This window comes from Tamandua tetradactyla, chromosome 6, assembly GCF_023851605.1.
Source record: "Tamandua tetradactyla isolate mTamTet1 chromosome 6, mTamTet1.pri, whole genome shotgun sequence".
Classification (NCBI taxonomy): domain Eukaryota; kingdom Metazoa; phylum Chordata; class Mammalia; order Pilosa; family Myrmecophagidae; genus Tamandua; species Tamandua tetradactyla.
Window position 1 is genome coordinate 116800339 of NC_135332.1, and position 54805 is coordinate 116855143.

The 54805-nt window shown below is 36.4% G+C and overlaps 1 protein-coding gene across 2 annotated transcripts; it reads left to right on the plus strand.

Annotated features, from left to right (window-relative positions):
* The first annotated feature begins 5859 nt into the window (after positions 1-5859).
* Positions 5860-52666, plus strand: TERF1 (telomeric repeat binding factor 1). Of its 2 annotated transcripts, XM_077166989.1 has the most exons (10): positions 5860-6249; positions 11173-11268; positions 14051-14172; positions 22949-23035; positions 24324-24473; positions 25202-25314; positions 29022-29081; positions 30549-30640; positions 44426-44535; positions 51474-52666. In XM_077166989.1, exons 1-10 carry the CDS (start codon positions 5943-5945, stop codon positions 51648-51650), a joined length of 1314 nt encoding a protein of 437 aa, XP_077023104.1. In that variant the 5' UTR covers positions 5860-5942; the 3' UTR covers positions 51651-52666. The 2 variants fall into 2 exon arrangements, with proteins under 2 accessions (XP_077023104.1, XP_077023105.1); XM_077166990.1 differs by lacking the exon at positions 29022-29081 and having other exon boundaries at positions 5861-6249.
* Positions 52667-54805: the final 2139 nt, after the last annotated feature.

The window sequence follows — 54805 nt, forward strand, 5'->3', positions numbered from 1 at the left end:
TGGGAGGGAGAATTATTGTATTTTTAGACAAGCATGGCATCAGAGTAATTAGATATCATCCACAGAGTAACAGCATGCCCTACCAGATGTGACTCAGGCCTGGGACCACAAAGCTACCTTCTTCCTAAATTCTCTTGCAGGCTAAAGCCTGATTTTTTTCTTGCCAGATATCCATGGCCATGTGCTTGGGGGACCCTGAACTCCTACCCAGCTGTCTCTAAACCAGTCTTGGTAATTCCATTCTCTTTTAGGTGGAGTTAGACATAGCCTGTCAATTATACATTGCCATGAGAAGTAGAGGAAGTTTGCCAAGGGTCTGTGGTCCCCGAGGAAGCCAGTGAGGAAGAAAAGGAAGCAGGACAGAAAAGGGGAGCAGACTCAACAAGGTGCTTTAGCCTGATGGCTTAGAACTCTGGAATGTAAGTATCACCACAGGGATGCCTCACCTAGGCCAGAGAACTGGGTTTCAAATTCTTGCATCACCAGTTATTGCTCAGGGCTTCCACAGAGGAAGATAATATCTAAATACTTCCTTTCTGCTTCCAGTAGCCTAAGAGTAGTTCACTGAAGAAGAGCCATGGGTGCTAAATGTTAGAAGCAAAAGGGGAGAAGGAAGAACCCAAAATCCTTAGGAATGGATACTAGGATATTTCGGTGAGGCACGGATTTTGCCATCTACAAACATGCTAACAATTTTCTCCCCCTAGCCACTGTGGCTAGCAGCATCCTCCTTGCATTCGTTAGGGGAGCCAATCTAAAAGAACCAGACAGGGCACTGAGCAGGGGAGGGTCTGGAGGAAAGGAACCTTGATGATGTCGTTGGGGCACTGCTTGGCCAAGCCTGGGACTGACTCACAGTCAACCTTCTTGTTACATGAGATAATGTTTCCCTAATATAGATTTTCAATTGGGTTTTCTGTTATTTGCGGCACACTAATTGATGCAAGGAGACAGATTCATTTTCTATGATAGAAAAAAAATTGTTGCAGCCAAAAGAAGACAGCATGGTTGCAGAACAAGTGTTCCAAGGCCCCTTCCCATCCTGCAACCTAACAGTCTGGGAAAGGTGGGTCAGTCCAGGTCACCTTGGCCTTCCCACCCATCTGCCTTTTGCAGGAGTTATCTGGCTGGACGGCACCCTGCTGCTTAGCTCCCTGAGCCTCAGTTCTAAGACATACCATGTGGTGCTCTTTGGGAGCACATAAGAAGAAATTGCTAAGGCTAAAAGAGAAACATACTAAGCCACATTCATGAATTGTTACTTGTATGGGTGTAGGGTGTAGTAGCTTTAAAACTCCTTAGCTCTTAGGTCCTCACCTTTTTTTTTTGTATGCTGAATGGTGGGAGTCATATTCCCTTCTGTTTCCACCTGAATATTCTATTGCCGCACCATTTGTTGAATTTTTGTTCGTTTTCTTTCTTTTGTTTGCTTGTTTTTGGGAAGTGCATGGACTGGGTTTTGAACCTGGGTCTCCCACATGGCAGGTGAGAATTGTACTACTGAATTACCCTTGTACCCTGGTTCCTCACCTTTTTAACCTATCTGGTGGTTAGCTCTTTTTGCATATTGGGCTTAGAAATGAACTTCTACTTTAACCAAAGGGTTTCAGGGATTTGAAAAAAAAAAAAAGGATTTTATTGAAAATCTTTGCATTCTGGGGAATTGTGGTATATTTTGTTATCTAAGCAAATATTTCATTATGTAATGATCTCTACTGGGGAAAATAAATGTCTTGTCAGGGCTGATAAAACAGTCAATTTAAGTCAAGGAACTGGTTAATTAGAAAAGGAAACATTGCTCAGATCTGTTATTTAGAATTGTTAGGCTCAACTGTATCTCTGAATTTTTTTTCCATTTTTAAAAAGATTTTTTGTGAAATATTTCAAATTATGAAGTATTGAAAATAGTATAATAAACACATACTTACAGGGCATCCTTGTCAAATCTTAATATTTTGCATGTTTTCCTCGGGTCTTTTTTTAATAAGATAATTCAGATATATAAGAAGTCCTCTTTCCTACAGTTTCCAGTTCTTCCCTCTCAAGAGAGAACCACTTGCTGTTCCTCTTTCCCATGAATGACTTATACTTCCCTTCATATGCTTGTATTCATAAAAAAAAATGGCAAATTTTAAATTTTATTAAGTTTTAAACAATATGTTGCAAACAATACTGTTTTAAATACTATGAAGCAAATTTTAAATTTTTACATAAGTAGGATAATATTTTATGTATAATTCTGAAATTCACGTCTCTTTTGAGTTGGTATGTTCTTGAGATCATGCCATTTCATTCCCACCCCCTAAAAAAGCTAAGATTTAACTGATGGGAACACTCGGCTCTTTTTAACAGAGGTAGGTCAGATAAATTTGCAATCAATTTTGCACAAAGATGTTTGAAAACTAGGACAAGGAAGATAACCAATAGTAGCTGATATTACTGAGCACTTGGAATATTCCAGACATTGTTCAGAGGGCTTTCTTGGCCTTAAGTCATTTAATCCTCAGAACTCTATGAGACAGCTTCTGTTGTGATCTCCATTTTACAGATAAGGAAACCAGGGTACAGAGAGGTTGTCTAGTTTTTCTTAAGTCACACAGCCAGAAGAAGCAGAGCCAGGAGGTAAATCTAATTTGACTTCTTATCTGAATCGTGACCTGTAGATGAGACACTATCAAAAATTTTGAAAACTGCATGTAACATCCCTTTAAGCCAACCTCTTACTGATGCTGCTGTACTTGAATGCATGGCCACACTTGACTCTACCAAGCTTCCTTCCTTGTGGCTTTCTGAGAGTTCCAGCCAGGCCCAGAGGGGAGGTGACAGTCGCCCTCACTCTCCACTCATAGGTTTCTCTGACCAGAACTTGAGCAACCTCTTCCATGAAAAAATGTGGGGTCCCTTAGAAAAAAACTAAGATGTGTTCCTAATTCCAACAGTGACCTGAGATAAGCCAAAAGTAATTTCTCTGGATCAGTTAATCTGTTCTTAAACAGGGCAAAATATTGTCCTTCTCCATCTGAAATAAATTGTTATGAGGAAGAATAATTTAATGCACTGTGACATCCTAACTCATTAAATGGGTAGAGCTGACAGCCCTGCCTTCACTCTCCCACCCAGTTATTTGCAGAAGTTGACATGCATGGGCGATTTTGGCTTTCATTTTTTGGCAGAATGAAGAAAGACAAGGTGGATCTCCAGGCCTAAGGAACAGAGACAAGGGGAAAAAACACTGGCTCATGTCTGCTCCCCTAGGGAAGGCCTTACAGGGGGAAGAGGAATAGTGGGGAACCACAGCGCCTGGTTTCAGATCCTAGGTCCCTACTGACCAACTAGCTAACTCGGTCATCAGCCTTGGGTGAGTTAATAACACTCTCTGTGCCACAAGTTGATCCTTTATAAAACTCTAGGACAATAAGTATCTACCTAATAAACTTGCTGGGAAAATTAAATGAGTTAATATACATAATACACTTAGGAAATTTCCTGGCAGCTATTAATTACGCAGTAAGCATTAGGTATAGTTGATATTATTATCATATCACATTAGCATCACTAGTATCTGTCTGGAGGGGCTTGGTCTGACCTTCTACAGTGAAATGGAGCAAAGACAGAAACCCAAGGATCTGCTTTTTGTGGATAAAAACAGCAAACCTTAGAGTACTATTAGTTCTTGATAGCTGGAGTTTTCAAATTCTATTAAGAATCTCACTGATGAGAATGTTTTTCATCCTTCCGAGTACCGATTTTCTTCTAGCTGCGTCTAAAAAAAGTAACATATGCATACTCAACACATATTTATATAACAGTACAACATTTCCCAAAGTGTGTTTTCTGATACAATAGTTATATATTTGTCCTGTCAGAAAAGAGTGCAATGGTTAATTATGGGACACTTATATTATGTTCCATCTTAGAAATTCATAATCTATATTAATATATTTTAGGCTCTGAGAAGTGCTTCTTTTCTAAAACCGAGAATTTCCCAAACTGTTTTTTTAAGGTTGGGTTTCTTGAGGATAACTTATGCACAGTAAAAGTCATCCATTTTAGGTATACAATTCTGAGTTTTATTTTGTTAATTAATTTTTTATTTCATGAGAGGGCTCCTCCTCCTCCAGACCTGCTTTCTGGCCAAGAACCCACGAAGATGCTGCAGCGATAGAATTTTAAAACAACTCCTACTCCCACTTGACCGGTTACCCTATTAGGCCAGGACTTATCTTTCCTCCAGTGAAATACCAGTAAGGGTAGAAGCTAGAGTATGCACTGTATAGCCGAAGCAGCCCCCAAACTGAAATTTTATTGGAAATTACAATGTAATCCTAATAAAAAATACACATTTTTCCATTCCACTTCATTATACATCACTGTTTTGAATATTAAAGAAAAAAGCTTGATTTTCCTAAATCTTTTAGTAAATTGATGCCCCTGGAAAATGTGTTATGCTTCCTTTGTGGCTTTGACTTAACTGGTTGATATACCTAAGAATAACCTGACCCCCTGCTGGAAGGAGCAGAGGGACAGAATAGAAGAAGCAGGTCCCCTTTGAAAGCCTGAAATTTTGAGTTTCAATTTGCACTTTAGTCCTTAGTCTCTTAGCCCCTATTGTCAGTATTGTTTGCAAACAGGATTTACTTCCCAGTGACTATTAAGTTTGGACGAAAGATCCCTTTTGACTAATCACTTCCTTTCTTGGCAGCACAACTGTTCTACCTTTCCACTTAATACTAACTGAGCATTTACTATACACCTGATCTCATTCTATGCACTTTACATTTATCAAGTCCTTTTACCTTCCCAAAGAGCGTGAGGAAGCTATTATTACTATCCCCAATATACAGAAGAGAAAACTGAGGCACAATTTAGCCAAGATCACACAGCTAGTGTGACATGCAGGGGACATGCCAACCTAGGCAGCTCAATGAATATATACTATGGTGTCTCAACTATTCAAAGGTGAAGCTGCTCTTCCTGCAAGAAAATATGAAATTAAAATACACAATGACTGTGGTAATGTTGGATGTTATAAGAAAGGTTTTTAAGTGAACTTTTTATTAAAGTACATATATAGAAAAGTGCAAAAACCATATGTACTATTCAATTAATCTTCACAAAGTGAACACAATGTTGTTAAGTATCACCCACACCAAGAATTAACATAACCGGTGCTTTCCCCTCCCCCATCCCTTCTTGTGATCCTGGGTAAGTTTCAAAGTAAGCATTCACTTATTAGTTTTGTGCAAGCTGCATTCTGTAGTCTATCTGAGAAATAGTTGAAATACATTTCCAGAGTAACATCCTTTTTTTACAGCAGTGGTTCCCCAAGTGCGAGCCCCAGATAAGCAGCCTTAGCATTACCTGGGAATTTGATAAACAAGCAAATTCAAAGGTCCCCAATCTTAGACCTACAGAACAGAAAGTCTGGGGGTGGAGACGAGCGGATGTCCCTTGGAACGGTTTTGGTCTCTGATCTTAAAGCAACTGTGTTAGATTGGTCTCTTGATCGTATATTAACTGTTAGACGAATACTAGGGTGTTAAATGTTACCCTTGAATAGCGGTGACAAGTTCTAATTTACTTTTTAAAAAGTACCCTATGGGTAAAATGCATTTCTTTTTTTAACTAACTGTGTCGTTTTTACAGTGAGCATTTTAAAATGAGGCTAAGGCAGCCCCTCACCTCCTATCCTCCCCCCCTGGTCAGCAGTCACCGGGTTTACAAACAATGCCCTGGAACCAGGCTGGCGGGAATACTCAACGTCCAGGGGCTGGGTAAGTCTCGGCCAATCAGAAGTCAGGCTCCGGGCCGTCGCCGGTTCTGGCGTGGTGATTGGCGGTTTCGTGCCTGCCGAAGACGCCCTCCGTGATGCCTCACTCCCTCCTCACGAGCCAATAGCCACTCGGCGCCCGAAGGAGTAGGACCAGCGCGAGTGATTTAACATGGCGGAGGAGGCCACCTCAGCGGTTCCGAGCCCGCGGGGGTGTGCGGACGGGGAGGATGCGGACCCATCTGAGGAGCCGATAGTGGAAACGGCGAGAGACGACCAGGTGCAGTTCGAATGTCAGGAACTGCTCAAGAGCCAGATGCAGGTGGGACCCTCTGAGGAGGAGGAAGACGCGGGCCTGGTGGCCGAGGCGGAGACCGTGGCTGCGGGTTGGATGCTGGACTTCCTCTGCCTCTCTCTTTGCCGGGCTTTCCGCGACGGCCGCTCGGAGGACTTCCACCGGACCCGGGACAGCGCCGAGGGTGAGTGCGGGGCGCGCGGGGCGGCGGCGGCGGCGGCGGCGGCGGCGGGCGGCTGAGCCCGGGTTGTCTTGGTTTTAATCCCAGGTCGGCTGATTGTCACCTGAGGGACTGTCAGCTTTTGTCTTAGGTGAAATGGGGAGAATCGTACTCGGTTTAGGGTTCATAAAGTGTATGCATTTGAGCTTAACTCGGCGTCCAGTACCTTTTGTCTCCTTTGACGTATTCCTTCTACTCAGGTTAGTGACTGTTATTCAGCTGTCACTGTGGCCTCCAGGCATAAATGCTTTCTGTAAATTTGTGACCTGTTTAAGCCTCATCGGACCTACTTGACTCAGTACAGTCCTCTAAATAAAAGGAACTGTTAATGAAATCTTCAGTCTAGATAACCGTATAATTTATGGACCAAAACACAGACCCATAGAGAAGTTCAACCCATCTTTTTGACACATCGTAGAAGGATGCTCTGATATTTATTTCAGAGTTGGCACTAAATAGAACGACAGCTGAATGCAGCCCCAAGATGGTGGAATTTAGTAGAAAATTCTCAGAAAGCCGAATTAATACACTTCATCTTCACTTTAATCCTGTGAGTGAAGCCTATAGTATTCCAAGTTTATAGTTTTTATGATCTATGTGGTAATGCATTAGAATTAGAGCCATCAGCATGAACTCCTTTGACTTAACTTTATATAAAAATTGTTAAATATAGAGATAATTCGTATAGCTGTATAATCTGGGTTAGTGTATTTTCTTGCCCTGTCACATGAAAGGGCATAGAAGAAAGGACACCACAAGAACATGGAACACAGCACCCAGATCTTATGATTTCTAATACCACTCTCCAATAGAGGAACCAGGTCTCCTTAGAGAAATGGTTGATTCTAGGATGGGACAGAAAATATACAAGCCTGTGGAGCATCTTGTAGTGCCAGAGAGTAAGGAAGTGCCCAGAAACCAACCAACCAACCAACCCACACTGGTAGGGATAGGTCAAAGGGACATAGGAGACAACTGAAAGAGCCCCCAATGACCAAAACTGAAACAATTTGAGCAAGAAAATAAAGAAGTATTAGATTATAACCCAAAGTAATGATAAAAATAAATGATTGGATAAATAAATAAATGGTAGAGAAGACTATCTCCCTTGCAGAATTCCAAATAATTTTTGTAGATACTCTGAATTCAAGGAGGTGGAGCATAACTCCCCACGTCATGTGTCTTAGCTGTATGTAGTGACTTTCTTTCAAAGGGCACGGTGTGGAAAGGAGGGAAAAAAGGTTAACTTTAGAGTGGAGAAACTTCACAAACACTAATTTACCCAGGTGATCAAAGTCACCATCAACAGCAATAAGTCATGTTGGTAGAATGTCCCTAGATGATGTGATGAAAATGGCACATTATCTCTGTCTTTCTTCCAAAAACCCGTAACTCTAGCCTAATCATTAAAAGAGGGTCAGGTAAATCCCAGTTGAGGGACAGGTACAAATACCTAACCAATGCTCCTTAAATCTGTCATCAAAACAATGAAAGTGAGGAACTGTTATAACCAAGAGGAGCCTAAGAAGACATGATAACTGAAAGGACATTAGGTAAAAACTAAGGAAATCTGAATAAAGCGTGGACTTTAATTAATAATGCATCAGTATGTTTGATTAATTGTAACAAATGTAATATACTAATGCAAGATACTAATATTTGAGAAAACATGGTGTGGGGTATGTGAAAACCCAATCTTCTTGATAATTTCGCAAATTTAAAACTTAAAAAATAAAGTTCATTTAAAAAAGACTTCTCAAAGTTTTTGGCTCAGGAGGACCTGAGGAATAATCTAGACTACCCCCGTTATTTTAAGGTTAGGGCACAGAAACCCAGAGAGAATAAATTATTTTCAAGTCGTATAGCTTATTAGTTATGGAGATTCAAATTGTGACCCAGTTGTCTCTGTATTCCCATTTTTAACTCTTGAGAGGACTCTTTTTTTAAACTTTTTTTTAATTGTGAAATACAACATATATACAAAAACCAATAAATTTCCAAGTATATTTTAACAAAAGTTATAGAACAGATTTTAAAGTTTGGTATGGGTTACAGTGCCACAATTTTTCTTGTAGCTGCTCCAAGACACTGGAGACCAAAAAGAAATATCAGTATAATGATTCAGCAGTCATACACATTAGTTAAATCCTTTGTTGTACTCTTCCTTTTTTTTTCTTTTTTGTGAAAAATAACATATATACAAAAAAGCAACACATTTCAAAATACATTGCAACAATTAGCTTAGAACAGATTTCAGAGTTTGGTATGGGTTACAATTCCACAAGTTTAAATTTTTATTTCTAGCTGCTGTAAGGTACTGGAGCCTTAAAGAAGTTATCAGTATACTGATTCAGCACTCCTACTCATTTATTAAACTCAACCTTCTCTATATAATTCCACCATCACCTTTGCTCTTTCTCCCACTCTTTAGGGGTATTTGGACTATGGCCGAAGGACCCTTTTTCTTTCTTTCCTTCTTTTTTAATCTTTTGTATTTTAGAGAACTTCATTTAAAATTGTAAAAATAGACAACTTCGATGCTTTCTAGAAAATTCTTTACTCATTCAAGTCTCGTTGTCATACTTCAGGTGTCTCTTTCAGACTTATTCCTTATTGTTTTTATGAACATCCTGCTCCTTTTGTGCTCATACCATCTTACTCTACTACCTTATGTTTTCCTCATTTATTTCCACTGATCTCAACTTTCCTCTTTATTCATTGCAGGTTTTGATAGGTAACTCACAGTCGACTTCTCCATTCCAGCACCTCCCATCAGCGTAGGTGAAAGCAGCATTACTGTAGGTAATCCAACTGATAATTTGACTTCTCAGTTCATTTACCTCTTCATTTAACTGTCCTTCATAGCATTTCACATCTGCTATCTAATTCCACAGTCATACTGTGGAACCTTGTCGTCACTAAAAACCCTGTCCAAAATTGCAAAAGCAGGCAATCAACTCTATGATCTTAATTTTCTGCCTTTCTTTATTGCTTAACTGCTTGCACTCTGCCTGTTCTTAAAATTATCTTCGGACTCCTGCCATGAGAAGCAATGTAGAGTAGTGGTAAAGAGCACAGATTCCAGGGTTAATTGTCTGAGTTTGAGTCCCGGTTCTTTTATCTGTGAGACATGAGGCAAGTTACTTACCCTCTCAGTGCCTCAGGTAATATCTTGATGATATTTACTTCATAGGATCGTTGATAGGAGTACATTAATTGATATATATAAAGCAAGGTTTCTCATCTTTGTCACTTTTGACATTTTGGGCCATAATTCTTTGTTGTATGGGGCTGCACTGTGCATTGTGAGGTATTTAGCAGCATCTCTGCTCTCTAGCCATTAGATACCAGTGGCCTCTCCCTCCCACTCATGCAATAAAAAATGTCTTCAGACATGGGTCAGTGTCCCCTGGGAAACAGCATCGCTTCCAGTTGAGACCCACCAATGTGAAGCGCTTAGAGTAGTCCCTGCCCTATAGTGAGAATTCTTATATAGTTGCTATTATTATTGCCAGTCATTAGATCCTCAGTAACGTGTCTTTCTGTCAGCCTTCCTCAGTCACAGGCGTGGCAGAAGCCGAAAGTTAGACTCGACCAGGATAGGATTTTGTTGTTACTGTTTTTTGCCTGATAGGTACAAAGAACAGATGGGCATTGATGTGCGGGGTTATCTAGCTACCCTATAGTGGACTAAATGGAGTATGGGAGAGAGTGAAGTTAGAATGGCTCTCATTTCCTTCCCTGAAGTAAATTAGCTCTTCCTTTTGTTCCCATTCCATGCTGAACTTATCCTTCGGTGGCACTCATTAAAATTTTAATTAGTCATTAGCATAACTTAACAATGACATTTTAGAATTGAGGAAATGGGGTAAATCTGTTTAAGTTATCTGCTTAGTGGCTACAGGCCTGCTTTTTGATTTGCTAGTTAACTAACCATTTCACATATACCAGCCAGTCATGGGTGAAATGTAATGTTAACAGTGGCACCATCTAGCTTTAGCTGAAACAGAACTTCCTCAGAGAAGCCCTCCCTGACACTCCTTCCTCCCCCAAAAGATAACTGTAATATTTCCTTATTATGTGCTTCCATGGCATTCTGTATTTGTATTTTTCATTTTCACCACGTTTATACTTTAGTTGTTCAGTCATTTTTGCTTTTGTTGCTGTGTGGTAACGAGCACACGGAGGTTCAGGGTCTAGGACGTGTTCACCATTGTGTTTACTCACTGCCAAGCCCAGGATCTAGGTGGGGATTCAAATATTTGGGAGAGTAATATTAATAAATGGTTTTAAAAATAAAGCTTATAAACCAAATAGATTTTCAGTTCATTGAAATCTTAACAGAAGTGACAAAATATTTCCTTTAATATGTAAGGTTTTAAGGTGTAAAATAAGCTTTCAGCTAGTGATTTGACATATTTTACAGTTTAGATCAAAATCTCCCTTTTTGAGGGGTAACGTATATGGTGTGTAAGTTGTTTTTTTTAATTTCTTCTGGAGTGATGCAAATGTTCTAAAAAATGATCATGGTGATGAATGCACAACTATGTGATGACATTGTGAGCCATGTACACCATGTATAGAATGTATGTGTGAAGATTTCTCAAAAAAAAAATCTCCCTTTTCACTAGGATAGAGTGCTACCTGTGAAAGTAATTTTCAATACTTATTTTCATGTGAAGCATCAGTTATTTTTCAAGGAAAGTGCTCATCACTATTCTTCATTCTGATTTTTAAAAATTTATAAATAATTAGAACATACGGCTCTAAATTTATGGTAATTTTTGTTAGATGTTTATAACCTATTACTCAACAAACCACACAGTGGCACTGGTGGATCAAGTTTTTTTTTTATTTTAAAAATTATTTCATTGTTTTCTTTTTCAGCTATTATTCATGGACTATCCAGTCTAACAGCTCATCAATTGAGAACTATATACATTTGTCAGTTTTTGACAAGAATTGCAGCAGGAAAAACTCTGGGTAAATATGTATTTTTATCTTATATTGGAAGTATTTCAATTATGTCTAAAAGTAAGACAATGAGAAGAAGAAACATAGAAGTTGTCATTATTTTTGAGTTTGTTCACATGTGTCTGGCATACATGTTTACTCAAGTGTAAAGGGAACATAGGCCCTATCTTCTTAGAGCATAGTGTATTAGTTTCCTAGAGCTGTGATATTAAATGATCACAACCTGATCATTTAAAAACAAACAGAAATCTATTCTCTAAGTTCTAGAGGCTGAAAGTGTTCAATCAAGTGTGGCAGAACCATGTGTAGTAGTTTGAAGCTGTGTGTACCACAGAAAAACATGTTCATACACCTAATCCATTCCTGTGGGTGTGAACAATTATAATAGGACCTTTTGCTGAAGTTACTTAAGCTGTAGCCCACCTCAGTCAGGATGGGTCTTAATTCTATTACTGGAGTCATTTATAAAAAGAGTGAAATTCAGACAGATATAAAGAAGGCCACTGGAAGCAAGAAGCTCAACAGAACCCAGAAGAGAAGGGAGACCAAGAGACAGGGCCATGTGCTTTGCCATGTTACAAGCTAAGATGCAAGGATAGCTACAGTGAGCCCCAGAAGGCACATTTTTGGAAAGAAAGCATCTGCTTGATGATGCCTTTGTTTGGACTTTTAGCCTCAAAACTGTGAGTAAATAAATCTCCATTTTTTAACCTAACCCATTTCATGATATTTGCTTGAACAACCAAGGAAACTAAAACACCACACTTCCTCTAACGGCTCTCAGAAAGAATCTCCTTGCCTCTTTCTAATTTTTGGTGGTTACCAGTGGTCCTTGCCATTCGTTGGCTTATGGCTATATCATTCCAATCCGTTAGCAAGTTCTGTTTGTTTTATGTTCAAATTAAGTTCCAAATCTGACAGTTATTTACCTCCAACATCTCTAGTAGCATTCATTCCATTTGCCCACCACTCTAGCAAACCGGCCTTCTTTCTGCCATATGAACATTTCAAACTTCCTACTCAGGACCTATCCACTTACTGTTCCATGTGGAATGTTTTTTCTCCAGATCATTTTGTGACTGCCCATTATGCTGGGCTCTACTCAGTGTCATTTCCTCAAGAGCCCTTCCCTAACTACCCTTCTAAAAGAGTCTTGCCTTCCTCCATCACTACTGATTTCTTTTACCCCTTTTCTTCTTTTATTATTCTGTCTTCTGTTATTTAACTTGGTTTATTATTTCTCTCCCTTAGCTTGTAAACATCATAAAAATAGGACTTTATCTTATTCACTGAAAGCCTGTTGGTTTTTAGGCACTCACCTACACATATTGAGTGTTCAATAAATATTTATTGAATCAATAAATTATAGATTGCAGGTGTAGGACATATAAAATGTACATAGTGAAGATTCTTGAATAACAGATTGAGATGTTTGAGTGTAATTGGTAAACAGTTGGGATCCCCTGTGAGTTTGATCAAAATAGCCTGATCAGTATTCTGTTTTTGGAAAGCAGAACAGTAATGCAAATATTTTCTCATTAAATATTCACACAGATCCTCTAAGATAGGATTTATCTTCCCCATTTTATAGATGAGAAAACTGAAACTTAGAAAGGCGAGTGACTTCCAACACCACACAGCCAATAAATGATTTAGTCTGGAATAGACTCTAATAGCATAATAAAAACTTTGACTGGTCTTTAGCTCCTGGTTCCTGGGAAGTCATCTCTACATCCTTGGGATATCTCATAATAGGAGTGCCTTTTGTGATTTGTAGTGGGCACCTGTATACACCTGGATAGTTTTTGCTAATAAGATGACAGATCTGGCCAGCCATAAGAGAAAGACCACTCTTGTGATTAAAGAGATAGGGCTTTGAGTCATCTACTAGCTGAACCTCAGTGAGGGTAGTGAAGGGGATCTAGAAATTTGAGTTCAACCATTTGGGTAATGATTCCAGATTGCCTATATAATGAAACTCTAATAAAATCTCTTGGGGACTAAAGCTCAAAAGAGCTCCCATAATTGGTTGGAAACTTTGACGTGCCAGGATGGTAATGGTTCTGACTCCACCTGGAGAGGACTTGTAACTCCTGTTTCAGATCTTCCTACACGTCACCCTTTGCCTCTCTTATTTTGTTTTTTTTATTTGTAATCTTTTTGCTATAATAAAGCTGTAATCCTCTGTATAGAACTTTCAGTGAGTTCTGCACTTTGTTTCAGCAAATTATTGAATTCTAGGGGAAATGGTAGGAACCCCCAAATTTGTAGCCATTTGGCAGATTGTGGTTATGAGAAAGAGGAAGGAGTAAAACAATGATTCCCTATATTTTGATTGGAAAAATGTTGGCAAAGAAATAACTTATTAAAATATCCTGTTTCAAATGGTCACACAATATATAAACAAGATTTCAAATATTATATGCTAAAATAAATTAAGCAAACTGGTTTTATGTTCTACAGAGATTTATTATAATACAGTTAAACTTAGAAACTATTTAAGAATTCTGTTACTATGACACCTTATGTAGTTTATTTTTGTCTTTAAAAACAACACTTTAGTGAAAAAAAATTTTTTGTAACATGTTTTATAATACTGTCTATAATTCTGCTCCTAAAATTGATTTTAATGAGGAAATTAACTTAGACAATCAAATCACTTCCCTAAGCTTGAATATCCTACAGCAATATCTGGCACATAGAATAGACTCAGTAAACATTTAAATAAATTAATTTTTTTGAAACTTAGATTCTGTTTATCTAAGTTCCTTATTTTTGTTCTGTTTTTAAGATGCACAATTTGAAAATGATGAACGAATTACACCCTTGGAATCAGCCCTTATGATCTGGGATTCAGTTGAAAAGGAACATGACAAACTTCATGAAGAAATACAGAATTTAATTAAGATTCAGGTATGAATATTACATTTTTTTTGCATGGGTAGGCACCAGGAACCAAACCCGGGACTCTGGCATAGCAGACAAGAACTCTGCTGCTGAGCCACAGTGGCCCGCCCTGAATATTACTTTTTGCTTATGATTATTTTGCTAGGAAATAAAGATATATTTAAAAGCTAAAGAAATTAAGAGGAACCTAGTGGAGAGATCACCAAGCAACCTTAAAAACCAGTGGTTTGTACTCTCTCAATTTCTAATTAAAATTATGAATATGAAAAAAGTAGAATATTTTTCATTAACGATAAATTAATAGATTTTTGTGATCAAGAGAGTATAAAATGATAATCATATGGAGAGAATTACAGGAGTAAACCTAAAAAGTAAAAGCCAAGAAAGTCAGAGATACAAGTAAATATATGGGGGGAAAAATGTTTTGCTAACGGGCAGAGCAAATACTAGGGTCTTTCTTAGCTTAAACTTTTTCCTCATTCAATCTATTTAATTTTTTTTAGTGGTTGAGTAGGAAAAAATCCACAATTCCCTATATTCCCCAGAATTAGTTGTTGATAGTATAATTGTTGGGAATAATTAGGAAGAAAGTGGGCAAAAATATGACTATTTTAAGAATTTCAATGCAGGGCAAAGAGAATTGTCAAGTTATCCCAATCTTCTAGGATTCTCGAGGAACCTACCATAAAATGGAGTGGGTGACAGTAATGTATATAGCAAACACTTAATGAAGCGCTTAATATTTGTCAAGCACCATTCTAAGTATTTGCCTATGTAAAGTAACTCATTCATCCTTAACAATGAGCCCTATGAAGCAAGGACTGCAGGCATACCTGTTTTATTATACTTCACTTTATTGCGCCTCACAGATACTGCTTTTTTTTATATAACAAATTGAAGTTTTGTGGCAATGCTGCATCTCGATTGAGCAAACCTTGAAAGGTTCATGTGTCCACTTCATGTCTCTGTGTCACATTTTGGTAATTCCTGCAATATTTCAAACTTTTTCAATTATTACTTTATCTTATGGTGATCTGTCATCTTTGGTGTTACTATTACAATTGTTTGGGGGCAACACAAACCACACCTGTATAAGACTGAAAAGTTAATTGATAAATGTTGTATGTACTCTGACTGTTCTACGGACCAGCCATCCTCCATCTCTTTCTTTCTCCTTGGGCTTCCCTTTTCCTCAAGACAATAACATTGAAATCAGGCCAATTAATAATCCTACAATCATCTCTAAGTGTTCAAGGGAAAGGAAGAGTCTTCATAAGGATATAGCTGCCATAGATAGTGATTCCCTTCATGGATCTGGGCAAAGTAAATTGAAAACCCTCTGGAAAGGAAATAAATTTTAAATGCCATTAAGAATATTTGTGATTCATGGGAGGAAGTCAAAATATCAACATTAGCAGGAGTTTGGGAGAAGTTGATTCCAGCCCTCATGGATGACTTTGACGTGTTAAAAACTACTATGGAGAAAGTAGCTATAGATCTGTGTGGAAATAGCAGGAGACTACTATTAGAAGTAGAGCTTGAAGATGTGACTGAATTGCTGTAATCTCATAATAAAACTTTAATGAATGAGGAGTTGCTTCTTTTGAATGAGCAAAGAATTCTAATCCTCGTGAAGATGCTGTGAACATTTGTGAAATGACAACAAAGGATTTAGAATAATACATAAATTAAGGTGCTAAATTAGCATCAGGGTTTGAGAGGACTGACTCCAATTTTGAAAGACATGCTATTGTGAGTAAAATGCTATCAATAGCTTTGCATGCTACAAAAAAAATCTCATGACAGAGTTAGTTCATGTGTGGAATAATAGTGGAAAGAATATAAAGTTGGATCAGGTTGATATGAGCCCACTAAGCAGAGATTCTGCATTGAGTGTTATAGTTCGAGGGGTTAGAAAGGGCATTAACTGTTTGTTTGGGTGGTTGACTGAAACATGAATCAAAAGGTGGATGACATTTATATCTGAACTCGAAGTACCAGAACTGCTCTGGTGTAACGTAGATGAAGAGATCCAAAGACTTAGGGAAATTGGAATGTTTTAGAGTAAATTTATCATGGAAGACATGCTCACACACCCCAGGAATGTCCAGAGGACACCTTTCACCAGGACTATGAGGAATAAATCTGTGAGACTAGCTCCATTATCCTTGAACTCTGTAATCTCCCTTTGCTGTAGGTCAGGTATTACTGTGGGAACAGCTGTCACTGAGCTAGAATCCTTAAACATAGTGGAGATGGTACGGATCCTGAGTTAGTAGAAACCATGTAGCAGCAGTTAATCACCACAGACAAGGTAGGCATGGCTATAATAATGGACAGAAGGCTCAAAAGCAGCATTCAAAATAATCTGATTCACAGAGACCTATGGCATTGTCTTAATAGATCTTGGGGTACCTAGAAGTGAAAGAAATGGACAGTCTATAAATTCTTACTTTATTTGTTTTATTTATTTATTTGCACGGGCAGACAATGGGAATCGAACCTAGGTCTCCAGTGTGGCAGGTGAAAACTCTGTCTGCTGAGCCACTGTGGCCTGCCCTGTAAATTCTTGTTTGAGCTGTATAAGCAGAAGAGTTCTAGGTCAAGTGAAAAAAAAGTCCAAGTTGAATTTCAAAAAGAGTCGTGGCCCCTTAATCAATTCATAGACTTGAAACAATTTATAGGCTCAGAGCCCCTTGAGTGAGGGGAAGGCCAGATACCTTTGGGGAAGGATCCTGTTTTAGTTTGTAAGCTGCCAGAATACAATATAGCAGAAATGGAATGGCTTTTAAAAAGGGAATTTATTAAGTTGCAAGTTCACAGTTCTAAGTCCATGAAAATGTCCAAATTAAGGCACCAACAAGAGGTTACCTTAACTCAAAAAAGGCTGGTGCTGTCCAGAATCCCTCTGTCAGCTGGGAAGGCACCTAGGCATCTGCTGGGGTCTCTGGCTTCTGGACACCCCTCTCAGCTGGGAAGACACATGGTGAAGTCTGCTAGCTTTCTCTCCTCATTTCATAAGGCTTCTGTGGGGTTGTTTTCCTTCTGAATCTCCAAAGATCTCTGGTTGTATGGACTCTTGGATCTGAGCTTTTTCCAAAATGGTTTCCTCTTAAAGGGCTCCAGTAAGCAACCCCACCTTGAATGGGTGAAGCACATCTCCATGGAAACGAAAAGGATCCCGACCAGCAGTATTGAGTGAGGATTAAAGAGCATGGCTTTTCTGGGGTACACAGCAGTCTCAAACTGGCACAAGACCCTGCTACACTGCCAAAAATTTGTACCGTTAGTCTTCCAGCCTTCATCAAGGAGACCTACATATACAGCCTTCTACCAGGTCAACTGTGCATTGGGGAAAAGGAAATGATCAGATATTTCAGGAATTATTAGACATTGACTCAGAAGTGTCACTAATTCCAGGAGGCCCAAAACGTCACTCTGGTCCACCAGTCGGAGTAGGAGCTTCTGGAGCTCAGGTAATCAATGGAGTTTTAGCTCAAGTTCGTCTCATAGTGGGTTCAATGGGTCCCTGGACCCATTCTGTGGTTATATCCCCAGTTCCATAGTGCATAATTGGAATCTGCATACTCAACAACTAACAGAACCCCCATGTTGGTTCCTTGACTTGTGAGTGGGGGCTATTGTGGTATGAAAGGCCAAGTGGAAACCACTAGCACTGCCCCTAACTAGCAAAATAGTGAATCATAAGCAATACCGGATTCCTGGAGGGATTGCAGAGATTCGTGCCACTCTTAAGGACTTCAAGGATGCAAGGGTGGTGATTCCCACCACATCCCCATTCAACTCTCCTATTTGGCTTGTGCAGAAAACAGAGGAGTTTTGGAGAATGACAGTATAATATTGTAAACTTAATGAAGTGGTAACTCCAATTGCAGCTGTTGTTCCAGATCTATCACTGCTTAAGCAAATCAACACATCCCTTGGTAAGTGGTATGCAGCAGTTGTCTGGCAGATGCTTTTTTCTCAATAGTTGTTAATAAGAACCACCAGAAATAGATTACTTTCAGCTGGTAAGGCCAGCACTGTACCTTCACTACCCACCTCAGGGGTATATCGCCTCTCCAGCACTATATCATAATCTCACCTGCATGGCCTTGATTGTTTCTCCTCCCACAAGACATCATAATGGTCCATGGTGTTGATTGGACCTAGTGAGCTAGAAGTAGCAACTGCTCTAGACTTATTGATAAAGCATTTGCATGTTAGAGGATGAGAGATAAATCCAGCCAAAATACAGGGGCCTTCCACCTCAGTGAAATTTCTAGGTGTCCAATGGTATGGGGCATATTAAGATATCCCTTGTAAGGTAAAGGTCCTTCTTTATACAACTGAAAAGAGATACAATGCCTTGTTGGCTTCTTTGGATTTTGGAGACAGTATATTCCTCCTTTGGGTGTACTACACAGTCCCCAAAAGTGAGTTACAAAGTGTGACCCATGAGGAGTGTTTTAGTTTGTAAAAGCTGCCAGAGCGCTATAATACCAGAAACAGAACGGCTTTTAAAAAGGGGAATTTATTAAGTTGTAAGTTTGTAGTTCTGAGGCCATGAAAATGTCCAAACCTAAGCCATACAAGGAAAGATACCTTGATTTGAGAAAGTCCATTTGGTCCAGAAGATCTCTGTCAGCTGTGGTGATGTCTGCTAGCTTTCTCTTCTCATTTCATAGGGCTTCCCCAGGGATGTTTACCTTCTACATCTCCAAAGATCTCTTGTTGTGTGGGCTCTGTTGGTTCTATTAGCTCTAAAGCCTTTTCCAAAATGGTCCCCTCTTAAAAGGATCCAGTAAGCACCCTACCTTGAATGAGCGGAGACACATCTCCATGGAAACCAACTAATCAAAAGTTACCACCACATTTGGGTGGGTTACATTTCCATGGAAACACTAAAAAAGATCCCACCCATCAATATTGAATGAGGATTAAAGGAGCTGGCTTTTCTGGGGTATATAGTAGCTTCAAACTGGCCTAAGGAGATATGCGATATACTCCAAAATAACTGCGTGCGTTTTCTAATTTATATTGACAGAAATCAGGGAAATATTTATGGGAATGGAGATTAAGGATGTGGGATAATAGTGCAAGAAGGTAGTGATAAATATGAAGTATGACCACATGTCCAATTGCAGAAACAAGGACTGTAATGATATGACTTTCTTCCTTGCTTTGTTATGAATACATTTGTACAAAAGTAAACATCTGATGGTGGAATTATACACAGAAGATAGGACTTAAATGAATATGAATGCTGAATCATTAAATTGATATCTCTTTTAGTCTCCAGCATTTTAGAGCAGCTAGAAGTAAAAACCTAAAATTTTGAAATTGTAACCCATGTCGAAGTCTGAAATATGTTCTACAACTAATTGTGGTGCTGTGCTTTCAAATTTGTAGCTTTTTTTGTGTGTATGTTATTGTTCACAAAAAAAGAAGGAAAAAAAAGTCAATTGTGATGATAAAGTATGTAAATCCTCTAGCCGCCTATATTCTGGAGCAGTTAGAAGGAAAAATCTGAGAGGATTGTATGGTAGCCAGTTACTCAGGGATAAACTCAGGGATCTGTCCTGTAATCAGTTGTTGAAGAGTGCTTTGAAAACTATTGCTTTTTTATTTCTTTGCTTTGTATTTATGTTATAATATACGATTTAAAAAAAGTTAAAAAAAATCAACTCGGTTGGTGGAGAAAGTTTTGCCTTTAATGTAATTTTATACTTAAGTAATGATCTCAGAAAACACTGAGAGTCAGTGCATAATGTGTAGAGAATTAGAAATAACTGAAACAAGGTTTGTTTCCTAATACTAACCAACCTGGCAACAATATTATATATAGGTACTATTTAGATTATACTGATTATGCTTCATATATGGATTTGGATAATTTTTTAAATGTCCATAGTATTAAAATAATTTCTATCAATGGCAATATTATCCTATGGTGTTAATGTTTAATCTCAGGATATATCAATGTGCTGCGGTGTATAAAAATGACATTTTTTGTTGCTAATGCTCACAAAAGTATTTCAGAAAAAGACTCAAAAGTTGTTTATTATAAAAATAAAGTACGTGGTTGTTTAAGTGTATTGTTTGTTTTCTTAAATAAAAAAATAACAAAAAAGTAATCATCTCTGTTTCCTCTATCTTATCCCCTTATCATATGACATAAGTTGTATTGTTCATGTTATAATATTTGTTATAGGATATCAAGTTTAAGAGGGAATGTTTCCTGCAAAGTAGAACTAAGCTTATAATTATACCTAAGAGTCACCCCCAGAGACCATCTTGTTGCTCAGATGTGGCTTTTCTTTCTAAGCCAACTCGTCAGGTGAACTCACTGACCTCTCCCCTACATAAGACATGACTCCCAGGGGTATAAATCTCCCTCATAACATGAGACCTGACTCCCAGGGATTCACTGGGACCTGGCATCATGGGATTGAGAAAGCCTTCTTGACCAAAAATAGGGGAAGAGAGAAATGAGACAAAGTTTCAGTGACTGAGAAATTTCAAACAAAGTCTACAGGCTATCCTAGAGATTATTCTTATGCGTTGTATAGATATCCCTTATTTATTTGCATGGGTAGGCACCAGGAATTAAACCTGGGTCTCTGGCATAGCAGACTAGAATTCTGCCTGTTAAGCCTGAGCCACTGTCTCACTGCCTAGATATCCCTTTTTAGTTTATGGTGTATTGTAGTGGCTAGAGAGAAGTACCTGAAACTTGAACTGTATTCTAGTAGCCTTTATTCTTGAAAATGACTGTATAACTATATAGCTTTTACAGGGTGCCTGTGTGATTGTGAAAACCTTGTGTCTAATGCTCCCTTTATCCAGGATATGTATAGATGAATAAGTGAAAAAATAAACAGTAGGGGGAAGATAAGGGTTAAAAAAATGGGTAGGTTGCAATACTACTGGTCAATGAGGAGGAGGAGTAAGGAATATGGGATTGTGCTGGTTTGAAAGGATTTATGTATCCTAGAAAAGGCATGTTTTAATCCTAATCCCATTTTGTAAAGACAGCCGTTTCTTCTAATCCCTATTCAGTACTGTATGTTGGAATTTTTAATTAGATTATCTCTATAGAGAATGTGACTCAAGTGTGGGTATAAAACTTGACTAGGTGGAGATGTGTCTCCACCCATTCTGTGCGGGTCTTGATTGGTTTTACTGGAATCTTTTAAAGAAGAAGCACTTTGGAAAAAGCTAGAGAACAACAAGAGAGAAAGCCATGAGATTCAGAGTAGAGAACGACATAGCCACAAAAAGCAGAGTCTACCAGCCAGTGATCTTGGAGCTGAAGAAGGAAAACACCTCCTGGGGAGCTTCAAGGAGCAGGAGGCCTGGAGAGGGAGCTAGCAGATGACACCGTGTTTGCCATGTGCCTTTCCACTTGAGAGAGAAACCATGAACTTCATCAGCCTTCTTGAATGAAGTTATCCTTCCCTGGATGCCTGAGATTGGACGCTTTTATAGATTTGTTTTATAATTGGGACATTTTCATGGCCTTAGAACTGTAAACTTATAACTTAGTAAACTCCTCTTTTTAAAAGCCATTCCATTTCTGGTGTATTACAATCTGGCAGCAGCAAACTATAACAGCGATGTATGGGTTTTTTCTTTTTGTCTTTTTATTTCTTTTTCTGCAGTGATACAAATGTTCTAAAGTGATCATGATGAATACACAACTATACGATGATACTGTGAGCCTTTGATTATATACTTTGAATGGACTGTATGGTACATGAAGATAACTCAATAAATATATTAAAACAAAACAAAAAAAAAATGGATGTTTCCCAAAGACTTGCACCCTATTCTGGAGAAATTTAGTGCATTTCCAGTTGTACATAGGACAGTTAAATATTGTTAGGCGAAAAGTACGTTCTGTTGGTTGTGTTCTGTTCAGAGATGAAGTATGGTTTAAGGTGTTGTGTATAGCTGCTAAGTTGACAAGAAATAGACTGTGATGGTTAGTTTTATGTGTCAATTTGGCCACATGGGGGTGCCCAGTCATTTGGTCTGGTAAACACTGGCCTGTTATTGATTACATCTACAGTCAACTAAGGGGGGGTGTCTTCCTTAATGAGAGACTCCAAACAGCTAGATTTAATCAATCAAAAGAATTTCAAGGGGAAGGTGACAATTTCAGCAGTTAGAAGAGAACTTTTGTCTCTACTTCAACCAGCCAGTCTCCTGGGAATTCATTGAAGACCTTATTATTCTTGCCATTGCAATGGCCTGCCCTACAGGGTTTGGACTCATGCATCCCCACAGTTGCGTGAGTCACTTCTATAAAATCTCATGTTATAGATATCTCCTGTTGGTTCTGTTTTCATAGAGAACCCTAACAGAATTAAGGCATAAATTGTTCAGTTTGTATTTGGGTTGATTGTAAAATTTTGATAATTTATGGTGATGGTGGTAGCACAGTATTGTGAGCATAATTAACAGCACTGTATTATTTATTTGAATTTGGCTAAAAGGAAATGTTAGGTTGTATTACGTTACTAGGATAAAAAAAAACTGTAAGGTACTACACCACACAGTAAGCTGTAAGTTAACAGTACTATATATAGTTAATAGTGCAATTATAAAAATGTGCTTTCGTCAATTGTAGCAAATGTACCATACCAATGCAAGATGCTAATAATAGGATGGTATATGGGAAACCTATATTTTATGCATGGTTTTTCTGTAAATCTACAACTTCTCTAATAAAAGAAAAAAGCTATCTAAAGTTTGTATTTGTCATACTGTCTTTTAGGCTATAGCTGTTTGTATGGAAAACGGCAGTTTTAAGGAAGCAGAAGAAGTCTTTGAAAGGATATTTGGTGACCCAAATTCTTATACGGTAATTGTTTAAATTAGAATCACAATTTTAGAACTGTTAATGTGGAAAGATGAAAATTGAAAGAATGGGGAAAAGGAATGGTTTATCATTCAACAGTATAAAACCATGCTGTCCAATAGAAATATAATGGAAGTTATATATGTAGTTTTGAATATTTTAGTAGCCACATTTAATATATTTTATTTAACCCAATATATCCATAAAGATTATCATTTTTTGGTATTTGATCATTATAAGATTATTAATGAGGTATTTTATTCCCTTTTATGTACTAAGCCTAAATCTAGGGTGTTATTTTACAGCTAGATTGCAAATAGCCACATTTCAAGGACTTAATAGCCACTTGTGGCTAAGGGCTACCTTATTAGGCAGCAGAGGTATAAAAGAAGATATGATAAGTTGATTATTTTTCTAGGGTTGTTTCTTAAATGATCAGTAGTAATTTCTAATGTGTTGAATTTTAATGATTATTAATAGAAATTACTTCTTAAAGTATTTGACAAAATATGTAAAAATACATTCTAGCAATTCCACTTCTAGATAAATACCTTAGAATAGCTGTTTTCACTTTAATTGAACCTTTTAAAGTCATGACGTTTAAAAAAAAAAAATACTGAGGCCCAGGCCCTACTGAGATTATTATTTCGTTGATCTGGAGAGAAGCCTGAGAAATAGTTTTTTAAATCTCTGTAGATTTCATTGTGCGTCTAGCACTGAAAGAACCAGTGTCCAAGAAGAACTTCTACTGTGCACAAGAAAATAGTAAAATGGTTGTAATAGCATTGCAGTAAAAGCAAGTAGACTAAATGCCCTCAACAGGATGGAAGAATAGATGAATACATTATATTTTTGTTTAATAGAATACTATACAGCAACGAAAACAAATTACAGGCATACTAATCAATAATATATATTGTTTATGGATATATACATATGTAATACAAGTATAAAGAAATGTGTAAGAATGATAAATTCTAAGTTCAGGAGTCTTCAGGAAATCTTAGGATGCCCTCAGAATATGGTAGTAAGCAGGGGCTTCAGCTGTACCAGTAGTGTTATATATCTTAAGCTGGGTTTATAATGTTCTTTCATCTTTTTGTGTGTCTGAAATATACAATATTCAAAATAAATTTTAGGCTCAAAGAAAATCATTGAGAAAAAAATACATCCATAGGTTAAAACAGAGAATTTTTAAAGTTCTTAGTAAAGTCTTAAATATTACATGACAAAATTTCTTCTTTACAATTTTGTGTGCTTTGTGTTAATAAATCTCTTCTGTTTTCTTTAGCCTTTAAAAAGGAAATTGCTTACTATAATTTCTCAGAAAGATACATTCCATTCTATTTTTCAACACTTCAGCTATAATCACATGATGGAGAAAGTTAAGACTTATGTGAATTTTGTGCTACATGAAAAGTCATCAGCCTTTCTAATGAAGGTATACATATGATTTCGAAGAGACTGTAGCAGTAGGCTTAGGAGAAATTCTTATAGTTAAGGAAAATACTTGATATAGAAACCTTTAAAAATTTATTATGTTGTGGTTTCATAGAAGAAGGTGGTAAAATGTTTTAAATAGTCAGTCTAATTAAAGGGTATATGGGTATCTTTGTAGTGTTTTCACAACTTTTCAAAATAAAAATTTCAAAAACAAAAAAGTTGGGGAAACTTAGAATGAATTTTAAAAAATAAGTGAAAACAAGTGTTTTGTTTTAAATAAATTTTAAGGAAATTTTTAAACATTTTGTGGGAGAAGTAAAATTGGATTGAAGCATATTTCAATTTTTCTCTATGTTGGCTTCAAAGGTTTGAGTGAATGTGAAATAATAGTAGAACATCTGGATTGACTTTGATTTAATTTTATTTTTAAAATATCTAGAATTTGTAATCATTATTTAATGTAACCGTTTACCTTAAATTTTCCTAATGAGCATTGTCAAATACATTTACAAGGAAAGGCCTATTTCCATAATGCTTGTGAACTAAGCTGGTAGCTAAAGTAGCTGCAGGCAGTGTCATAGTGACTGATTAAAATAACAATGAAATGTCCTTTATTGGTCTCTGAAGAGATACTTTGGCTAAGACTATCTCAAAGAATTAGGTTTAATTTGTGGTATTTATTTAAAATGGCTTAATACATTCTTACCTACCTCACTCCCTTTTAAGGCAGCAGCAAAAGTAGTGGAAAGTAAAAGATCAAGAACAGTAACTTCTCAAGATAAACCTAATAGTAATAATACTGAAATGGAAACTGAAGCTAATTTGCATATAGGAAAAAGGTTAGTAAATTTTTTAATGTATGTTTTGTGTTATGAGTGCATTATCTCTCTGTAGTAGTGATGCTGTCGAGCCACTATTAAAAATAATTACTGAGCAGTGGGTGTATTATCTTACCAATAATTAACATTTTATATTTGTAGTATTGTGGAATTACTTCATGACTTATGCAACTTCTACATATGCACTTTAAAAATAAAGAGGATGTAAGGAAATATTACAGTTTAAATAATGTGGATAATTTCATCTGTGTTCTGGAATTGGAATGAGGTTGAGTTCGGAAACCTGAATTATCTGTGTGTGTCCCTTGGTTTTTCTTAGATCCCACATATCCTCATTATGTGATTTTCTTACTGTACTGAGGATTATTCTAGTATTTAAAGATATTTTTCATACACCTTTACTAAGGGCAAACTGATCACTTAATGTAGTGCTCAATAAAGAGATAGTGATTTTTTTCCAGTGCTGGAGGAAAACAGGCTGTGTCAGTCTTACCCGTTGAGAGCTAATAGTTCAATCTCCAAAATTATTTTCTTTAGGGAATTTCAAGGGTGGCTTTTGCAGAATTGGATTTTACCTTTTGCCCTGGCTTTAGTAGCTAACTTTACTGAGAAAGATGCAACTCTGCCATTTAAGACCTTTATTTACTGAACCCATGGTCTATTCCCTCAACTTTTCTACTCTTATCCAAAGTTAGGTAGTTAAATCCCTGTGGTTTCTGGATAGATTTTTTAAAATATGATTTTATTGAGATATATTCATACAGCGTAGAAACATTCTAAAGTATTCTGTCACTGGTCACAGTATCATCACGTGGTTTTTCACAGAGCCCCATGATCAAATTTAGAGCATTTTTATACTTGAGAAATGAAAAAGAAAAAGAAAACTCTAATCCTCTCATACGCCTTATCCCCACCCCACCCCCCGTATTATTCACCCATATCTTGGTGTAGTAGTACATTTGTTTCTACTGTTGATGAAAGAGTATTAAAAATTACAGTTAATTATAGTCCATAGTTTCCTATATAGTTTTTCCATATACTCCTCTGTTATTAACTTCATATAATATTGTTGTATATCTATTCTAGTTCATGAAAAAACTCTTTTATATTTGTACAGCTAATCACTGACGTTGTCCACCACAAGATGCACCGTGTCACACATTCTGATGTTTTAACCTCCAACTTCTGGTGACATACATGACTATCTAAACTTCCCCTTTCCACATCACTCACATACCATTCAGCATTGTTAATTATTCTCAGAATAATATACCACCATCTCCTCTATCTATTTCCAAAACGTTTGAGTTCATCCTAGTAAAACTGGAGGGATGTTTTTGGTGAAGGATATAATGATTTTTCCTCTTAGAACATAACTTCATACTTCAGGGTCACCTTCTTAGCCACTTATTTAGGGGTATAGATTGCCATCCAAGAAGAGTGTACTACCTCAGTGAAGGTTATATTTCTTACAGTAGTTCCTGTCTGTCAAAGGAACAGGAAACTGCTCTTCACTGCTTTATCTCCCTAATAGGCTGTTTTGAAGTCTTACTCTTCGTTGGCTAGTTTTCTTCTAAGTTCATTCTAAGAAGTAGTGATTTTATTTTTTTGGTTCACTTTTTTCCTTTTGTTTAGGAAATTGAAGTTTGATAATACCCACAACATTCTTTTGGCCAAGGCTTCCTGACCAGTATACTCTATTATTGCTTTAAATAAAATAAAGTAAAATATAAACTTACTGTGGTTCTTGAAGATAATTAACAAATGCCATATGTACTCTCCTTTTCACCCACTTCAAATGCTCACCTAAACACTAGGATGTCAGATTCCATCAGTGTGCCTAAAACAGAGCTCTTAATGTTATCATCTGCCTCTCTGTATCCTGACTCTACCTACCACATCTAATTTTTTTTTCATATGCTGTTTGGTGGGGGTCACATTTCATTCTTTTTTAATGTGAGTGTCCCCTTATTGCAGCACCATTTGTTGATTTTTTGTTTGCTTAGTTTTTCATTTGTTTGTTTGGGAAGTGCATGGGTGGGGAATTGACTCTGGGTCTCCTGCAGGCAGGAGAGAATTCTACCACTGAACTACCCTTGTACCCCTCAAACCCAGTTTTATCCCCAAGTCGTATGAATTCCATCTCAGAAATGCCTCTTTATTTCATTCTTATAATTTTTAGCCTAGATTATTACATAGCTTTTTACCACATCAATCTATCCTTGATGTGATGTAAAGAGTTAGCTTCCCACAAAAATAAATCTGTTTAGTTGTTTCCAGCTTGAAAACCAATTTATTCCTATTTCCTGCTGGGTGAATCATAATTAGCATGACTTACAAAGCCCTACCTAGCTTCTTTGCAGTTTTTATGTTGTTGTTAATAAGCTTATCACTGTGTTTTACTCTCTTCCTGCCAACATACATGCTACTTTCCAGTAAATGGGACTTCTCCCTAATTTTTATGTATTTCAAACTCTTTCATGCCTCTCTGCTCTTGCTTGGTTCCTTCTAGTTTGAATTCCCTTTCTTCTCTTCTTTGCAATGCAACTTCTTATTTGTCATTCAAGGTATCTAATTCACAGATCAGTTTTGTGAAGTCTTGCCCAGTTCCCCAACCAGCCTCAACATTTCTGTGTTCCCACAGCACCCAGTCCTACCTCTATAAAATAAGAACTTTTACCTGGCTGTTTGTCTTCACTAGAGTAAGTGGGGTTTTTTTGTAGGCACTGGGAATCGAACCAAGTGTCTTAATTAGTATTGTATCCATGGTGCCTAAGTGGTTACTTGGCATACATTAGAACTGTGTTGTTAATAGCCACAGGTAGTAAAATCAAAACTAGAGATAGATTAAAGGTCATGAATCAAGCAAATATCAAAATCATCTTGGAAACAAATAGAACCAAGACAGATAAAGTATTCAATTCACACTTTCAGGATAGGAATTAACAGGATGCAAGTCAAACAAGCGTAGAATCAAAATTCATTGCTAAGGTCAGACAAGCACTAGAATGCATGAAACCCTCCTATGTATCAAGACCAGGTGAAATGATAAATATTTTATTCTGATAAAGCTTAAAATCTCTCAGGCAACAGGAATTATGAACATGAAACAAACAGTAGACAATATGTAGTTCATTGTTGAAGTCTGAAAATATGAATGTAAATGCCAAAGGAGTAGAGAGACAGCTTCAGAGAAATGTTGCTATTGAGCAGGACCTGGAAAGGTTTAAGATTTTTACACGTGGGTGGAAGACATGTTATTTCAGGAGAGAAGAATAGTACCAGTGAATGTATGGAAATGTAAATGCTGTGTTTTTGAAGCTAACTAGTTTAGAAAAAGGAGGGATGTCTTTAAAAAAAAAATTGGATGGAGAATATTGGGGAGGCCAAGAAATTCATCATGAATTCATGGAAAAAAGAGCCTTGGAAGATTTTTTTAAAGAGTAATGTTATGAATGCTTAAATTAGAGCAGTAACTATACTTAACTTGCATTTGGATGTGCTTGATTTAATAACTCTTATAAGTACATCTGGGTAAAAATTAGCCATGTTGTAATAGGCTATATAGGTCCTAATGCTGCCTGGATTTCTTTCCAAAGGTGTGTTATGTTCTATAACTTGAAATTTGACTTGACTATGTGGAAAGTACTATCTTTATGAAAAGTTTCTTTTGTTTACATTCTTACAAATTTTTTCTTTTTTTAAAGTGTTAGTGACAAACAGTCTGCGGTAACTGAATCCTCAGGGGGTACAGTATCCTTATTGAGGTGAAGTAAATTGCTGTTTTTCTTCTCTGTTTCTAAAATCTTTAATTGAAGCAATTCATGAAGATCTAAATATGTTATAATTGCCATGTAAATGGTGTGATTTAAAGAATGTCTCAGGGTCCTACCTTTCTCAGCAGATATTTCTAGTGGTATGCCACTCTGACATGTCTTGGAATCCAAACTGTACAGACCCACCTCTTGGATCCTGGGTTATTTTACATAGTTTCTTAGATGGCTGTTGTTGGCATATGCATATTAATAGTCCTTTAATTTAAAGCAGATGTCAGTAAACTGTATTTTGTCATAGAAACAAGGATATGTTACTAGGGCAGGAAGTAGGGCATGAAGAGGTCACATTTCTGATAGTGACCCAAAATTTCCACTTTATTAAATTATCTTAAAAAGTGTATTTAATCTACTAGCAATGCTGTGACAGACAATAAAACACATTCAGGTGGCAGAAAGTCTATATAAATGATTTCAGAGGTAGAGCAGTTTGGGATAATGAATGGAACTATGGGGCAGATTGTTGAATAGGTTGTCCTTGAAAGCACTGAAATAATTCGTGATAAAAGCGGCACTTGGAGGTAAAGAAAGATCTTTTTTGAATGATGGGAAGTGCTTGCAAGGATAGTGAATGATGGTGAAGAATGGTAGAACTTACATTCTGAGTGGCATAAAACCTCAATGGCTGAGATTTCTGTGGAAGTAGTATCCTAAAAGTGACATTCATTGGGAAATGACTATTGAGTTCTACCTCTGGAACCTTGTGGAGGGTAGAAGATTGTCAGCCTCTACTTGAGAGAACAACAAAGGAGAAAAACGCCCCTTTTATCTATACATTCATCCTTGTAAATGCTCTATGCTGCCTGGGTGGTGATGTGATAGCTACCTAAACATAGGCAAAATACTTGGTGAGCTATAGTTTACTTCATTATAAAACTCAAATAATCCGAATTTGCAGGACTGTCAAATAAATAGGCCACATCATGTATTTCCAAACAGCCTTAACTTTAAAAAAAAACCTTTTTGGAAGCTATAAAGATAATCGTGATAGTTGCCATCATGTAAAGGAATTTTGGAGTTTTTCTTTGGGAAAATAAATTTATAAGCTGTAGGACAGATACTTTATAATAATACTTTATAATCTTGGTCTATCTAATAATACTTTATAATAATGCTTTATAATCTTGGTCTATCTGATTGGAAGGCAAAAAAAATCTTAATTTCTGGGTGAGTGAGATGGAGGAAATTAATTCAATTAATGGGAGAGTAAGAAGTCTGGTAATAGAAATCTTAAGAGGCCAAAGGTCAAAGTGGATACTAAGCAAGGAGAACATCAAAGGAAACTGGCCAAAGTAGTAGAGGGTCCTAGAACAGAGATTAAAGACGAATCACTTACCTTTTTTTCCATAGCTTTGCTAGTCTACTTTTTGAACTAGTCACAAGCTTTCACATTTTATTTAGGTCCCACAAGAGTCTCTTCTTATCTAAGTTTAAACATGGAAGCAAGCAGCAAGCTCTTGAAAAGAAAGAGGAAAGAGCAGGAGCTCTTCAAAGTGAGTACTGTTGATTAGAGTGTAAAATTGGATATCTTTGAAAGTCATTGAACCATTGACTTTATCATCACCACTCATAAAAAAAACGCTTCGAAATTGAAACACAAACAGGTTAAATGCATTGGCTTCATAGGGTTAATTAGAGGTGGTACTTAACTTAAAAGTATTCTGCCTAAGCTATATTCAGCAACTTCAAATACTGACTTTTCTGAAACAACTATATAAAATGTTTTCTGTCTGTCCTCCTTTTTGCATTTGAATATTGTAAGTTAAAACATTTTTGAAGATGCAACAGTAACCCAAAACACTTCTTTTTTAAAATTAATTTTTGAAATTAAAAAAATATATGACAATATGACAGAAAAGAAACACAAACATTCTTAACATGATCATTCTGTTCTACATATATAATCAGTAATTCACCATATCATCACATAGTTGCATATTCATCATTATGATCATTTCTTAGAACATTTGCATCAATTCAGAAAAAGAAATAAAAAGACAACAGAAAAATAAAATGAAAACAAAAAAAAAATTATGCACACTATACCCCTTACCCCTCCCTTTCATTGATCACTAGCATTTCAATCTACTAAATTTATTTTAGCATTTGTTCCCCCTATTTATTTTTATTCCATGTTTTACTCATCTGGTGATAAGATAGATAAAAGGAGCATCAGACACAAGGTTTTCACAATCACACAGTCACATTGTGAAACCTGTATCATTATACAATCATCAGGTAGCGTGGCTGCTGGAACACAGCTCTACATTTTCAGGCAGTTCCCTCCAGCCTCTCCATTACATCTTGGATAACAAGGTGATATCTACTTAATGCGTTAAGAATAACCTCCAGGATAACCTCTTGACTTTATTTGGAATCTCTCAGCCATTGCCACTTTGTCTCATTTCACTCTTCCCCCTTTTGGTCGAGAAGGTTTTCTCAATCCCTTGATGCTGAGTCTCAGCTCATACTAGGATTTCTGTCCCACGTTCCCAGAAAGATCCACACCCCTGGGAGTCATGTCCCACATAGACGGGGGAGGGTGGTGAGTTTGCTTGTTGTGTTGGCTGGAGAGAGAGGCCACAACGGAGCAACAAAAGAGGTTCTCTTGGGGGTGACTCTTAGGCCTAGTTTTAAGTAGGCTTAACCTATCCTTTGTGGGGTTAAGTTTCATATGAACAAACCCCAAGACTGGGGGCTCAGCCTATAGCTTTGGTTGTCCACACTGCTTGTGAAAATATCAAGAATTCAACTTGGGGAGGTTGAATTTTCCCCCGTTCTCACCATTCCCCGAAGGGGACTTTGCAAATACTTTTCCACTCACTGATCAAATCACTCTGGGACTCATTGGGCATCACTCTAAACAAACCAAAAAAAAATCTCATGCCTACCCAAGATTCCATGTACTTATGTTGTTCAACCAACTATCTGCATAAGTTATATTAGAAGACATGCTAGTCAAAATATAAATTTTGTACCAAATAAACATTTTTTGCTTTAGTCTCACTGTTAATTTTAAAGTATTAATTACCATCTATTTTCAGCACCCTGCAGTAAAGACATTCCTTTGTTCTTCCTCATGCAAAAACATTTTTAAAATTTGTACATTTAGTCACTCATTATACACTCTAGGCATTCCTAGATTATACCATCTCAATCTTTATTGTCTATCTTTCTTTCTGATTTCATTTATGCCCCCAGCCCTCCTCCCTCTATCATTCTCACATTCAGCTTCATTCAGTGTTTTAACATAATTGGATTACAGTTAAGTAGTATTGTACTGTCCATTTCTGAGTTTTTACATTCAGTCCCATTGTGCAATCTATATCCCTTCAGCTCCAATTACACAATATCTTACCCTGTTTCTATCTCCTGATGGTCTCTGTTACCAACAAAATATTTCAAGTTTATTCACTAATGTCAGTTCATATCAGTGAGACCATACAGTATTTATCCTTTTGTTTTTGACTAATCTCAGTCAGCATAATGTCCTTAAGGTCCATCCATGTTACATACTTCATAACTTTATTCTGTCTTAGAGCTGCATCATATTCCATAGTATGTATATGCCACAGTTTGTTTAGCCACCCGTCTGTTGATGGACATTTTGGTTGTTTCCGTCTCTTGGTAATTGTAAATGCTGCTCTAAACATTGGTGTGCAATTGTCCATTTGTGTCCTTGCCCTCATGTCCTTTGACTAGACAGTGTATGGATGGGTCCTGTTTTTTAACCCATTCTGCCAGTCTGTGTCTTTTGATTGGGGAGTTTAGTCCATAACAGTTAGTGCTATTACTGCACGGGTAGAACTTTCTTCTACCATTTTACCTTTTGTATTTTATATGTTGTATCTGATTTTCCTTCTTTTTTACCTTTACTCATAGTCTTCCTTTCTACGCTCTTCTCCACACCTCTCTCTTCTGTCTTTGAGTATCTGTCTCTAGTGCTCCCTTTAGTATTTCTTGCAGAGCTGGTCTCTTGGTCACAAATTCTCTCAGTGATTTTTTTGTCTGAAAATGTTTTAATTTCTCCCTCATTTTTGAAGGACTGTTTTGCTGGATATAGAATTCTTAGTTGGCAGTTTTTCTCTTTTAATAATTTAAATATATTATGCCACTGCTTTCTCACCTCCATGGTTTCTGCTTAGAAATCTATGCATAGTCTTATTGGGCTTCCCTTGTATGTGATAGATTGCTTTTCTCTTGCTACTTTCAAGATTCTCTCTTTTTCTTTGATCTCTGACGTTCTGATTAGTAAATGTCTTGGAGTATGTCTATTTGGATCTGTTCTCTTTGGGGCACGCTGCACTTCTTGGATCTGTAATTTTAAGTCTTTCCTAAGAGTTGGGAAATTTTCAGTGATAATTTCCTCCATTAGTTTTCTCCTCCTTTCCCCTTCTCTTCTCCTTCTGGGACACCCACAACATGTATATTCGTGCACTTCATATTGTCATTCAGTTCCCTGAGTCCTTGCTCATATTTTTCCATTTTTTTCCCTGTATTTTCTTTTTCTTGTCAGATTTCAGATGTTCCGTCCTCCAGTTCACTAATCCTATGTTCTGCCTCTCAAAATCTACCGTTGTAGGTTTCTATTGTTTTTTTCATCTCTTCTACAGTGCCTTTCATTCCCATAAGTTCTGTGATTTGTTTTTTCAGACTTTTGATTTCTTCCTTTTGTTCATTCCTTGCCTTCTTTATATCCTCCCTCAATTCATTGATTTGGTTTTTGATGAGGTTTTCCATGGCTGTTCGTATATTCTGAATTAATTGTTTCAGCTCCTGTATCTCATTTGAATTGTCATTTGAATTGTTGGTTTGTTTCTTTGACTGGGCCATAGCTTCAATTTTCCTGGTATGATTTGTTATCTTTTGCTGGCATCTAGACATTTAATTACCTTAATTAGTTTATTCTGGAGATTGCTTTCACTTCTTTTACCTAGGGTTTTCTAGCTGGATGAATTTGTTATCTGTCTGTTCTTTGACATTCAGTTCAGCTTTTTCTGGACCTCTAGCTTAGGTTTTGTTTAACAGAGGAGAATTTTTCAGTTCTTGTTTTCTTTTTTCTTGCCCTGCTTGTATGGTGCCTTTTCGCCCCCACCCTTAGGAGGGTATACGTAGGTATTATAGACCCCAGCCGGCTTTTCCCAGACCAACTGGCCTCCTGTCAGGGGGAAAGAGTCACCTGAGTCGGTTTTCCCTGAGGGTGAGACCCAGCAGGTTGAAAGACTTTCCTGTGAAGTCTCTGGACTCTTTTTCTATCTTGCCCAGTATGTGGCGCTTGTCTGCCTGCAGGTCCCACCAGCATAAGATGATGCGGTACCTTTAACTTTGGCAGACTCTCCGTGCTGGGGGCGTGGTGGAGACAGAGGAGAGGTTGTAGGCTGGTTTTAATGGCTTCAAATTACCAAGCCCTGGTGTCTGAATTCCTTGAGGGAGGGATTTCACCTGAGTTGGGCTTCGCCCCTCCCCTGGTGAAGGCACAATCTCTACACAAGCGGCGAAACTATCTTATTTCTGCCTATGTCTGGGGCAGTTGCAGCCTGAGAAGCCCTGCTGCTGTATCCAAAGGCAGTCAAGCCTTTGTAGAAACACAACCACAAAAACCTCTGTTTCCTTTATTTTTCTTTTTTTTTCCCTTTTTCCATCAGCCTTGCCCCCTTGGCGCCATGGCAAAAATGAGTGACCTCCGCTTTGACCAGGTTTACCTGAGCTGGGGGCCTATATTTAGTAGTCAGAATTTGTTAATTAATTCCACAGTTGGCATTTGATTGGGCTCAGCCCCTGCTGCTGGTAAAGTCTCTTTCCTTTCCCCTCTGGGAAGCAGCCTGTGGGGGAGGGGTGCCAGCCGCCACAGCTTGGGGAACTCACGGTTCTTGGGGGGCCCGCAGCCGGTCCAGCTGGTCCAGACTGGGGTATGTTGTGTGTCCGGTCACTAACGTGGCCCCAGGAGCTGTTCTGTACTGTTTCTGGTTGTAGTTGGTCTGGAGGACAAACTAAAATGCACCTGTTGCTAAGCTTCCATCTTGGGCCGGAAGTCCCAAAACATTTCTCTTTAAAAAAATAATAGATAATATGAATTTGTATTTATGTTCCTATGCTTATTAGATACCAGCATGATGCCAAACACATAAAAAAAACTTACAGCAAGTATTAATGAATGAATTTATAGTTGATGGCTGCTGAAAGGACCACTATTATAAATGCTGGTATTTATAAATTGCAGTTCTAAAACCTTTACATCCTTTATATCATTCTCATTTTAAAGTTAAGGAAACAAACTGAGTAAAGTTGTTTGTCTAATATTGGAGGAGTTCCAAAATCATGTTCTTTTTCTACATCTATTGCTTCAATATGGCCAGGAACCGTAATTCTAAACTAGAATAATATGGGAATTTTCTTGGACTTTTAATATCATAGTATAAAATTCAAGGGAAAGAAACAGACTTTATTATACCTTCCATAGTACATCAATAAACTCTGATAAAGACCATGACTTCATTGCAAAGTGGCTTGTTAGTGAATATGCATATAAGGTCTTGTGAGTTTTAGCACAGTTTTTGTCATTTTGTTTGATATCAATAATACATTTTTTTTTTTAAATCCCATTTGTTTACCTAGGTACCAAGGTATCCTCTTTACAATTAGAGGGTATGCGAAAAAAAAAAAATTTTTTAATATAATGATTTCTTTTTTGGTTTTATAAAAATGACATATGCCTTTGAAAAAAGAAAAAAAAATCCAGTACTTCAGAAAAGTTGAAAGAAAAAAATCCAAATTCTTCCTCCTGTCCAGAAGAAACACTCCAGCATTCAATAAAATAATGGTTAATATTTATCGAGTCAAAAAACCATTTTATGATGTAAAGTCAGTTACTCCTCACAACAACCTAATAAAATTAGTGTAGCTTTTATCATTATCTATTTTACAGATGAGGATTCTGAGACAAAAAGAGTTAAGTAAAATGCCCTTGATAACACTGATAGTAGGTAAATGGAGCCAAAATTTGAAATCAGACTTTCTGACCCCACATCCTCTTTAATTACTGAGATAGGCTGCCCCAGTAGAAGAATGTATTGATCCAGAGCAAATAAAAACAGAAAAACCAAATGGGTGTGCTTAGACATTGGGAATTTATTGGCTCCTAGTTTTGAGGCTAGGCAAAGTCCAAAATTGTGGCATTAACAAGATGTTACTTTCTTCCTGAAGAAGCTGGCTGGCTGCCAGGGATTCTTGGTTTTTAGCTTTTCTGTCACATGGCAGTGTACGTAGCAGCCTCTCCAGGCTTCTTTCTCCCTCTACCTTTCACTCTGCCTGTAAAGGACTCTAGTAAATCAGATTAAAAGCCCAGGACACAGCTTAACTGAAGTACCATATTGAAGAAATCTTATTCACAATGGATCCACACCCATCAGAATGCCAACCAAACCACAACATGTCCAAACTGGGGTATACCCTGGAATCCAGCAAAGGTTATATATTTTATTTTAAAATATATTTGTATTTAACTTTTTAAAGAATAATTTAATGAACTTCAGACAAATGTTTCAAAAGAAACATATCAGTACCCTATAAGGTCCTTTCGAAATAATGAATAAGGGATATGAAATGCTTTGAAAAGTTGGGTCAAGTTGCATCTGTAACTGTAAATTCAAACTTTATGCTGTTGGTTGTTTTTAGCTAAGGAAGGTGAGATTAGCAAAAGCTCTCCTACCTCTTCTCCTACAAATCCCCAATGTTTCATATAATTTACATAATCAAGGTTTATAACATTAACATTCTGCCTTCAAGCCATAATTTCCATAGTAAATCTGTGTTTGCATTGATTCATTGCTCATGACAGTCTCTTTAACCCAGGTTTCCCCTTAGCGCGTCATTTTGATTTATTTCTTGTTTGGCTGTTTCTTTTTTTCAAGAAGTGCCTGTGGGTGTTGTAATTTCTAAGTTCTTGCATGTCCAAGAATGTCTATTCTTTTGCTTAAAAGAAAATTGGCTAACTTTTAATGTTCTTTGGAAATACTTTTCCTCACAGCTTTGCAGATATTGCTTCGTTAATTTCTGGTTCTGAGTGCTACTATAGAGAAATCTGGCATTAACCTGACTTTTTTTTTTCCCTTTAAATATGAGTTGCTTTTTCTTCTAGATATCCGTATTTTTCTTTTTTAATATGTGCATTTAATGTTAAGTACTGCTTTAGCTGCAGCCCACAAATTTGATTTGTCAAATTGAGTGCAATTTTTTTTATTTCCCTTTAAACTTTTTATTTTATCCATCAATTATTTAGAAGTTTATTAATTTCCAAATATTTGAGCTTTATTTAGGTATCTTTCCGTTACCGATTTCCAGTTTTATTTTGTTCCAGTCTGAGAATACACTTTGTATCATTTCTCCTCTACTCCTCTACTTCCTCCTCCTAATTATTAAGTGAAGTCTTGAAATCCCCAATATAATCATGAATTTACTATTTCTTCTTTCAGGTTAGGTTTTACCTCATATATTTTGAGACTCTTTTGTTAGGTGCATACAAATTATGGATGTTTATTTCTTCTTGGGGAATTGACCCCTTTATCTTTATCATCATCCTTGATCTGAAGTCTCCTTTGACTAAAATTAATATAGCTATAGCTTCCTTTAGGTTAGTGTTTACATGATATAATATTCTTTTTTGAAAAATTACATGTTTCTTTAAAGTGATTATTAATATAGTTAGATTAAAATCTGCCATTTGGCTGTTTTCTATTCCATTTATCCTTTTTTTCCCCCTTTTTCAGCCTTTTCTGTATTTAGTTAAGCATTTTTTATTGTGATTCCATTTTGTTTTCTCTATTGACTCACTTAGGCTTTTATATTTTTAAACTTTAAATGGTTGCCTCTAGGTGTTCAATATGTATTTTAAATAATACAAAGACTCCTTCAAACATTGTACTATATCATGTGTAGTGTAAAGAAGGGTCTTATAGATTATATCCCCAGCTTACTCCCATCCTTGGGCCATTGTCATACATTTAGCTTTTACTTTTGCTATAAGCACGCAATACATTAGTACTCTTATTGGTTTAAACAGTTATCTTCTGGAGGAATTGAAAAAAAAAAATAGTGTAGCTTACCTTCGTGTTCTGTTTCTAGCATCCTTCTTTTCTTTGTGTCATTCCGAATTTCTGAGCTTTCTCTACTCTTTTTTCTTAAAGAACTTCCTTTAGGAAGTTACTGGAATGGCTTTTCCTGTAAAGTAGGTGTGTTAGCAATGAATGGTTTTTGTTTATCTGAGAAAGCTTTTGTTTTTTTTGTCTCCTTTGAAGTATGTTTTTGCTGGATATGAAATTCTGGGTAGACGTATCTTTTTTTCCTTTCAGCCCTTTAAAGATAGCATTCCACTAACTTGCGTGCATAGTTTTCAGACAAGAAGACTGCAGTAAATTCTTATCCTTCCTTTGTGGGTAATGTTTTTTTCTTTTGGGCTGTCTTTAAGATTTTGATTTTTCATTTTAGTTTTTCAGCAGTTTGAACATCATATACCTGATAGGATGTCATGATTTTTTCTATTTGTCTTTTTGTTTGGGGTTAGTGTTTGTTTTGGTATTTATCCTACTAGCGTTACCTGAGATTCTTGGATCTGTGGTTTGTTTTCTGTCACTGATTTTGGAAATTTATCATTCAATATTTCTTGAGAGATTTTTCTCTGTTTTCTTCTCATTCTGAGAGATGTTAGACTGCTTAATATTGTTCCAAGTTCTTGGTTGTTCAGTTTTGTTTTATAGCTCTTCAAATCTCTGTTCTCCCCCACACAAATACACTTTTTATTTTTACCTTTGTGTTTTAGTTTAGGTCATTTTTATTAACATATTTTCAAGTTCACTGATTTCTTTGCTTGGCTGTATTGAGTCTCTTGTGGAACCTGTTGAAGGCATTCTCTATTTCCATTACTGTGTTTTTAATTAGTAGCATTTTTATTTGGCTTTTACTTATAGTCTCCATCTCTTTGTTGAAATTCCCTGTCTGACTTTGCATATTTCTGCTTTTTCCTTTAGACCCTTTAACATAACCTATCTGAGTTATTTTAAAATTCTATGAGAGTTTTAACATCTGTGTCTTAGTTGAGTCTCATTCTAATGATTACTGTCTCTTCAACTGTGTTTTTCCCCATGCTTTTTCTCATAGTTTTTAATTGGAAGCTGGATATGTTTTAAATGACAGTGGTTTTGCTTTTTTGATTTCAGTTTTGTCTTGTTTTTTACATTCTTAAAGCAGAATTTATTTTGTTTCAATGCTATGTAATATAAATTGGTTAAATGGACTTTGTCAACTTCCAAAATTTTTCTTGTCTATTTCATAAAATAAAAATTATTCATGCTAATCTTTTAGATATGAACTTGAGTATTAGAGCAGCTTTCATATTTCCTTGAATATTGGCACTTTGTTTCACTCTCCACCTTTTTACGTGGAATGAAGATTTGTTATCTTGCCCAACCATTAAAGAAATTATTAATATGAAGCATTACACAGTTTCATATAGTTTGCAAATAAAGATGCACCACTTATACATCCAGCCTTGTGTTCTTGTCCATAATATTAATAACTGATGGAGGCTATCTTTTGTTAAGTGTCTAAGACATGCTAAAATGGAAAACAGATTTAAACCATCAAAATGAAAGTTATACAATATAGTATAAAATTAAACATCCACAAACATAATTGTATTGTACATTTTTGCTCATCAAACATTGACAATTTCCCCCAGTTGTTCAAGCAGCAACTTTAGTACAATTTCCAGTCTCTATACTTATTACATGGTATTTAAGTGATTCATATATTCTAAAATTGACCAATATAAGACTCTTCGAATAAGAGCTTGTTTAATTATATTAAAATCTGTGAAATCATCATAAAGCAAAGTGTAACTGATGTACAAATGTTTTTTTAAAGTGCGTGAAGCTGTTTGGATTCTCATTAGGTATTTAATGACAAAATGGACAAAACATAAGTCTCTTTTCCAATCTGTGATGAATAATAATACAGTGATCCAACAAACTTTCTTCATTTAGTCCCTCTGACAAAAAATGGACAAACACACCTTGTTGCTGTTCTGTCACCCCAAGTTCTTGTCATGGTATATACTTAATCTATTTCTGATGCAAAAAGAACAGTAGATTTGAAATGAATAATTGTTCAGTGAAAAAGCTTACTTTTCCTTCTGCTAGGCCTTTATTGTTGGAGTTTGTAAATATCTAGATAAATGTTGGGCTGAATTTGAAGTTTATTGTATTGCGGTTACCCCTTAAGTTCCAAAGTTGGCACTATTGACATTTAGACAGATTCATTTTTGTTTTTGTTGTGGGGGCTGTCCTGTGCATTGTAGAGTATTTAGCAGTATCCTTAGCTTCTACCCACTAGGTGCCAGAAGCAGTAGTAGTGATCAGATATCAGTCTCCAGATTTTGCCACATGCCCCACTGGAAGTCAGAATTGCTCCTGTTTTAGAATGGCTCTAGTGAAACTTTTTGTCTCCTGGCCTGGCTTTCTATCTATTTTCCACTGTTATTTTTACTTGAAGCCATTTAGTGTGATGGGGTAGGGATTATATTTTGATGGTCTCATTATACCTTGGTCTTAAAGGTGTACCCTTAACAAACAGGACTTGCCTCTTCCAAATGATAGCTTCTTCCCCAGTTTCTCCTGACTCCCCAGTCTCTCTTCCTCAGCTGTAGTGGGTTTCTGCTAGTACCAGTTTGTTTGAAATTATGGGAAAATAATGTATGGCATCTTCTATTTCTTAAAGTAGTTTAGGTCATCTTTAAGGTAATTCCTTTATTTTCTTTTAAACTTGTCTTTATTTTGAAGTCTATCATATGTATGTTATGTTTTCTTTCTTTTTATTGAGAAATCTTCACACACACACATTCCATACATGGTGTACAATCAGTGGCTCACAATATCATCACGTAATTGTGTATTCATCACCATGATCATCTCCAGAACATTTGCATCACTCCAGAAAAAGAAAGAAAAAAGAAAATACCTATACATCCCATATCCCTTACCCCTCCCTCTCATTGACCACTAGTACTTCAATCTACCCAAATTTTTACCCCTTACCCCCCTTATTTATTTATTATCTCCATTTTTTTACCCATCTGTCCATGCCCTCGACAAAAGGAACATCAGACACAAGGTTTTCACAATCATACGATAACATTGTAAAAGTTATATCATTACACAATCGTCTCTAAGAATCAAGGCTACTGGAACACAGGAGAATAATTTCAAGAATTTCCCCTCCAGTCACTCCAATACATCACAAACCAAAATGGGACATACATATAATGCATAAGAATAACCTCCAGGATACCCTCTTGACTTTGTTTAAAATCTCTCAGCCACTGAAACTTTATTTTGTCTCATTTCTCTCTTCTCCCTTTTGGTCAAGAAGGCCCTCTCAATCCCATGATGCTGGGTCCTGGTTCATCCTGGAAGTTCTGTCCCACATTACCAGGGAGATTCACGCCCCTGGGAGTCATGTCCCCTGTAGGCGGGTATGTTTTCTTTTGTATGTATATTAAGAAAAATAAAATACCTTTAAGAAACAGAACCACTGACACCCCACCTTTGTGCCCTTTCTCATTTGTATTCCTTTCTCTCTTGTGCCAAAGGTAACCAGTATTCTGCATTTTGTGTTACCATTCCCTTGACTTTTTTTATAATTTTGTATTTTGGGATTTATATAATTGGGTATGCTGTGTTTTCTGCAAATTGAACTTTTCATTATTCATTCTCTTTAAGAGATTCATCCATTCATTTTCAATGCTTTGTAATATGTGAGTATACTATATCCATTTTAAAAAATTCATTCTCCTGTTGATAGATATTTGGATGGCTTGAATATTTTACTATCGTAGGCAATGCCTCATTCTTGTATATGTCTCCTGATACACATGTTTAAGGTATATACTTACTTGGGAGTAGAATTTTTAGATATGTACATCTCCAGCTCTACAAATAATAGCAAATTTTCCCCCAAATTTGTTGCACCAATTAAATTCCCACCAGCCACACTTGAAGTCTAACTTTTAAATTCTTAACACTATGCTGGCTGTAGTTTTCATTTGCATTCCTCTGATTACTGATGAAGTTATGCATCTGTTTATTGGCATTTGGTTTCTTCTTTTTTGTGAAATACCTATTTTTTTTGTCGTTGGATTGCTTGCCTTTTCTATATAAACTTATTAGAATTCTTTATACTGATCTTTTTTTGGCTATATGTACTGCAAGCAATTTCTCCCAGTTTGTTGCATGCCTCTTTACTTTAAGTGTATGGTGAACAGAAAATTTTAATTTTATGTAGCCAGTATCTCATTGTTTTTTTTTTTTCACCCCACATGGATAGCAGTTCTCAGCAAAATTTGTTGAATAGTTCATCTTTTCTCCATTGTCCTGTATTTTTTTTTTTTTTTTTTTTTTTTAAAGGAAAGACAGAGAGAAGGAAGGAAGGAAGGAAGAAAGGGAAACATTTTTAAACATTTTCTTGTTTTATTGTATTCTGTTTCTCCGTTTTTGTTACATGGGCTGGGGCCGGGAATCGAACCGAGGTCCTCCGGCATAGCAGGCAAGCACTTTGCCCGCTGAGCCACCGCGGCCCGCCCTGTCCTGTATTTTTAACTTTGTCTTGTATTGTGCTGATTATTAGGTTTTTGTCTCTCAGCTCGAAACTACCCTGTATATTCTGTTTCCTGATTCCAAGGTCAAATACCTATATACTAATAATTCTTCTTTGCCACTGGCTTCCTGTTCAGTTCTGTCAAAAAGGTCACAAGAGGGAACTAGGAGACTCCATCCTGTTTTCTTACTGTTAGGTGGCAGTACACTAATGATGCCTCTTCACATAGGCAGCGTGCTTACTACTGTTAGGGGGCATGCATACCAATGATGCCTCTTCATGTAGACAGCAGTACTTAATCTCTATTTCCAGTTCATTCCTACTCCCAGTTCCAGCCTTGTGGTTTTCACTCATAGGCACCTGCAACAAGCTGTCAGCACCCTCCACAGAAGTTTAGATCCCAGCTCTGCAGGCCTCTGATCAGATCTAGATTGGTAAACTCTAGCCTCTTCTCTTTGTTCCACCAGTCTTAGATTCAGTACTGCTTCCAGTAACTGTTACCACTGTGAATTCAGCATTTCCTTTTTGATTTTTAGTCTTCTAGCATCTGTTTAACCAATTCCCTATGTTGAAATCTCTTTTTCCTAACTAGAGTGCTTCACTTGACATACTTAGTTGCCTATGCAGCTAGCTATAGGAACCTACTTAGTATCAAGAAATATGGTCGATTAACCATTAGCCATATGCATTCAGCAAGGTCGGCTCAGGACCCATGATGGGCTACCTTTCCCAACACAAATAATTCTAGAATAATCTTGTTAAATTCTACAGATAACCGTGTATGTGTTTTGATTTGAAATTGCATTGAATCAGTAGATCGTTTTGGAGAGAACTGACACAATTATGATATAACATCTTCCTCCATGAACAAAGAATATTTCTCTTTATTTAGATTTTCTTATATATTTTCTTAGTATATATATAGAAAGTAATGCTTTATAATTTACTACATACAAATCTTACATTACTTTTGCTAGATTTATACCTAATAACCTTATATTTTTTGTTACTATTCTAAATTATATCTTCCTATTTTAAATTTTTTTTTTTTTTTTTTTAGCTATTTACTGCTAATGCACAGAAATCCTATTTGTATCCAGCTATCTTGCTAAACTCTTTTTAATTCTGTTTCTGGATTCTGTTGGGTTTCTGTATAAATGGTTATCATCTTTCAATTACAGTTTTATGTCATTTTCTTTATTTCTTGTCTTACTAAACTTATCTGCCATAAAGAAGAGACAGGGAATAAGGAAAGGGCTTTTTCTTATATTGTGTCAGGTACTCCTTAAACATTATCTTAAAGAAATTCTCAACAATCCTATAAATTATATATTATTCCTTTTTATACATGATGAAAAGCCAGACTCAGGGTGGTAAGATTACCTGTTTAAAGACATATAAGAGAATCAAGATTCAGACACACCACCTCTGATTTTCAAAGACAGTGATCTTCATACCATAAAATGCTCCTTCCAGATTTGAAGAAAATAAAAGTTAAACAAGTAGAGTTCATTGTCTTTGGAATAGGTAAAAAACAAATAGGAACTTCATGGTAACTTTTAAAATATAATCTCCCCTTTTCCTGTTGTCCTTTAATATGAAATAGTATTTGACCACATTGTTTCTACTTTTAGGTGGAAGAAAGAAAGAAGAAAACCATAAAGGAACCCCTGGAAGCAAGAGACTGCATGTTTTAAACAATCAGCCAGTATCTTCTGAAAAACATCGATCTAGGAAAAAACAGGTATTTACTTTTCATTATATTTGAATGATACATAAAGACATTAAAAGTCATAACTTGAGCAATTATAATTATTTCAGATTATTTATTTTCACCCTAAAAATTCCTGAATATGAAATGGTTGCATTTTCTATCTTTGATTAATTGACTAATATGTCTATTCAGAGAAACAAGAAAATACTTGACTCACATTTTTAGAATAGTCATAAGTCTGATGTTGATACTTGCATCAGCTTATAATTATTGTGATACAATAATAATACTCAGCTAATTGGATGTAAGGTAAGACCTAAATCCACATTAGCTCTCCCTCTCTCCCCCCAACCACTTTTATTTTTTAACTTATTTTCTTAAATGTTTTTTAGTGTGAAATATAAGATATATACCAAAAAAAGCAATCTGTTTTTTTTGGGGGGGTGGGGGGGGCTCATGGTCTGGGAATCAAACCCGGGTCTCCCACATGATAGGTGGGCATTCTAACTACTGAACTTTGTACCCTCTGCAATCATTTTTAAATTGCAGTTTAATAGGTAGTTACCGAACAGATTTCAAAATTTAGTATTGGTTACCATTCCGCATTTTCAGACTTTTCCTTCTAGCTGTTCCAAAACACTGGATGCTAATAGAAATATCATTATAGTGATTCAGCAGTCATACTCATTTGTTAAATCCTATCTTCTCTGTTACAACTCCTCCTTCTCCTTTGATCCTATTCCCAATCTATAGGGAGTCCATCTTTGGGCCACGTCCATCTAACTTTTTCATGTTGAAAAGGAGTGTCAACGATATAATAGGATAGAGGGATGGAATTAGTTGATATTCTTGAAGAGGCTGACCCCTCTGGGTTTCAGGATTTATGTGGCCTAAGAACGCTCTGGAGATTGTAGGTTTCAGGAAGTAAACTTACTACATGAAATTTTTGTAGAGCCACTGTTAGAGCCCTGAGTGTTCTTTAGGGCTAACAAGAATGGTGTTAATTGGGATATAGCAAACCATGGCTGTTAGCTGTATCTAGCTGAGGATTGCATAAGACAAGCCTCCAGAAGACTCCATGTGAACTCTCTTAGCCACTGATACCTTATTTTGTTACATTTCATTTTCCCCTTTTAGTCTGGAAGGCATTGTTGATCCCATGGTGCCAGGGCCAGGCTCAACCTTGGGAGTCATGTCCCCTGTTGTCAAGGAGACTTTTCATCCCTGAACATCATGTACGAAGTAGGTAGGGAGGGTAATAATTTTCCTTGCAGATTTGGACTTAGAGAGAGACCACGTCTGAGTAACAAACAGGTTTACCGGAGGCAACTCTTAGCCATAGTTATAGGTAGTCTAAGGCTTTTCTGCTACAGGAATAAGTTTCTTAAGGGCAAGCCTTAAAATCAAGGGCTTGGCCTATTTTCTTGGGAGTCATTAATGTTTGAGAGAGTACTAAGGTTTTCCCAGATGGGAAAATATATTTCCATACTTTTTCTCTAGTCCCTCAAGTAACTCAATTTTAATTATCAGTCCACCATCATCTAGAATGCCTCTGGGTATAACATTAAGCTACACAGAATTACACAGTTTCTTTCCTATTCTGGGCTCCCATGTGTTTGGGTTGTTTAAATAAGTTTCCATTCAAGTTGATTTAGAGTGTATATTACAGAAAATCTAGGTTCTAGGCACAATAAACATCTGTCTTTGGTCTGATACAGTAGGTAAAACTCTGGAGTTTTATCTCTAATTCAGGCCTGATCTCTTTTCAATTATTTAACTGTGATTGTTTGTAGAAGTGCTGACTTTCAGAGCTGCAGAATTCTTGTTCTACAGTGGTACTCCAAGTTCCCAGGAAATAACAGCTTATACACATAAGTGTCTCAGTGTCTCAGAATCAGAAACACACTTACAACTTCAGATTAAGTATGGCTGCTATGAAGCATATAATCTAGGCTCTAATTTTCTTATAAGTATTTTCTGAAAGAGGCCATAGCTTATTTGTTCTTTTGTTTCTGGCTTATTTTACACAACACATTGTCCCCAAGGTTCATTCAGTTCGTTGCATGCCTCACGATGTCATTATTTTTTGTAGCTGTACAGTATTCCATCATATATATGTGTTAAAATTTGTCCACATCCTCTCTAACACTTGTAGTATATATAATATATATATATACATACACTACATATATGTATATTTTTATGTAATATACCACATTTCATCTTTTGGCTTCTGTGTCATTGAACCTTTTGTCCCCCCCCATCCATTGATCATCATGGATAATGTCTGCAATAAACAAATCATGCCTTACAGTGTCCTCACTTGGTTGTACAATCAGCAGCACTGTCAATTTCAGAAAAGTTTCATTGGTCCATAGATACAAAGAACCGACAAACACAACCTCTCCAGTTATCAGATCAAAACCTCCCCTAATCTCTTGTCCTTACCCCCCCAATTATTTACCCCAGGTATTGCTGTGGTACTGTTGCTGTCTTCCTGTTAACTATAGGCCAGAGCATGCAATATTAGTTTTCCCCCCATGCCCCTCTATTATTGACTCTTTGTACAAGATCAAACCTTTGAAGGACTTTATGCAAGAAGTTATTTATAATTGTAGAGTTAATCAGTGGGATACATGGTACTATACATACCTTCAGTGTGACAGTGTTAACTTATAACTCCACTAATTAGCTACCATCACATATATCTGTTCCCTTATATTTAAGTTTAACCTCACTGGGTAACCTTTCTCCCATCTTTAGCTTCTGTGTACCTCTAGGTTCCCTGTGGTCTACTGCATAGACATCTGAGATCACCTTTACCAGAGTTGTAATAGTGAAATCATACAGTATCTATCCTTTTGTTTCTGACTTATTTCACTCGGCATTATGTCTTCAAGATTCATCCATGTTGTCATATGCTTCAGGACCTCATCTCATCTTACTGTTGCATAATATTCTATCTTGTGTATTACCACATTTTGTTTATCCTCTCATCTGTTGATGGGCACTTGGATTGTTTCTATCTTTTAGCAGTTGGAAAAAGTACCGCTATGAACACTGGTGTGAAAATGTCTGTATCACTGCTTTCAGTTCTTCTGGTATATACCTAGTATTGATAGTGTTGGGTCATAGGACAACTCGATATTTAGTTTTCTGAGGAACCGCTAAACTGTCTTCCACAGCAGCTATCCCGTCTATTATTTATTTATATTTTATCCATATTTTTTACTCATCTGTCTATAACCACATAAAAGGAGCATCACACACAAAAAATTTCACAATCACACAGTCATGTTGAAAAAGCTGTATAGTTAGACAGTCTTCTTCAAGAATCAAACCTACTGGGAAACAGTTGAACAGTTTCAGGTACGTCACTCTAGTCAGTCCAATACACCAGAAACAAAAAAGGGACATCTATATAAGATATATAGAATAATTGCCAGCATAATCTGTTTGAAATCTCTCAACCACTGAGACTATTTTATCTCATTTTTCTCTTCCTCCTTTTAGTCAAGAAGGCTTTCTCATTCTAATGATGCTGGGTCAGAATCATTCCCCAGAGTCATGTCCTACATTGTCAGGGAGATTTACACCCCTGGGAGTCATGTCCCAGGTAGGATGGAGGGAGTGAGTTCATTTGCCAAGTTGGCTTAGAGAGAGAGAGGCTACATCTGAGCAACAAAAGACACTCTCTGGGGGTGACTCTTAGGCATAATTATTAGTAGGCTTAGCCTCTCCTTTTCATGAATAAGCTTCATAGGGCTGAGCCCCAATATCCAGGGCTCAGCCTATTGAATTGGTTTTCTCCACGGATTTTGAGAATATCAAGAATTCCTCAGATGGGGAAGTTTAGTATTTCCCCCTTTATCCCCAGTACCCCGAAGGGATTTTGCAAATACTTTTTTATTCTCTGCCCAAATACTCTTGGATATATCAGGGCATCACCTAACCTGTACACATCAAGATCTCACATCCTATTCAAGATTGTAGCTAACATGAATTCTTATCCAGGCATTGCCACTTCTCTATAGTGTGACTTTGAGTTATTTTATTCGATCTTTGTTGTGATTTCTAAAACTATTTTTTTTGCCATGACTTCTCACCTAAGATTCTAATTGCCAGTTCTATTTGAATATCTATTTAGATTGTTACAAGGTTATCTTATACACACCTAAAAATTGAATTTATGAAAAGATACAATCACAAATGGTCTCTAAGGTCCTTTTACAAATAATACACTATTTTTGGATTCTAAGCATGATATTGACAATCAACCCAGCATTTTAAATGGTGGAGTGAGGTAAGCGTTAAATGTCTGCCTAGAATGGAAGATCTTTTTGTCTGTTTTTCTCCAACAATCCTGATAATACTCCTTCATCTTACAGTGAATTTTCTTGTCAGTAGGTAGAAGAATTCTCATTACTTCTAATGCATTAGTTGTGACTTCTGCATCTTGGGCTTTAGCAGAATATTTGCTAAAAGTAGAATTTTCAATCAGCTCTCTTCTAAATGGTCAGGGTATGATACCATGGCATTCCAGTACCTTATATTGGAATAAAACTGCTGAAAGCTTCTCAGCCCAAGTGTTCTCCATTCCTCTCCATTCTTTTATTCCAGAGGTCATAGGAATTGACTTTCTCATCGTTCTTTCTAGTCTCACTCTGTTGTTTCCCAAACAGGGTCTCTATGCTACCTTGAGGAGTCTGAGATTTTTAAATTTATGTTTCAGAGAAATATCCAAGCATTTTCAGTGTAACAAGAAAAATGCCAAAAATTTTTTAAATGGGGTGTTCAGTGTCCTCTCTGAGAAAATATTTAAGACCTAAAGATTGAGAAATGTGCTATTTTCTGAAGAAGAAAGAATTTGTTGTGTTTATGTAACTGAAGGCAGCCAGGATGAACAAAGAGTAATTAGTGACATGGGAACATGGCATGATTCAACAGTTGTATATGCAAGGGGCAAGGTAGGGGGGAACTGGTGAGAGATGAGACTAGAGAGGTCATAAGATGAGGAGAGGCGCAATGACATTCTTAGGGACTTGAACTTTATCTTGTATAGGTAATGGGCACCATTAAATGGTTTTAAGCTGGGGACTGAAGTACCAAATTACATAGTATGTACATGTCACTGATTTAAGAGGAGTAAAACTGATAGTGATATAACTGGGTTAAGAGGCTATTGCCATAGTCTTGCTAAGAGATGATGTCTAGAATTAGGCCATTGGTTGTAAGAATTGAGAGGAAAAGTCACATTGCAAAAATATTTAGGAGGTAAGAATGAATATGATTAATTCCATATTCCAATATATCCATAAGAATAACTCAGGTTTTGTTTAGAAGACGGGAGAAGGAACACTTGAGTATGAGGCATCTGGGGAAATCCAAATGAATATGTCAGATATTTGGAAAAGTTTTAAAGCTCCGGAAAGATAAGTACTAAAGAGAGATTGGGAGCCATGTTTTCAAGGATGTTTATATAGCAAACAGCTGTGGAGGAGAGAGAGCGAGAGTCTTTCTATGGAGCAAAGAATAGATATATTGACTGTCGAGTATAATGAACATACTCTTCCCCTCTAGAGTGAAAGTGAAGCATGCTACTTACTCCCCAATATAAAGGATTCAGGTTCCCTAAGCTTGGGGTTCTTCGATAATGCAATGCACTGCTGGTCCTCTTTGCATTGCTTGATGGAAATTGAGGACCAGCACAATTGGTAATACTCTGGTTACTGCTGTTGCTGTGAATAATAAGCCATCTTTTGCCGTGCACTAGGAGTCTTGTGTCTCCTGCCAGCATCCATGAAACCGTGCAGAATATCCTCCAAATAAGGCAAAAATGTCTGACCTGTCACGTTTTTTCAGATAACTGAACTGGATTTTTTTTAAAAAGTAAAAGTTTACCCGGGGAATTTCTCATACTTTCGACATGATAGATAGTCACTCAAATGGTCACATCACTCCTTTAGCTTGACAGTGGAAGGAATTATTAGTTGGTCACCTGTGGCAAATGCCAAGTGATTTTTTTTCTGTATATTTTATTATATTTTATATTTTAAAAAGTGATCTTCAGTCATTTTCTCCTAGATTATAATTGTGTTTTTAATGACAGTTGTGGTCTAAAATCTATTTTAGAGATTATTTAATTTTGGGAGTGGTGGCAGTAATTTGTATATTTCACCTGGAATAAATGAAACAGAATTTTTTGTAAGTTTATTAATAATAAAGGACTAAACATTCATACATTCTGTTCAGACATGTATTCATTGCTGCCAAAATTTGAGGATTTCTGTATTAACAATTACATTTTATCACATCCAGAACTTTAACCTAATGGGTTTCACCTTTAGCATCATCCATTTCTCTGGGACTTTTTTTTTAATTCACTTGATTATAATATTATGCAAAAAACAACATATGTTCAGGTTCCTTGTGGACTGTTAGCTTTCATAAAATACTGAACCTAAGACCAGTTAGCTTTATTACTTGCTAATAAGTAGAGTTCTGTATAAGAAATTAAGAAAATATGGAATAATAAATATCCATCTATTACCAGTTGAAGAAAAGCATCTTTTAGAGACAGTGTGGACTTGAAGCCAAATGGATTGGGTTGATATTTAGTGCTGTCACTTTCTGTTTGATCTTGAGCAGCTGAGCCCTATATAGTGTACTTATATATAAAACGAACAATAGTGAAGATCCTTAAAAATCTTATCATGGGAAATAATAAAATCTTACAAAAATAAAAAAGTCAATTGATGATAAATGCACAGCTATGCTGTGAACTATTGATTGTACACTTTGGATGAGTACATAATAAATATCGACATGGCATTAAAATGTAAAAAAATTAAATTCCCATCATTAAATCTAAATATTATAAAAATACTTAAAACCAGTTGTATTTATAGTAAGTATGTTCTTTTTAAAGAATTCTTTCTGTGAATAACCATTCTACCTTTTACCAAAAGGCATGGCTTTGGGAAGAAGACAAGAATCTGCGATCTGGAGTGAAGAAATATGGGGAAGGAAATTGGTCTAAAATACTATTACATTATAAATTCAACAACCGAACAAGTGTCATGCTAAAAGATAGATGGAGGACTATGAAGAAACTAAAACTGATACATTCAGACAGTGATGACTGAATCTGTTTGTAAAAGCTTGATAAAAGGAGGATAGTTAAATATTTTGATCATTGCATTTGTTGTAAACTTGCCGGTCATTGATGTATCTTAATATTTTTGTTTAGAGCATTATAGTCATTTTCTTTAAAACAAAGTATTTGATTTGAGGATTTGTATTATAAGAGTAACATGTTATGCCATCATTGTATTCTTAAGAATCTTTTTACTTTGATAAAATTGTTGTGCCCTGCTGCATTCAGTATTCTTCACTCCCAAATCCTGGACTGGTTAAAAAAGTATGAAAACACGAAGAAAAAAAAATTTCTTTTAATTTATTCTTTTACTGTAGGCTGACCTCATTCATGTAATACACACATAAATGTTTCCCCATCAGTGAATAATACTAAGCCCTTGACTTAAGAGGTACCAACTTGATTTATGGCTTTAATATGCTACTTAATTACCAAGAAATCTGTTTATAAAATAAATGTGTACAAGGTAATCCATCAGTTAAAATAACACACTTAGTTTTTCATATGAAGAGAAAAACCTGAAAATATTAATACCCGTAGGACAGAATTTGTACTATAAGCATGAGTAGCTTCTTGTCTCATTTAAATACATGTCGCTTTTTTTTCCGGTATTAAAATTTTGAATAAAGTTTCTTTATAACCTAGAGCCATAAACATCTTATTCACTGATCCTTTCATTTAATAAACTAATATTGAGCCTGAATGGTATTCTGTAAATGCTTAAATTGGTATTAACCATGATGATCTAACATCTATAATAAGTATTACATAGACAAGACCATATATAATCTTATTAGGAAATTTTGAGCTTTCATCAACATTTTATTCATTAGAGGATTTAGTCAAAAGAGGAACAGAATTTAACATCTCTAGTTAATGCACCTTATTTAGAAAGTAAGTGAATATATTACCTATAATTTAGATTGTTAAAGTCTTTGAATTAAAAAAAGAATGCTGATATCTTGTGCTCTGTATTCCATTTCCTATTAAATGTTTTATATATTACTTACCATTGCCCTGAATTTTTATTGTCCTATACAATAGTAAACAGAATCACTATGCGCTTCCCAGGTCACCATCCTGTTATTCTTGTGTGCTTCCTGATTTGCTCTTTTGCTGTTACACCCCTAGTGTCACAGTGTCTATCACAGGCCAAAGCTGGCATCATGAATCAAGATGGATTTGTGAAGTCTAACCTTCTCTCCTTCCAAACTCATAAATTATCAAGTCTAGGTTGTCATTCATAGTAAAATGCATTATTATTTTACATACCACTAAAAAAAGAATAATCACTGTCAATTATGTAGCCTGGTGATTTCTCATTCAGAATTTTATTTTACATATAAAAACCTATTTTAGATTTATTTAAACAAATTTTTAATTGTTTAACTTTTGTGGATACTTAAAAGGAAATTATAAGGAAAATCTCTATTCCTAAAACTTACTGATCACTTGTTTTTAATTGAAATTTTATTGACCCAAAGCAGATTCACATATAGTTGTTAATACAGAGAGATCCCTTGTACATTTTGCCCAGTTTCCACCAATGGTAACATTTTGCAAAAGTAATGTATATCATTATCACTGGGATATTGACTTTGATAGAATCCACCAGCCTTATTCAGAGTTTCCCCCATTACGTATGCTATGCGTGTGTATTAAATTATAGTTTTCTCCTTTGTAAGTTTATATATGCACCCCAGTCAAGACTGTTAACAGTTCTGAAACCACAAGATCCCTCACTCCCCCTTTTACAACCACCATCATCTCCCTCTCCCCCAACCACCGGCACCACTTTATCTGCCCTCCATATCTAAACTTTTGTCATTTCAAGCACGCTTATAATAGAGGGTAAAAACTCAAGGATCTGTCCCTCTACTGCAGCTACCATTAATCTAGTAAAAACAGAATCAACTTTTTTGGAACTCGAATCTACTTAAAAACTTCAACCAGGGGAGTGATTAATGAACAGGCTCCTAGATTTCATTGGTCTTTAAGACCATTCTGGCATTTTTACATGTGGGACTACATATTCCCTAGCTCAGCATCAGTCTTGAGGATGACGGCTCACATTTCCTAGTGTGGTTTTCCTAGTGTATTAGAGTGGACAATATAAACCTTGTTCTTAAAGAAGTCTTGTGCACTTGGAGCTGTCTGGCCATTTCCTGAGGGTCAGCTCAGAAGCTTGTGTTTGTTTTGCCCCCTTCTAGAACTCTCAGGACTGAAGTGGCCTCATGGGTAATATTTATCAAAAGCATTCCATACTACCCAGAGCCACCTGACACAAGGGATGGTGGACAAAGCAAACAGGCCTAGGAAGGAGGGAAATGGGGAGGAAGATAAAATAGGGGAATAAGCTCTTTGAAGGACTCTTAACCTTCTAGAGAATCTGGAGGACCATACACATGCCCAGGGCTAAATGCATGCTCACATAAGGCCTGAGACAACCCTAAGTTTGCATTTTCTTGGCTGATCGTTTGGCTCCACATAAGTAGGAGGTTATGGCTAAGGTAGAATGTAAGTGGCCTGACTAATCTTTGAAGGTGTGCCTAGGTCAGAGCCAATCTGCAAAGCCCAGAAAGGAGAGTATTTTTTGGTTGGTTTTGTTTTGCTCCAAATATTGAAGGAAGTATCTGTCCAGTCACTGGTTGGCAAATAAGTTTGCCAACTTTGGTGAGCACATGTGACAAGGAACACAGGTTTTGTTAGAATAAGTTGGGGAAGTCACTGAACAAGTAGATGACTGTAGTCCACAATGAACAGCAAACTAGGGGTGGGGGAAAATCTGATTTTCAGATTTAGTACATTATAATTTGAAAATGTCCAGTTTTCAACAAAAAATTATGAAGCATGCAAAATATGACTTATTCCCAGGAAAAAAAAGAAATTGACAAACCTTCCCAGAGGCAGCCCAGATATTGGACTTGCTAGACAAACACTACAAATCAACTGTCTTAAAAAAAAATGCTCAGAGTGAAAAGAAACCATGGATAAAGAGCTAAAGGAAACAATACTGTCTCAAAGAAAAAGACAATAAAGACAGGAAATTAAAAAGGGAACCAAACTGAAATCTGGAGCTAAAAAATGCACTAGAAGGTTCAACAGCTGATTTGAGTAGGCAGAAGAAAGAATCAGCAAATTCGA

Excerpts from the sequence above, each read along its gene's own strand:
- TERF1 (XM_077166989.1), top strand. The coding sequence starts at position 5,943 with ATGGCGGAGGAGGCCACCTCAGCGGTTCCGAGCCCGCGGGGGTGTGCG. Across the intron at positions 6,250-11,172 it reads GACCCGGGACAGCGCCGAGG|CTATTATTCATGGACTATCC; the intron begins GTGAGTGCGGGG and ends TTTCTTTTTCAG. Across the intron at positions 29,082-30,548 it reads GGTACAGTATCCTTATTGAG|GTCCCACAAGAGTCTCTTCT; the intron begins GTGAAGTAAATT and ends CATTTTATTTAG.